The 72089-nt window shown below is 38.2% G+C and overlaps 1 non-coding gene across 1 annotated transcript; it reads right to left on the bottom strand.

Annotated features, from left to right (window-relative positions):
• Positions 1-53504: 53504 nt before the first annotated feature.
• On the bottom strand, positions 53505-53566 carry LOC133257870 (U7 small nuclear RNA). The gene has a single exon (XR_009739730.1). It is a non-coding gene; the product is annotated as a U7 small nuclear RNA (small nuclear RNA).
• Between the last annotated feature and the right edge of the window lie 18523 nt (positions 53567-72089).

Here is a 72089-nt window from a genome sequence, read left to right as displayed (position 1 = left end):
TCAATGCAATGAAATAGAGGAAAAAACAGAATGGGAAATACTAGAGATCTCTTCAAGAAACTTAGAGATACCAAGGGAATATTTTATGCAAAGATGGGCTCGATAAAGGACAGAAATGATATGGACCTAATAGAAGCAGAAGATATTAAGAAGAGGTGGCAAGCATACACAGAAGAACTGTACAAAAAAGAACTTCACGACCAAGATAATCAAGATGGTGTGATCACTGACCTAGAGCCAGACATCCTGGAATGTGAAGTCAAGTGGGCCTTAGAAAGCATCACTATGAACAAAGCTAGTGGAGGTGATGGAATTCCAGTGGAGCTATTTCAAATCCTGAAAGATGATGCTATGAAAGTGCTGCACTCAATATGCCAGCAAATTTGGAAAACTCAGCAGTGGCCACAGGACTGGAAAAGGACAGTTTTCATTCCCATCACAAAGAAAAGCAATGCCAAAGAATGCTCAAGACCAAATCAGTCGCTCAGTCGTGTCCAACTCTTTGTGACCCCATGAATCACAGCACGCCAGGCCTCCCTGTCCATCACCAATCCCGAAGTTCACTCAGACTCACGTCCATCGAGTCAGTGATGCCATCCAGCCATCTCATTCTCTGTTGTCCCCTTCTCCTCTTGCCCCCAATCCCTCCCAGCATCAGGGTCTTTCCCAATGAGTCAACTCTTCCAATGAGGTGGCCAAAGTACTGGAGTTCCAGCTTTAGCATCATTCCTTCCAAAGAACACCCAGGGCTGACCTCCTTCAGAATGGACTGGCTGGATCTCCTTGCAGTCCAAGGGACTCTCAAGAGTCTTCTCCAACACCACAGTTCAAAAGCATCAATTCTTTGGCCCTCAGCCTTCTTCACAGTCCAACTCTCACAGCCATACGTGACCACAGGAAAAACCATAGCCTTGACTAGACGAACCTTTGTTGGCAAAGTAGTGTCTCTGCTTTTGAATATGCTATCTAGGTTGGTCGTAAGTTTCCTTCCAAGGAGTAAGCGTCTTTTAATTTCATGGCTGCAGTCACCATCTGCAGTGATTTTGGAGCCCCACAAAATAAATTCTGACACTGTTTCTACTGTTTCCCTGTCTATTTGCCATGAAGTGATGGGACCAGATGCCATGATCTTCGTTTTCTGAATGTTGAGCTTTAAGCCAACTTTTTCACTCTCCTCTTTCACCTTCATCAAGAGGCTTTTTAGTTCCTCTTCACTTTCTGCCATAAGGGTGGTGTCATCTGCGTATCTGAGGTTATTGATATTTCTCCCAGCAATCTTTATTCCAGCTTGTGTTTCTTCCAGTCCTGCGTTTCTCATGATGTACTCTGCATATAAGTTAAATAAACAGGGTGACAATATACAGCCTTGACATACTCCTTTTCCTATTTGGAACCAGCCTGTTGTTCCATGTCCAGTTCTAACTGTTGCTTCCTGACCTGCATACTAATTTCTCAAGAGGCAGGTCAGGTGGTCTGGTATTCCCATGTCTTTCAGAATTTTCCACAGTTTATTGTGATCCACACAGTCAAAGGCAAAGTATCACACAATTGCACTCATCTCATACGCTAGTAAAGTAATGCTCAAAATTCTCCAAGCCAGGCTTCAGCAATACATGGGCCATGAACTTCCTGATGTTCAAGCTGGTTTTAGAAAAGGCAGAGGAACCAGAGACCAAATTGACAACATCCACTGGATCATGGAAAAAGCAAGAGAGTTCCAGAAAAACATTTATTTCTGCTTTATTGACTATGCTAAAGCCTTTGACTGTGTGGATTAGAATAAACTGTGGAAGATTCTGAAAGAGGTGGGAACACCAGATCACCTTACCTGCCTCTTGAGAAATCTGTATCCAGGTCAGGAAGCAACAGTTAGAAATGGACATGGAACAACAGACTAGTTCCAAATAGGTTAAGGAGTATGTCAAGGCTGTGTATTGTCACCCTGCTTATTTAACTTATATACAGAATACATCATGAGAAACGCTGGGCTGGAGGAAGCATAGGTTGGAATCAAGATTGCTGGGAGAAATATCAATAACCTCAGATACGCAGATGTCACCACCATTATGGCAGAAAGTGAAGAGGACCTAAAAAGCCTCTTGATGAAAGTGAAAGTGGAGAGTGAAAAAGTTGGCTTAAAGCTCAACATTCAGAAAACAAAGATCATGGCATCTGGTACCAACACTTCATGAGAAATAGATGGGGAAACAGTGGAAACAGTGTCAGACTTTATTTTGGGGGGCTCCAAAATCACTGCTGATTGTGATTGCAGCCATGAAATTAAAAGACGCTTACTCCCTGGAAGCAAAGTTATGACCAACCTAGATAGCATATTAAAAACCAGAGATTACTTTGTCAACATAGGTCTGTCTAATCAAGGCTACAGTTTTTCCAGTGGTCATGTATGGATGTGAGCGTTGGACTGTGAAGAAGGCTGAGCACCGAAGAATTGATGTTTTTTAACTGTGGTGTTGGAGAAGACTCTTATGAGTCCCTTGGACTGCATGGAGATCCAACCAGTCCATCCTAAAGGAGACAAGTCCTGGGTGTTCATTGGAAAGACTGATGCTGAGGCTGAAACTCCATTACTTTGGCCACCTCATGCAAAGAGTTGACTCATTGGAAAAGACCCTGAATCTGGGAGGGATTGGGGGCAGGAGGAGAAGGGGATGACAGAGTATGTTATGGCTGGATGGCATCACTGACTCGATGCACATGAGTGTGAGTGAACTCCAGGAGTTGGTGATAGACAGGGAGGCCTGGCATGCTGCAATTCATGGGGTGGCAAAGAGTCAGACATGACTGAGTGACTGCACTCAACTGAACTGAAATGTAATGAGAATCAGTCAGTCTTTGCCACAGTCATACATATCCCAAACAGGGATGCAGATACCCTGTAAGGTGCAGCATCTAGGACCCAAGTTTAGGGATTGTGAAGCAGTCCCAGGGCGAGGGCTGCTGTTGACAGTAGAGAGATGGCTGAGAGGATGTAAGAGAGGAGACTGTAGTGGGAAATGCCTGTGGAGGAAAGCCAGGCAGCCATGGAAGCAAGATGGTACTGCTGAGTCATGAATAGTGGGTGGAGCTATCACCTTAGGCTCTCTCTCCCCACATGCCATCATTGGGTGCTGAACAATAGAGAGGCTGGCTCATCAGATGCCTGATGCACTGAACTATAGAGTAGGACCTCATCTAGGGTGCCCATTTAAGTGCCTGACGTGCTGAACAACAGAGAAGGACCCCAGGCAAGGGAGCCCTCTATGTTTATACAGGGGCAGAGCTACAGATAAAGACTGGCCAAAGAGGCTTTCTGATCACCAGCTACAAGAGGATGGAAAAAGACTCTGATAGGAATAACTCCTGCAGTGGAGGCAGTCCATGTCACTGCACACTTGACGCTACCAGGGTCCCTGCAAGCCAAGCAGCTGTGCCCCCTTCATGCTCAACTCTCACTGGGGCAAAGCTGCCACAGGCAAAAAAAAAAAAAAAGTCTTGCACCTATGGACACAGGGTCACTTTGGTGGTGTCCGAATCTTTGTGACCCTGTAAACTGTGGCCTGCCAGGTTTCTCTGTCAGGGAGTGGGGTTCTCCAGGCAAGAACACTGGAGAGTACTGGCCGATACTGGTTGCTATACCCTTCTAGAGCACTATATTTTCTGCTGTCCTAGCCGACAACTCCCCTAAGTATTTGGTGCCGCCAGAACCCCTGTGACCCAAGCAGCTGCACCACCTCCGTTCCTGGCCCTCACAGGGCAAATCCAAGTCCTCCAGGGCTACCTCAGGAGCAAACCCCAGTGGGCGACCCACATGCAGATGTGGGAATAAAACCACAATTGAAACCCAGGGGCAATGTGACTAAGGAAGAAGACCCAAAACCTTCCCACCAGCTGTACAAACTGGAGATTAAATCCACATGATCAACTAAGCAGACTCTGTGTCTATGGAATATATAAAAGGTCATTGAGAGCTCCCAGAAAAGAAAACGCACTAGTTCTGATAGCTGTGGACATTGGAGGCAAGAACACAGAGGAGTAGGACCAGATTAGAATCTGAGCTGCCTCCACAGCAGGGCCAAAGATGAGCATGGTGTTGGAGGGCATCTTAGGGAGGTGAGGTGGACTGTGACTCCCAGCGAGGGAAAGGATTCTGACAGCAGTGACTCAAGAAAAACACTTATTATTCTTATGTTTTGACTTGTTCTGTAGATTATTTTGGATTTTTTCCCCTTCCCCACCCCCCTCTGTTGGAATTGATTTTATTGGCATTAGGAAATCTAATTAATCTTTTGAGGTTTTTTCATTTTTCTTCTCAGTCACATATTTCATTGCTGTTATAAACCTCTGCCTCTAAGTTGGGCTTTTGCAATTCTGGGGGGTTTTATTTACATTTTTTCTTTTCTCTTTTTTTCAATTTTAATTTTTTAAACTTATTATTTTTTCTACATTTATTCCTTTGTTTGCTTTTCCTACTGTTCTTTCCCCCTTGCAGTTAAATCTTTAATGTATATAAATCTTTATATACTACTATTTAACTTCACATATCTATTCTTTCTTTCCTTTTCCCTCAACATATTTGTGAGTTTTATTTTCATTGCTCTCTTCCCCAATTGCCATCTTGCTTTGGTTTTGCTTTCCAGTTTATACTTTAGTTACATTTGTTCTGGTAGACAAAATTTTTGATATACTTTGTTCACCAGCTCAATCTATTGTACTTTATTTTCATTGGACTGTTTCGATTTTGCTCATGGGTGTATATGTATATGTGTATATTCAGTCACACTTTTTATTGTTATTATAAACATCTGCCTCTATGTTGGGCTTTTGCAGTTCTGTGGAGTTTTCCTTTTTTTTTTTTTTTTCCCTTTTTTCTTTCTTCTTCCATTTTTTTTTCTTTTCTAATTTTTATATCTTAATTTTTAAACCTATTATATTTTTCTACATTTATTCTTTGTTTGCCTTTCCTACTGTTCTTTTCACATTGAAGTTAATCTTTAATGAATGTAAATCTTCTTCCTCTACCTCTATGTAAATTTGTGTATTTATTCTTTTTTTCTTTCCTTTCCTCTTAACATATTTGTTAATTTTGTTTTCACTGCTTTATTCCCCACTTGGCAGCTTTCTTTAGTTTTGTTTTCCAGTTTGTGCTTTAGTTAGTTTTGTTCTTAACTGGTAAATATAATTTTTGATTTCCTTTGTTCTCTGGGTCAACCTACTGTACTTTATTTTTGTTGGACTGTTTTGACTTTGCTCATGGGTGTATATGTATATGTGTATATTCCATTATTTTAATTATTTGCCTGATTTTGTAACTGCCATTTGTCTGGGATCCATCTTTGGTTTCTCGGTCTTGGATATTTGTTTTAATCTCACTTAATGCCATAACAAACCACTGTGGAGTCTCTGTTCTTGTCCAGAGATCAAGCCCTGAGCTTTTGGAGTGGGAGCACTGACTCCAAGATCCTAGACTACCAGAGAACTAACCTTAGGGAGTATCAAATAGTGAGAATTCACACACAAAAAAAACCACTTGAATACTAGACCCTGCATCATCCAACCATCAGTAGCACCCTGTAAAGGCCATATATGAGAAGCCTACAGCAAACATTATTCTCAATGGTGAAAAACTGAAAGCATTCCCCCTAAGCTCAGGAACAAGATAAGGGTGTCCACTTTCACCACTATATTCAACCTAGTTCTGGATGTCCTAGCAACAACAAAAAGAAAAGAAAAAGAAATAAAAGGAATCCAGATAGGAGAAGAGGAAGTAAAATTCTCACTGTTTGCAGATGACATGATACAGTCCATAGAAAACCCTAAAGATATTATCAGAAAGTTCCTAGAGTTAATCAGTGCATTTAGCAAAGTTGCAGGATACTAAATCAATACACAGAAATCTCTTGCATTTCTATATACTAACAATGAAAAAATCAGAAAAAAAGGAATTAAGGAATCAGTCCCATTCACCATGACAACAAAAGGAATTAAAAATCTAGGAATACTTACCTATCGAGAAAAAAAACTCTACATAGAAAATTGTAAGACACTGATGAAAGACATCAAAGATGATATAAACAGATGGAGAGATATTCCATGTTCCTGGGTAAAAATAATCAATATTGTGAAAATGACTATACTACATAATGCAATCTACAGATTCAATGCAACCCCTATCAAATTACCAATGGCATTTTTCACAGAACTAGAACAAAAAATTTCACAATTCAAATGGAAACAAAAAGACCCTGAATAGTCAAAGCAGTCTTGAGAAAGAAGAATGGAACTTAAGGAATCAATCTTTCTGACTTCAGATAATATTACAAGGCTACAGTCATCAAGACAGTATGGTACTGGCACAAAAACAGAAACATAGACAAATGGAACAAGATAGAAAGCCCAGAAATAAACCCATGTACCTATGGGTACCTTATTTTTGATAAAGGAGGCAAAAATACACAGTGGGGCAAAGACAGCCTCTTCAATAAGTGGCGCTGGGAAAACTGGACAGCTACCTGTAAAAGAATGAAATTGAAACACTTCCTAACACCATCCACAAAGATAAAGACCAGAAACTATAAAACTCTTAGAACAAAACATAGGCCAAACACCCTATGACATAAATCACAGCAAGATTCTCTATGACCTACCACCTAGAGTAACAGAAATAAAAACAAAAGTAAACAAATGGGACCTGATTAAACTTAAAAGCTTTTGCACAGCAAAGGAAACTATAAGCAAGGTGAAAAGACAACCCTCAGAATGGGAGAAAATAATAGGAAATGAAATAACTGACAAAGGATTAATTTCCAAAATATACAAGCACCTCATACAACTCAAAGCCAGAAAAACAAACAACCCAATCAAAAAGTGGGGAAAAGACCTAAACAGACATTTCTCCAAAGAAGACATACAGATGGCTAACAAACAGATGAAAAGATGCTCAACATTGCTCATTATTAGTGAAATGCAAATCTAAACTACAATGAGATATCACCTCACACCAGTCAGAATGGCCAACATCAAAAAGTCTACAAACAATAAATTCTAGAGAGGGTGTGGAGAAAAGGGGACACTCTGGCACTGTTGGTGGGAATGTAAATTGATACAGCCACTATGGAAGATGGTATGGACATTCCTTTAAAAACTAAAAATAAAACCACCATATGACCCAGCAATCCCATTCCTAGGCTATACCCTGAGGAAACCAAAATTGAAAAAGACACATGTATCCCATTCTTCATTGCAGCATTATTTACAATAGCTAGAACATAGAAACAACCTAGATGTCCACTGACAGATGAATGGATAAAGAAGTAGTGGTACGTATACACAATGGAATATTACTCAGCCATAAAAAGGAACACATTTGAGTCAGTTCTGATGAGGTAGATGAACCTAGAACCGATTATATAGAGTGAATTGAGTCAAAAGGAGAAAGATAAATATCATATTCTAATGCACATATACAGAATCTAGAAAAATGGTACTGCAGAATTTACTTATAGGGCAGAAACGGGGAAACAGACATAGAGAATAGACTTATGGACATGGGGAGAGGGGAGGAGAGGGCGAGATGTATGGAAAAAGTAACATGGTAACTTACATTACCATATGTAAAATAGATAGCCAACTGGAATTTGCTGTATGGCTAAAGAAACTCAAACAGGGGCTCTGTATCAACCTAGAATGGTGGGATGGGGAGGGAGATGGGAAGAAGTTTCAAAAGGGAGAGGATATATGTATACCTATGGCTGATTCATGCTGAGGTTTGACAGAAAACAACAAAATTCTGTAAAACAATTATCCTTCAATAAAAAAATAAATTAAAAAAATTTAAACCTGTATCTTATTATCTGTTATCATGTTAAGAGAATGAACAAAATGATAAAGCAAGAACCATATTCTTCCATTTTGGAAGAGCATAATTAGGAGAGATGAAACACTAAAGATCAAGTAAATCAAACATGCTATATTAAATGTATGTAATGAATATCTGTCTCGAATATTATAAATTATCTGACAGTTTAATCAGAAAGTTTGTTTATAGGAATCAGGGATGACAAAAATATAGCTAATTTGGTCTTGGAAAATCAGTTGGCATAAATTTTAAATTGATTGCTCGTATGACCATTTAAAATATATATATATATATATATATATATATATATATATATAAGATATAAATACAAAAAACAAAGGAGTTTTTAACATCAATTAAGCTTCTTTTTTAAAAGATAATTCAACATCACTCATTATCAGAGAAATGCAAATCAAAACCACTATGAGGTACCATTTCACACCAGTCAGAATGGCTGCAATCCAAAAGTCTACAAGCAATAAATGCTGGAGAGGGTGTGGAGAAAAGGGAACCTTCTTACACTGTTGGTGGGAATGCAAACTAGTACAGCCACTATGGAGAACAGTGTGGAGATTCCTTTAAAAACTGGAAATAGAACTGCCTTATGATCCAGCAATCCCACTGCTAGGCATACACACTGAGAAAACCAGAAGGGAAAGAGACACGTGTACCCCAATGTTCATCGCAGCACTGTTTATAATAGCCAGGACAAGGAAGCAACCTAGATGTCCATCAGCAGATGAATGGATAAGAAAGCGGTGGTACATATACACAATGGAGTATTACTCAGCCATTAAAAAGAATACATTTGAATCAGTTCTAATGAGGTGGATGAAACTGGAGCCTATTATACAGAGTGAAGTAAGCCAGAAAGAAAAACACCAATACAGTATACTAATGCATATATATGGAATTTAGAAAGATGGTAACAATAACCCTGTATATGAGACAACAAAAGAGACACTGATGTATAGAACAGTCGTATGGACTCTGTGGGAGAGGAGAGGGTGGGAAGATTTGGGAGAATGACATTGAAACATGTATAATATCATGTATGAAATGAGTCGCCAGTCCAGGTTCGATGCAGGATACTGGATGCTTGGGGCTAGTGCACTGGGATGACCCAGAGGGATGGTATGGGGAGGGAGGAGGGAGGAGGGTTCAGGATGGGGAACACATGTATACCTGTGGTGGATTCATTTTGATATTTGGCAAAACTAATACAATTATGTAAAGTTTAAAAATAAAATTAAATTAAAAAAAAAAAGATAATTCAGGGAAATTGTACATTGTACACATTTATAAATATATTTGAAAAGATATTTATAGTCTACTTATGTAAAAATTTTAGGCAAGCAATGTTATATGTAGATTTTATAATTGGTTTTATAGCTATACCTAAAATATTAATTAATAGATCACTTGTCAAAACAATAATTACTGAAAAAGTAATACATATTTTATAACTGCTATGTTCATATTGTGAATAAAGACTTGAAAAATACAGATGATCCAAAACTAAAGGCAGGAGTTGGCTCAAATATTGGCTGAAAAAGAAAAGATTCAAAGTGTCTTCCATTTTGATAGTCAATACAGAGTTACAATCCTCAAATATAAGATAATTTTTAGAGATGTGAATGTAAAATAATGAAGAATTTGATTTAAAATAATTAACTATAGAAGTATAGTTTCAAACCAAAATTACATTACAAAAAAATTTAATATATTTTAGTTGATCAAATATATGCTAAGCCATAAATTGGATTGAGCTGCTTTAAAAACTAATAAAATCATTGACACATATTTTTATCTTTACATAACTAAACCTTAGACTAAGTTAATGCAAATGTAGAGCCAGGATCTAGAAGTACATTAATGCAAAATTTCTGAGTACAGTTCTTGATATCACAGTATGAGAGGATCAATGCATTGTCAATCATTCAAGATCAGAGGCTAAAGAAATAAAGAAAACTAAATAGAACTTTTACATGTAAAAATAAATACATTAATTGGAAAAATAAATGGTGTCGTCAGATCAGTTCAGTCGCTCAGTTGTGTATGACTCTTTGCGACCCATGGACTGCAGCATGCCAGGCCTCCCTCTCCATCACTAACTCCTGGAGTTTACTCAAACTCATGTCCATTGAGTCAGTGATGCCATCCAACCATCTCATCATTTGTTGTCCCCTTCTCCTCCAGCCTTCAATCTTTCCCAGGATCAGGGTCTTTTCAAATGAGTCACCTCTTCGCATCAGGTGGCCAAAGTATTGGAGTTTCAGCTTCAACGTCTTTCCTTCCAATGAACATTTAGGACCGATTTTCTTTAGGATTCATTGGTTGGATCTCCTTGCATTCCAAGGGACTCTCAAGAGTCTTCTCCAACACCACAGTTCAAAAGCATCAATTCTTTGTCACTCAGCTTTCTTTATTGTCCAACTCTCACATCCATACATGACTAATGGAAAAACCATATCCTTGAATAGACAGACCATTGAAAATCTCTGTTTTTAATATGCTGTCTAGGTTGGTCATAACTTTTCTTCCAAGAAGCAAGCGTCTTTTAATTTCATGGCTGCAGTCACCATATGCAGTGATTTTGGACCTCCCAAAAATAAAGTTTGACACTGTTTCCACTGTTTCTCCATGTATTTGCCATGAAGTAATGGGACTGGATGCCGTGATCTTAATTTTCTGAATGTTGAGCTTTAAGCCAACTTTTTCACTCTCCTCTTTCACTTTCATCAAGAGGCTCTTTAGTTCTTCTTTGCTTTCTGCCATAAGGGTGGTGCATATCTGAGGTTATTGATATTTCTCCCAGCAATCTTGATTCCAGCTTGTGCTTCATCCAGCCCAGCATTTCTCATGTACTCTGCAAATAAGTTAAATAAGCAGGGTGACAATATACAGCCTTGACATACTCCGTTCCCTATTCAGAACCAGTCTGTTGTTCCATGTCCAGTTCTAACTGTTGCTTCCTGACCTGGATACAGATTTCTCAGGAGGCAGGTCAGGTGGTCTGGTACTCCCATTTCTTTCAGAATTTTCCACAGTTTATTGTGATCCACACAGTCAAAGGCTTTGGCTTAGTCAATAAAGCAGAAATAGATGTTTTTCTGGAACTCTCTTGCTTTTTTGATGATCCAGTGGATGTTGGCAATTTGTTCTCTGATTCTTCTGCCTTTTTTAAAACCAGCTTGAACATCTGGAAGTTCACAGTTCACATATTGTTGAAATCTGGCTTGGAGAAAATGGTGTCTTCAGAGGTTTCAAAATGTCATGAAGAATGTTTTTACTACTCTGCTTTAGAGGACAGAGTAGAATCAGACTGTGAAATTAAGGTGAACTTTTGAGTTTCAGAGAAGATATAAAACTTTAATACAGCTAGATCAAAGCAGTCAATCCTAAAGTAAGTCACCCTGAATATTCACTGGAAGGATTAATACTGAAGCTCCAATACTTTAGCCACCTGATACCAAGAGCTGACTCATTGGAAAACACGCTGATACTGAAAAAAAAAAAAAAAAGCTAAAGGAGAAGGGGCAGCAGAAGATGAAATGTTTAGATATCATCACCAACTCAAAGGACATGACTCTGAGGAAACTTTGGGAGATAGTGAAGGACAGGGAAGCTTGGCAAGCTGCAGTCCATGGGGTTGCAAAGAATCGGACACATTATCAATTGAACAACAACAAATTCTCTAAAATTGTCTGCTTTTTAAAGTTTAAATTTCACAGTTGCAAAATTGCTCAAGCAAAGATTGACACATACATAATAAAAATCTCACACCACACATAAGTGTGAGATCAGAATTTAAACTACCATCAAGGACAAGATATATGAAGCTAACAAATCATCTTAAAATCTTACCTGGTATGAACAAAACACTTGAAGTGTCAGAGGTAAGCACAATGTTTTTCATATTTGTTTTATATAAACAAATGAGAGAATGTCTGGCATCATTAATCATTAGGGCAATACAGATTCACGTCATTAATTTGGCATAGTCATAAAGATAAAACTACACAGCAATAGAATATTTAGAATTAAAAATGCTAACCATACTCAGTGTTGATAAGTATTCACTAGAACTTTTATACACTGTTGATTGAAATATGAAATGTAAAAAGAATTTGGCAGTTTCTTATAAAGTTCTTCATATACCTACTACATGACACAACCATTGCATTCTTAGATATTTGCCCAGGAGAACTAAGAGCAAATGACTTTATGAAGATTTGTGCATAAATAATCATAGTAGCTTTTGTGTCTAATAGCCCAAAACTGGAAACAACTCAAAAGTCCATCAACAAAAAAGTTGGTAAACAGATTGTCTTGTGTACATACAACTTAAGTACATATAACTAAGAAATATGAAGAGATAGACCACTATTGATGCCACAACAGTATGAAGAAGTCTTTAATTATGCTGATGTAGGGAAGACTTCCCTGGTGGCTCAGACGGTAAAGCGTCTGCCTACAGTGTGGGACACCTGGGTTCGATCCCTGGGTCAGGAAGATCCTTTGGAGAAGGAAATGGCAACCCAATCCAGTACTCTTGCCTAAAAAATCCCATGGACAGAAGACCCTGGTAGGCTACAGTCCGTGGGGTCCCAAAGAGTTGGACACGACTCAGCGACTTCACCTTACCCTACCTTCACCTTAAGGAAGACAGATTACATATTGTATGACTCAATTTATACAATATTTAGAAAATACAAATTGATATACATGAAGGAAAATAAATTAGTTGTCTGAGATATAAGGATGAGAAGAGCAAGAGACAAGGATTATATAAAAGAGAACAAGAAAAAATTAGGTTATAATAGATAAGTTAATTCTCATGATTGTAAAAATTGTTTCTGATCAAGTTTTATGCATTAAATATTTATATTTACTTCAGTTATCCAAAAATAAAGTTATTAAAGAATTAATTATAGTCATAAGAGAATGTGTGATTATGTATGTGTATGTAAATAATATATATATGAGTATATGTATATGCAGAATTAGAGTACTTAAAAATTCCCCCACATCCTCAAACTCTTAATCTCCCAAAATTTCCTTAAATCTCATTAAATCTCTCAAAATTTCTATAGTTGAGGTTTTCTGCCAATGTAGAGGAAATATTTTTGAAATGGTGACCTCCTGCAACCTCAAGGTTTTGAGTCCCAGATCGTTAAATTGGTATCTGAAAAGTTCCCTCTTGTTCACTTCTCTTTCTCCAAGTAGAGAAGTCAATAATCAAATTTAGAACCTCTCTTTACTTACACATCTGTTCAGTTCAGTCGCTCAGTCGTGTCTGACTTTTTGCGACCCCATGAATCGCAGCACTCCAGGCCTCCCTGTCCATCACCAACTCCCGGAGTTCACTCAGACTCATGTCCATTGAGTCAGTGATGCCATCCAGCCATCTCATCCTCTGTCGTTCCCTTTTCCTCCTGCCCCCAATCCCTTCCAGCATCAGAGTCTTTTCCAATAAGTCAACTTTTCACATGAAGTGGCCAAAGTACTGGAGTTTCAGCTTCAGTATCATTCCCTCCAAAGAAATCCCAGGGCTGATCTCCTTCAGAATGGACTGGTTGGATCTCCTTGCAGTCCAAGGGACTCTCAAGAGTCTTCTCCAACACCACAGTTTAAAAGCATCAATTCTTCGGCGTTCAGCTTTCTTCACAGTCCAACTCTCATCCACACATGACATAGGCTTTTTCTCTTGTTTGATTGATTAAACAATCACTTATTAAGCCATTACTACAAGCGAAGTAGTGGCAAAATATATCAGTTTATTGTAATATGGTCAGTTAAAGCAAGAAACATCTTAAAATCAGGAACAGTTTAATGTATTTGACCTAAGGATGGTCCCAGGAGTAAAGGGAAGGGTTGTTTCCTCTTCTAACTTCTTACTCTTCTTCCTCTCCATTATGTAACACTCTTTAAGGATTGTGACCTGATACTTCCTCTCTGTGGCTCTGGTGATTTGCACAGTGTGGGGTATTTTTAGGTGTCATATGTGAGTTAATGATGGGTCAATGATGGCCTGCTGCAGGGTTGGGGGCACTGAGTGCAGCAGTGCTGCATGGGACCTTTTGAAGGAGGTCACCATTATCTTCATTACCTCCATCATAGTTTGGCCTCAGGTGAAACAACAGGGAGGGAACACAGCCCCACCCATCAACAGAAAATTAGATTAAAGATTTACTGAGCATAACAGCACCCATCAGAACAAGACCCAGTTTCCCCCTCAGTCAGTCTCTCCCATCAAGAAGTTTCCATAAGCCTCTTATCCTTACCCTTCAGAGGACAGACACAATGAAAACCACAATTACAGAAAACTAACCAAACCGATCACATGGACCACAGCCTTGTCTAACTCAATGAAACTATGAGCCATGCCATGTAGGGCCACCCAAGATGAACAGGTCATGGTGGAGGGTTCTGACAAAACGTGGTCCACTGGAGAAGGAATGGCAAACCACCTCAACATTATTTACTTGAGAACCCCCTGAACAGTATGAAAAAGCAAAAAGATAGGATACTGAAAGATGAACTCCCTAGGTCGGTAGGTGCACAATTTGCTACTGTAGATCAATGGAGTTATAACTCCAGAAAGAATGAAGAGACAGAGCCAAAGCAAAATAAACACCCAGTTGTGGATGTGACTGGTGATCGAGGTAAAGTCTGATGCTATAAAGAGCAACATTGCATAGGAACCTGGAATGTTAAGTCCATGATTCAAGTCAAATTGGCAGTGGTCAAACAGGAGATGGTAAGAGTGAACATCGACATTTCGGGAATCAGTGAACAAAGATGGACTGGAATGGGTGAATTTAACTCAGATAACTATTATATCTACAACTGTGGGCAAGAATCCCTTTGAAGAAATGGGGTAGCACTTATAGTCCACAACAGAGTCCAAAATGAAGTTTTTGAGTGCAGTCTCAAAAATGGCAGAATGTTCTCTTCCCTGTTTGCCCTACATGGCATACCATTCAATATCACAGTAATCCAAGTCTATGCCCCAACCACGGAGAAGGCAATGGAACCCCACTCCAGTACTCTTGCCTGGAAAATCCCATGGATGGAGGAGCCTGGTTGGCTGCAGTCCATGGGGTTGCTAAGAGTCGGACATGACCAAGCTACTTCCCTTTCACTTTTCACTTTCATGCATTGGAGAAGGAAATGGCAACCCACTCCAGTGTTCTTGCCTGGAGAATCCCAGGGATGGGGGAGCCTGGTGGGCTTCCATCTATGGGGTCGCACAGAGTTGGACATGAATGAAGCGACTTAGCAGCAGCAGCATGCCCCGACCAATAATGCTGAAGAAGCTGAAGTTTAACGGTTCTATGAAGACCTTCAAGACCTTCTGGAACTAACACCAAAAAAAGACGTCCTTTTCATTATAGGGGACTGGAGTGTGAAAGTCAGAAGTCAAGAAATACCTGGAGTAACAGGCAAATTTAATCTTGGAGTACAAAACGAAACAGGACAAAGGCTAATAGAGTTTTGCCAAGAGAATGCACTGGTCAGAGCAAACAAGCTCTTCCAACAACACAAGAGAAGACTCTACACATGGACATCACAGATGGTGAATACCAAAATCAGATTTGTCATGCGAGTGTATGTTCCTCGGTTCTTTGTCACGTCACAACAAAGATTTGGAGTGACGGACATTAAAGCCCTTGGCGCGTCACAGCTCTCGGGTTTTGGACAAACTGTGTTATAGCTCTTAGGCAAATCAGTGTTACAGCTCTATTTTATTTAGAAGATAGCAGGGGGGAGAGAGAGTGAGAGAGAGAGAGAGAGAGAAAGAGCGCACACACGTGGGAGAGAGAGAGTCCATGAGAAAGTGCTTTGGGTCCTCCTTTTATATGTTTTTTCCTCCACCTGGGCCTGCCCTATGCAAATTGGGCTTAGCCAAGAGTGCTGTTTGTTCTGCCTGAAGTCTTCACTCTGATCCTCGGACCTTCCTTTGACCTTCCTTGTCTTTTAGCCACCACCATTTTGGACTCCTTTTCCCTATTCTACCTACCTAACAGATTGATTATATTCTTTGCAGCCAAGATGGAGAAGCTCTATACAGTCAGCAAAAACAAGACTGGGATCTGACTGTGGCTCAGATAATGAACTCCTTATTGCCAAATTCAGACCTAAATGGAAGAAAGTAAGAAAAACCAATAAACCATTCAGATACGACCTAAATCAAATCCCTATTACAGTGGAAATGACAAATAGAATCAAGGGATTAGACCTGAAAAACAGAGTGTCTGAAGAACAATGGACAGAGGTTCCTGACATTGTACAGGAGGCAGGGATCAAAAACATCCCCAAGAAAAAGAAATGCAAAAAGGCAAAATGAGGAGACCTTACAAATAGCTGAGAAAAGAAAAGAAACTAAAGGCAAAGGAGAAAGGGAAAGATATACTCATTGGAATGCAGAGTTCCAAAGAATATCAAGGAGAGATAAGAAAGCCTTCCTCACTGATCAATGCAAAGAAATAGATAAAAATATTAGAATGAGAAAGACTAGAGATGTCTTCAAGAAAATTAGAGACACCACAGGAACATTTCATGCAAAGATGGACATAATATAGGACGGAAATGGTGTGGACCTAATTGAAGCAGAAGCTATTAAGAAGAGGTGCAAGAATACACAGAAGAACTATACAAAAAAGATCTTTATGACCAAGATAACCACGATGATGTCATCACTCACCTAGAGCCAGACATCATGGAATGTGAAGTCAAATGGGCCTTAGGAAGCATCACTACGAACAAAGCTAGTGGAGGTGATGGAACTCCAGCTGAGCTATTTCACATCCTAAAAGATGGTGCTGTGAAAGTGCTGCACTCAAAATGACAACAAATTTGGAAAATGCAGCTGTGGCCACAGGACTGGAAAACTTTTCATTCCAATCCGAAAGCAAGGCAATGTCAAAGAATGTTCAAACTACTGCACAATTGCACTCATCTCACATGCTAGCAAAGTAATGTTCAAAATTCTCTAAGCCAGGCTTCAACAGTACACAGTTCACAGTGAACTGTGAACTTTCAGATGTTCAGGCTGGATTTAGAAAAGGCAGAGGGACAAGAGATCAAATTGCCAACATCCACTGGATCATAGGAAAAGCAAGACAGTTCCAGAGAAACATCTACTTCTGCTTTATTGACTATGCCAAAGCCTTTGACTGTGAGGATCACAACAAACTGGAAAATTCTTCAAGAGATGGAAATACCAAAACACATTACCTGCCTCCTGAGAAATCTGTATGCAGGTCAAGAAGCAACAGTTAGAACTCTACATGCAATAGCAGACTGGTTCCAAATCAGGAAAGGAGTATGTTTAGGCTGTATATTGTCACTCTGCTTGTTTAACTTATATGCAGAGTACATCATGCAAAGTGCCACGTTGGATGAAGTGCGTGCTGGAATGATGATTGTTGGGATAAATATCAATAATCTCAGATATGCAGACGACATCACCCTTATGGCAGAAAGCAAAGAAGAACTGGAAAAGAGGCTCTTGATGAAACTGAAAGAGGAGAGTGAAAAAGTTGGCTTAAAACTCAACATTCAAAAAACTGAGATCATGGCATTGGATCCCATCACTTCATGGAAAATAGACGGGGAAACAAAGGAAACAGTGACTGACTTTATTTTGGGGGGCTCCAAATCACTGGAGATGGTGACTGCATCTTCCAAGACACTTCCTCCTTGGAAGGAAAGTTATGACCAACCTAGACATCATATTAAAAAGCAGAGACATTACTTTGCCAACAAAGGTCCATCTAGTCAAAGTTATGGTTTTTCCCGTAGTCATATATGGATGTGAGACTTGCACTATAAAGAAAGCTGAGCACCAAAGAATTGATGCTTTTGAACTGTGGTGTTGGAGAAGACTCTTGAGAGTCTCTTGGACTACAAGGAGATCCAACCAATCATTCCTAAAAGAAATCAGTCCTGAATATTCATTAGAATGACTGATATTGAAGCTAAAACTCCAACACTTTGGCCACCTGATGCAAACAACTGACTCATTGGAAAAGACCCTGATACTGGGTAAGATTGAAAGAAGGCGGAGAAGGGGATGACAGAGGATGAAATGGTTGAATGGCATCACCAACTTGATGGGCATGAATTTGAGTGGTCCACAGGAGTTGGTGATGGACAGGGAAGCCTGGCGTGCTGCAGTCAATTGGGTCGCAAAGAGTTGGACACGACTGAAGGACTGAACTAACTGACTGAATTGACGTGGATTTACAGTTCTCAGCTTTAACTGGAAGAATGTGCGCTCTGTGAAACCTTACTTCCTGCTCATTTGCACCAAAGCCTTTGGTTTCTCACCTGTTTCAGAATATAATTTTGAACAAGATAATTCATTATCTTAGATGTTTGATTGTCCTCTGTATCTAAATATCTCTGAGAATGTAGTTTGTGTTTCCTATTAATTTCTTCCTACTTACAGGAGCTGGCTTAACCTAAATACTCTTGTTCCCAAGTGACTGAAATAGCCTTTGTGTGCAGAGGACCTTTTGAAGGGCAGTTTTCCTGCATAGATAAGATTGATTAGTCATTCCTCAAGTAAGGAAACATGATCACTAGAGGTCTATTTTTGCTTCTGTTTCTTGAATTGATAAACTAACAAATAAAATTAAATACCTAATTATTCAATATATGCAGTAAACCAAATTACATAAACAATTAAATCACTAAAAAATAAACAAGTTGAATTAGCTAAGAAAATATATGACATTTCTGCTTAAACTGAATTTTTAATATTTATACTATGAAATAATTATCCTTTCCCTCTAAAGGATATTTAAAATAAGTGGCTAAAAATGTCTTCCCTAAAAATTAAATTGCTTTTCCTTTGTTTTTAAGTTTTATTACCAAGACTCTACTTAGTCTTCTTTTGTTAAAATATAATATTGTTCAATTGATGTAACTCTTTCATTTAGTTGCCATGGTAACAAAAAACAGGGTTGAATTAAGACCCTAGGCAGTAAATTTAGCCAAAGTTTAACAAAAGCAACTCTATTTATTTAGTTAGGTTTCTTAATAAGCTTTGCCAACAAAGATCCTTCTAGTCAAAGCTATGGTTTTTCCAGTAGTCATGTATGGATTTGAGCATTGGACTATAAAGGAAGCTGAGTGCGAAGAACTGATGCTTTTGAACCGTGGTGCTGGAGAAGACTCTTGAGAGTCCCTTGAACTTCAAGGAGATCCAACCAGTCCATCCTAAAGGAAATCTGTCTTGAATATTCATTGGAAGGACTGATGCTGAAGCTGAAACTTCAAAATTTTGGCCACCTGATGCGAAGAGCTGACTCATTTGAAAAGACCCTGATGCTGGGAAAGATTGAAGGCAAGAACAGAAGAGCATGACAGAGGATGAGATGGTTGGATGGCATCACTGACTCAATGGACATGATTTTGAGTAAACTCTGGGAGTTGGTGATGGACAGGGAGGCCTGGAGTGCTGCAGTCCATGGGGTTGCAAAGAGTCGGACACGACTGAGCGACTGAACTAACTGACTGAGTAACCTAATAAACCTGGGTTAACTTAGCATATAACAAACCCTTAAAATTGTTTTTCTTATGGACATGATAGGACAAGATGTCCTAGTAAGAGCACTCTTCAACACAATAAGGCATTTGATAACATAAAGGCAAAGCTGAAAGTTGTCATAAACCTCATGGTTGGGTTAATTATATCCTTCTTGGGGAAGTATATGCTCTTTTGGGCTCTTCAGGGTTTCCTCTGAGGCAATAGATATAGAAGTAGAAACAGAAAAAGAGAAAAGAGATAGAAACCGACAGAGACTTACTTTCTTTGAGGACACAGATAAGATACCATCTGTCAAAATATTTTTTTTGTTTGTTTTTTTATTGGAAGAATTTAAAGTCTTAGAAAAGAATGCAACTTAAAAAAGGTTACTTAAAAGTAGCTTCTGATGACTCCTTATATAGTAAATGATGTGTTGTTGTTGTTCAGTCACTCAGTCAACTCCTACTCTTTGTGACTCCATGAACTGCAGCTTGCCAGGATTTCTTGTCCTTCACCATCTCCTGGAGCTTGCTCAAACTTATGTTCATTGAGTCAGTGATGCCATCCAACCATCTCATTCTCTGTCATCCCCTTCTCCACCTGCCTTCAGTCTTTCCCAGCATCAAGGTCTTTTCCAACATCAAGGTCTTTTCCAATGTATCAGGGGACCAAAGCATTGGAGCTTCAGCATTACTCCTTCCACTGAATATTCAGGGTTGATTTCCTTTAAGATTGACTGGTTTGATCTCCTTGCAGTTCAAGGGACTCTCAAGAGTCTTCTCCAACACTACAGTTCAAAAGCATCAGTTCCTCAGTCTCAGCCTTCTTTATGGTCCAACTCTTACATCCATGCATGACTACTGGAAAAACCATAGCTTTGCCTATATGGACCTTTGTTGGCAAAGTAATGTCTCTGCTTTTTAATAACCTGTCTAGGTTTGCTATAGCTTTTCTTCCAAGGAGCAAGCATCTTTTTTGTTTTTGTTTTTGTTTGTTTGTTTGTTTTGTTTTGTTTTAAATTTCAAGGCTGCAGTCAATGTCCATGGTGATTTTGGAGCCTAAGAAAATAAAGTCTGTTACTCTTTCCATTGTTTCCCCATCTATTTGTCATGAAGTGATGTGACTGGATACCATGATCTTAGCTTTTTGAATGTTGAGTTTTAAGCCAGCTTTTTCATTCTTTTCTCTCTCCTTCATCAAGAGGCTCTTTACTTTCTCTTTTCTTTCTGCCATATGGGTTGTGTCATCTGCATATCTGAGGTTGTTGATATTTCTCCCAGCAATCTTGATTCCAACATAGTAAATTATTATCCTCTATTTAAAATATTCTCTGCAGTTACAAAATTTAATGTAGAAGGCTTAAGAAATAAAGTAAACACTTTATTTATTTTGAGAATATGAGACTTTTACAGATAATTTGATTGATTAAGGTGCCAAAATTGAAACATTTTCATAATTTGCTTATTAGTACAGACTTTATCTTCATACATTCATTGCAATAGTTGTTTTTTTTTTTCCAATTTTTTGTTTATCCTCTGGTTGTCTTGTTTCTTAAAATTCAGTAGTAAATTGCAAAATAACTATGCTAAGTATAATTTTGGCTAAGTGTATAACATGCAGAATGAATACATGGAAACATTATGGGCACCTGATAATTCCAAATTTCAGCCAAGTTTTATTCTAGGTAGACAGGCCACCACTGAAACTTTTACCTATATTTTACAGACATGTTTTTTCTGCAGGTAGCATGACTCCTGTAAATTAAGAGTATCAGATAGGTATTTTAATGTGTTCAATATCTCTGATTTCCAAAGATTAGTGTTGTATGCCATGATAATACTACTGCTTCTTGATTATTTACTACCTTGATTATGTAGTACAGAAATCTGGTGCTCCTTCATGCCAGTATAACTTATTTTATAATTTATGAATCAAAGAAAAGCATTTATGATTTGTACCTATTTAAACATTAGATACTGTGCTTAGATAATTATTTCTGATTTAACTTTATAAGAATGTTTTAATGTTATAAAAAGTTATCTCAATCATACTAGTAAAACAGTTTTAGGACTGTAGGAGACCTCAGTTTTAAGGAGATGCTTCTGAATAGAAAAATGATATGGGGCATTGCACTTCAGCTGTTGGGCATTAATAAGCTTAATAAAATAAAGATTGACTAAGATAATAATGGCAGCAAAATTAAATCCATGTCATGGCATATTAAGCTGAAGAACACTGACTATTCTAGCTGCATTCATGTCAGTTTTTTCTAAACCATTCTTGTTATCCAGAGCTACATGCTTCTTATAATGTTTCTATTTTAGGAAAGCTGATAACTACCAATCTGTTCCCTGTTTCTATGAGCTAGACTTTTAGATTCTTCATAAAAGTGAAATCATACAGTATTTGTCTTTATTGTCTGACTTAGTTACCCTGGCATAATGACCTCAAATTTAATGTACATAGTCATAAATAGAAATATTTTTCTTTTTTTAGTGAATGAATAATATTCTATTGCATGTATATGTCTGTCAGTTCCTTTTGATTTATAGTGTTGTTTAACTCTGCTGTTTCTTTATTTTCTTCATTGTTGAGAGTGAGGTACCAAACTCCCCAACTCGTATTGTATTGCTGTTTACATTTTTCAGTTCTGTTAGTGTCTGGTTTTTATATTTAGGTATGTTGGTAATATAATTATTTACAATTGTGACATCTTCTTGATAGATTGACCTATTATTAAGTAATGACTTTATTTGTCTCTTTTGACCATTTTTAGCTTAAAATCTACTTTTATAAGTATAGTTATCTTGTTTTCTTTTGGTTACCATTTGCATGAATATCTTTTTTTCCATCACTTTACTCACAGACTAAGGGAGTCTTTAAAGCTAAATTGTATTCTTTGTAGAAAATATAGAGATGGATTATGTTCATCTATCAAGTCAACGATTTTGTGTCATTTGATAAGACAATTTATTTCATTTATGTTTAAATGAAATGAGTTCATTTTTGATTTATTGATAGATAAAGGCCAACTAGTCTCATTTTGTTAATTGCTTTCTGATTGCTTTATAAATACTTTGTTTCTTATTTTTGTTTTTTTGTTTTGTTTCTATTTTTTCAGTCTTCTTTGGTGATTTGATTAGTTTTTATGGTAGTATGTTTTGACTTCTTTATTTTAAACTTTTTCTTTTGTGTAATTACTGCAAGTTTTTCTTCCACAGTTGCAATGACATAAAATATTTTATATTTATAACAACTGATGTTAAGCTGATAATTTCAGTGGCATATGTTAGTTTTATAGTTTGAGTTCATTAAAATGATAAAGCAAAAAAGCAAAAAATAAATAAAAAAAAAAACATTAAAACCCTCTGAAATTCTTAAGAATTGTGGAAACAAGCAGGCTCTCTCCTATGGATGTCAAGTACTATTGCTACAAAATCTGTTTCATGTTAATGGGTTACACAACCCTGAATGATACGTCTGGCTAGGGCTGTACTCTCCTGCTCTGTTTCTACCTCTTTTTCATTTTAATCAAAGGACAAGGATGATGATATCATCAGATAAGTGATAATCATTCTTTGATCAAAAGTACATGACTCAGTGGGGTTCCCTGGAGGCTCAGTGGTAAAGAATCTGCCTATCAATGCAGGAGATGCAGGTTCGAACCTTGGGTGGGAAATAACCCACTTCAGTATTCTTGCCTGGGAAACCCCATGGACAGAAGAGCCTGGAGGGTTACAGTTTATGGGGTGACAAAAGAGTCAGAGATGACTTAGCGACTAAACAACAGTAGTGACACATGACTCAATTTTGCTATAAGTAGCACACAGGCATAGAGTCAGGAAGTTTAATAATTATTTAAAAGTAACTGGGAGTATTAGTGTGTGGTCCACGTTACAGTACTAACAGTAGATAGAGAAAAGATTATTTGCTTCTTATGTTAATAACTGCTTTTATTTATTGCTAATATTATTATATAGTCATTGGAATCTGCATTTTCTGTGAAAATAGATCAAGTTCCATCTTGTCAGTAGAAGAAAAAATATGAGAAGTATGAAACATTTGTACTTTAAATGTTTTAGCTTTCAAAAATCACCATTTATCACATGGTCAGTCAAGCAAAATGAAGATAAATGTAAAAAGGAATATAAAATTAATCTCAAATAAGTATTTACTTTAAGTTTAATGAGCTAGTTGTTATATATTCAATGAGTTAACTGGTGCATATTAATTAAATCTCAATTGTTTGCTTAAAATCTCTTTTAGAGGATTTCATGCCATCTGGTTAACTTACTTTAAATGACAACAGCGATAAGTACTTAATTGCATTTGTTGTTTCTAAATGTGTGAGACTTATAATGAGCATTTCACAAGCTTTACTAAAGGAATCTTGTATAGATAAGAATAAATGTTTTAACTCCTTGGTTGCTAAGAGTAGGTGTAAAATAGTGCAAAACCATCATTAAATGTCATTAAACTTATTATGTGAAAATAATATCACAGTTTAGAAGTGTTTCTAAAAATGTCTACCTACTTTTTTTTTCTTTTAATTTCCTGCCATGTATCCACAGATGTTAGATTTCACTTTCTCTGTTTTCTAAGCCCCCGAAAAGAAATGTTGTGAACGGAGATAGACACAATTGTTTAACTCCGTGTGACACTGAATGGAAATGTTTAAAGCTTCTGTTTTGAGTTACTCTCCAAGTGTGTGTGATGTGGGCAGGTAGAAAACAATAGATATACATCAGTCAATACGCAATGGACTATTACTCAGTTATAAAAAGGAATGCATTTGAGTCAGTTCTAATGAGGTAGATGAACTTGGAACCAATTATACAGAGTGAAGTAAGTCAGAAAGATAAAGGTAAATACTGTATATTAACACATACATATGGAATTTAAAGAGATGGTACTGACGATCCTACATGCAGGGCAGCAAAAGAGACTCAGATGTAAAGAACAGACTTTTGAACTCAGTGGGAGAAGGCAAGGGTGAGATGGTTCAAGAGAAGAGCACTGAAACATGTGCATTATCATATGGAAAATAGATAACCAGTGCAAATTTGACACATGAAGCTGGGCACCCAAAGATGGTGCTCTGGGACAACCAGAGAGATGGGGTGGAAAGGAAGTCGGGGGTGTGGTTCAGAATGGGAGGGACCCATGTATATCTGTGGCTGAATCATGTTGCTGTATGGTAAAAACTATCACAATATTATAAAGTATCCTCCAATTAAAATAAATTTAATTTTAAGAAACAAACAAGGGCATTTTGAAGAAAATATAGCCAGACCACAAGTGATGATAAACTGAGATGTGAAAGTTGTTTGCAAACTGATAGTTTAAACTTGAAAATAATTTTCCTTCCCATTAAAATCACACTCATCAGATTTGTTTCCTTGGCCTGTCTGCAAATAGATGTGATGCACAGTGCAAAAAAACCCATGTTTAAAGTAACCTTTTTCAAATTGCAGGGCAAGATTCCACTCATGATTTTGAATTAATTAAATAGACAACAACCATTTTTTTGCTGAGTGAAAACAACAGAATATATCAAGTAAAATTCTACTTTTTTTGAGGATAATGAATTTGTGACACTTTTATTTTACTTTTATAAACATATTTATGTTATGTATGTGAATATGTGCTTAAAGTTTTGCCCATACTGAACTGTGAAATCAAATGTGTTTTATAGCCAAAAGTTTAAAAATCATGGGTTTAAGCCTTCTGAAAAAGCCAATAACTGTCTCTGTCTACATTCTGTCCTTGGCACGGTCCCCCTCCCTCAAGAAAAAAAAAAAATTGTGTCTATCAAACTATTTTTCAACATTTGAGTCTATGGCTTCACTAGATAAGTAACATGAACTGCATTTGGAGTTGCACTGCAATAAAACTTCAACAAAGTTAATTCTGTATTTCTAAAAATAGTTGTCATTTTGCTCTAGGTATAATTAGACTTCAATGGCAAGTAGTCCAAGCAAATATAATACATTTTACTGACCTTTTAGAGTTGGACTGTGAAGAAAGCTAAGCGCTAAAGAATTGATGCTTTTGAACTGTGGTATTGGAGAAGACTCTTGAGAGTCTCTTGCACTGCAAGGAGATCCAACCAGTCCATTCTGAAGGAGATCAGCCCTGGGATTTCTTTGGAAGGAATGATGCTAAAGCTGAAACTCCAGCACTTTGGCCACCTCATGCAAAGAGTTGACTCATTGGAAAAGATTCTGATCCTGGGAGGGATTGGGGGCAGGAGGAGAAGGGGACACCAGAGGATGAGATGGCTGGATGGCATCACTGACTCGATGGATGTGAGTCTGAGTGAAATCTGGGAGTTGGTGATGGACAGGGAGGCCTGGCTTGCTGTGATTAATGGGGTCGCAAAGAGTTGGACTCGACTGAGTGACTGAACGGAACTGAACTGAGAGTAACAACTAAACCAACCATTTTAGGGTTTTAGGTGATATTTGTGGGGTAAAAGACATTTTTGATCACTCTTTGTCAGCTCAGGGGCTCAGTTGCTCGATCCCCCATTTCTCCAAAAGGGGTGAAACTTATGGGAACAAGTCATCTTGACTAATAGGTCATACCTATGCATTTCTCCAGGTGTTAGGGACTAAAAATATTCTCTGGGTGCTTTGCTGAGAACTGAATGTTTTCTAGTGTGGCTGAACATTTCACTAAGAATGCTGGACCTCGGGAAAGAAAGTTGTAAGCAAGCATATGAGGAGCTCTCTATCCTTCACTCCAGACTCCGGGTCATTGAGAGTGTATAGAAGAGAAAGGGACATGTATGAATCTATTTTCTGTTCACCTAAGATGGAAATGTGAATAAAAGTTACAATTTAGGGCAAGATGAGACTAAAAGAGGGCTTCCCAGGTGGCATTGTGGTAAAGAACCCACCTGCCAATGCAGGAGACAGACAAAGGTTCAGTCCCTGGGTCAGGAAGATCCCCTGGAGGTGGGCATGGCAACCCACTCCAGCATTCTTGCCTGGAGAATCCCATGGACAGGCAAACCTGTCCATGGGCTACAGTCCATGGGGTCACAAAGAGTAGGACATAACTGAAGCAACTTAACACATACAAGGTTGAGAGAGACTAGTACAGAAAGAACCACAGATTTTTTATATTAGATGTGCAACAGAGGTGTTACAGGGAAATGTAAAAACCTGTAGGAGGTCCCTTTACATTTTGTTTCCTTACCATTATCTGAGTTTCATTTAGAAAATAAGAATCTTGAAGGAATTAGGGGAAAGGAAAGATGTAAACATGAAGTCATATGATGAATAATTACAAGAAAAAAAGCAGAATTAGATAGGCTACTTTGGCTAAAGAGAAACCAGAAGCCACATTGGCATTTATTTTGTTCCTAAAATCAAGTTCAACCTTTACCATGGGCAGTTGAGAATAATAAGCAGTGGAATCTGATCTGTTTAATTAAACAGAAAATTATATTGGGCTCACAGATTGTTAGAAGAGCTATAGATATAGGATTGAATCTAAGCTTTGAAAAGTAATACCAAAAATGTGCCAGAAAACTGATAGAATGAGGCAACCACAGCTGATACTGCCATTTGCTCTGCTGTCAGAAATTGGACAGTCCTCTAGCAGCTGCTGCAGACAATACTGATAACACTTTTCCAGCAGAAACTCCAGCTAGCAACTAACATTTTCCTTGATACTGGACAACTCCGGCACAAGCCTTGCTGCAAAATGATGATCCCATGCAGAGCCTGTTTCCTCATCTTTGCATTTCCTAACCAAAGCCTCCTTTACAGATACCCATGGTTGGATGTGTGGAGTCTTGGTCACCTGCTTATGTTTGGATTCAAAGAAAGAGGGAAAACCGGTTTCCTGGGTTACTTTTTAAGAAGGCTGGACTTATCAATCTGATTCCCCATCAGAGCGAGAGACTTCAAAATATGCTGCTGCTGCAGCTAAGTCGCTTCAGTCGTGTCCAACTCTGTGAGACCCCATAGACGCTAAGAAGCCTAAAAATACTACTCAGGATAATGGGCCATTGAATGTGGTATTTATTTCTTTCAGAAAAGTTTCCTTCAAGACCTTTAGATGACTGTCTCTGAAAGTCAATGGAGAAGTTCAAGGGAAGAGTCGGACACGACTGAAGCAACTTACAGCAGCAGCAGCAAGTCAGTCTCCCAGCTTGCCAATACTCTCTGTCACCTGAAATTATCTATCATGGAATTTTACCAATATGTGAAAAGTTTAATCTCTTTTTCCTTCCTTCTTTTCTCCCTCCCTTCTTCCCTCCTTCTCCCTTTCTTCTTTCTTCCTTCTTTTTCTTTCTTTCCTTTTTTCCTTTCTTCCTTCTTCTGTTCCCTCACCCTTCTCTCCTTTTTTTTTCTTTCTTTTTCTTTATTTTGTATCACTCTGAAAGAAGAAATAGTGCAAGACTAGGATTCTGTCTTGTTCAAAATCTTTTGCCATAACACAGAGCAGAGCAAGGTCTGGCACATGCAGTGGTGCTGCAGGTACTTATAGACTGAATTCATGAAGAGCAAGGGATAATAGGAAAGAATTGGACACCTAGAGCCTCCAAACAAATATCTAGAGGGTTGGGGGTTCTAGAATATAGGAGGAACATGAATGGGTGTAAATCAAAAGAACTGCTGAAGCAGCTTCTCTGTCTTACCCTACACCCTTGGTCTCCAGAAGTACAGGTGGATCCTGACTGGATGATTATTTTTTCATTCATTATTGACACAATAGATAATTACTGTTAACTTTATGGGAGGCACCATGCTTGCACAATTCTGTTTTCCTTCTATTTATGTCCTCAATCCTACAAATTTGTTTTTTTCAGCATCCTTGTAGCTGTCTGATTTTTACCTCTAAACCAATGTTTATCTTGATATTGAGCAAACCCCTTGGTGTTGGAAGTACCATGATACAGTAGGTAAGCCAAAGGCTCTGATGCCAGCCTGTCTGGGTTTGAGTTCTAATTTGCCCATTACTTTGTGCATGAGTTATTTAACTACTTTCCTACTTCCCTCACTCATATAATGAAGATGAAAATAGTAGCCTTATCATAAGATAGTCAAGTGTTAGATGAATGAACATAGGTAAAGCAGTTGAAATGCTGCCCGACAAGCAATAAATCATAGGAAAGCATTTGTTGATATTATAATTTGGATTATGTTTCTAATAATTTTCTCACTTCTCTGTCTCAGCCTTACCTCCTAAACACTTAAATGGCCATTTATGCCCTGCTTTCTTTGTCCCATCATTATTTCTGTTTTTTTTTTACTGAATTTTTCCCTTGATCCAGCACACTGGCATGAGACGAGGCCAAGAAAAGTTTAGGAGTTTTATCTAGGAACAGATGGAGCAGGATACCAAGAATAATCTTTCCTTATTTCATGATTGGACACAATCCTGGCCTATTATCTTTTTCCTCTCTTCCAAGGGACAAAATGAAAAGAGTTCATCAGACATCCCCAGCCAAATATCGTGAGCATTTTATGGCCTTTAAACAAAAGAAATTTTGAGGCAAAAATAAGGTGTAATGATTCAACTGGTATTAAATCACAATATAAATCTCCCTTTTCATTTACCAAACACAAAAGATTCAGATCATGCAAACTTCATTGCTCAGATCTGTAGCCAGCAGCCCCTTAAGCCATTTCTGCTGTAACTTCCTGTCTGTTGCAGATAGCTATATCTGTTGTGAGAAGAAAATAAAATTGAATTTATTTTTTAAAAGTATGGTGCCTGGAGTATGTGATATAGACTAGAAATATACGTATATGTTTGGTTATGGATGCTTGAGACTGTATCTGTGCTTATTTTAGAGCATTCATTGTCATGCATGCAAGTAGTTTAGTAAGAAATATGAACATATACATAGGTAAAGCCTGCTGTCTTTTTTTTTTTTTTCAGAAAAAATAACCAATAGAAGAAAGAGAAAGAGACTCAGAACACAGATATGGCAATGAGTGATCTGTTTGAAAATAATTACTTTTGACTATTCACTTAGATTTTAATATAAAGTTAATATTTTCTACAAGTTTTCAAATCAGGATTTCTTGTTGGAAGTAACTTTTAGCTGCTTTATCTTTATTTAAATATAGGCTATAAGACCTTATTTCATTTAGGAAGGTACCAAAAGTTTGTTTGCTAGTATTTTTATACATATTTTACAGAGAAAATGAGAGTATTTATGCATGTGGTCCTACTGACCTTGTGTTTGAATTACAAATGTGGAATTACAGGTTACAGATATATGGTAGGTACTCATCTTTTATTTCTGCTCTGATATTTACATCTACTTACCAGTAACTTACTGCTAGAAAGCTCTAACTCTAACATGAATAACAACAGCTGAATGCAGCCTATTTATTTTCCCATCATCTTTTTCAAAGTAGCTTTCCACAAATTTAGAAAAGTGTCTACCTTGCTTAGCCCAAGTTATTTCAGTGACATGAAGGTACTCTGGAATTGCAATAAAACAAATGGAAGGTCCTTTGAGTGCATTTCAAGTGGACATTTTTCAACAGTTTCTAATATCAATCTACTTTTTATTCCCATGAAAGTGTGAAGGTGTGCTGAGTATCAGTAAAGACTTCAGAGACTCATAACCACCGTCTGAAGAAAGTTTTTTGCTCTGTTCCAGAACAGAGTGCTTCATGCTGAAAACAGAGATGAGGGTGTTTGTCAAAGATCTATTGATAGCTAAGACAAAATCAGTACCTATAGTTTATTCTTTGGTGAACTGAATAACGGAAAGATAAGTAGTCACCATTTGGAATTTAAAATGTAACACATTCATTTAAAAATAAGATCTTGTTTGAAGATAATACAAGCAGAAAAACAGACACTATGAGACTTAAGCTTTATATTTGCTAATATACACAGTGACATCTTCTAAAAGGGGAACCTGAGTACTGCTCGTGGGATAGTGTTGAAATGAGTGAACACACAATTAAACTCAATGAGAATGAGGCTGAAAGAGAGGCTCAGCTGGAGATCTACCCTCAGGAAGTAGCTTAAAATATTGGCCATTTGGTACCATCTGTTGAATTCCATACCCTAAAAACAATGCTATTCAGAACTCAATTTTGTGAGCCAGGAATGAAGGATGTCTCTTACAGGGATCGTTTAACAGAACTCATTGGACAGAAGGAAGACCAGCAGAGGGACAGTGAAATCTCTTCTGACCACTCCACACCACATTAATTTGAAATGGACTGAGAAAGCACAAGCATTAATTCGTTCTCTCACACACATGAGCCTCAAAGTTACTCTATAAGTAGAGAGGTCCGTAATAGTGTACATAATAAGTAGGCAAGAGGAAAAGTGTGACATGGTCAGATCATTTGTTCAGTAATTTATACAGGTACTTATGGAAGTTTCTATAATGTCACTACAGCAGTGAGAGCAGTTCTATTGTTCTGGATTATGTCAAATTTAGAGATTCTAGATACATCTTTAAGATGGCCATCACCATGATTATTCATCTCCTTTCTTGAACTTACTAATACTCTTTTTATGCAATGAAATAGCCAATGACTAGAAAGCAAAGACAGCAAACAAATGCAGGAATCAAAATTAGTCTTTTTGAAATTTGGAATTGTCTAGTTTTTATTGGAAAATTTATCAAAACATTTTAAAATCTTTGTTGATTTTGTCACTATATGCCTTGTATTTATTCTCTTACAGATTGTTCTATAGGTTATAAGCAGTTAATTTATAACAGTTTAATTGAATTAATATTAATTTAATTTTAGTACAATAAAGAAACTTTACTTAAATAGAAGTTTTATCCTCTTTCCTCCTTCGTGCTGCTGCTGCTGCTAAGTCGCTTCAGTCGTGTCTGACTCTGTGCGACCCCATAGATGGCAGCCCACCAGGCTCCCCAGTCCCTGGGATTCTCCAAGCAAGAACACTGGAGTGGGTTGCCATTTCCTTTTCCAATGCATGAAAGTGAAAAGTGAAAGTGAAGTCGCTCAGTCGTGTCCCAACCTCAGCTACCCCATGGACTGCAGCCTTGCAGGCAAGAGTACTGGAGTGGGGTGCCATTGCCTTCTCTGCCTCCTTTGTGCTATTACTGTCAAATATCTCTGTCTTATACATTCATGCATACAATGTAATTATTATCTTATACTTCTGTGGGGCAAGAATACTGGAGTGGGTTGCCATGCCCTGTTTCAGGGGGTCTTCCCAAACCAGGGATCAAACCCAGGTCTCCTGCATTGGAGGCAGATTCTCTACCATCTGAGCCACCAGGGAGGCCCTTGATAGATCCAGAATTTCTAATTAACGGTGTTTCCCATTTCGTCCTCTACCACACACAGTTGGAATTTTTCATCCCTCTGGCCTCAGGTCTCCACTATTATTATGAACAATCAGCTTTTACTTGCATTATTGTTGTGCACCAAAAGAAGTATTCTTTCCCCCTTTCATTTTACAATATTTTTCCTTTGATTTGGTGTTTACCAGTTTGACTGTGATATACTTGGTGTGGACTACTTTGGGTTTATCATATATGGATCTGTGGATTTATGATGTTTTTATCACTTTAATGAAATTTTAGTCATTATTTTCCAAAAAATGTTGCCCATATTCTCTTCTATTTCTCAGTTCAATTCAGTAACACAGTAGATTCTGACTCTTTGTGACCCCAAGGACTGTAGCATGCAAGGCTTCCCTGTCCATCACCATATCCCAAAGCTTGCTCAAAATCTTATCCATTGTGTTGGTGATGCCATCCAACCATCTCATCCTCTGTTGTCCCCTTCTTCTCCCAACTTCAAACTTTACTAGCATTAGGGTCTTTTCCAATGAGTCAGTTCTTTGCATCAGGTGGCCAAAGTACTGGAGTTTAAGCTTGAGTATCAGTCCTTCCAATGAATATTCAGGACAGATGTCCTTTAGGATTGATTGGTTGGATCTCCTTGCAGTCCAAGGGACTCTCAAGAGTCTTCTCTAACACCACAGTTTAGAAGCATCAATTCTTCAGCACTCAGCTTTCTTTATAGTTCAAGTCTCACATCCATACATGACTACTGGAAAAACTAGAAACAGCTTTGATTAGACGGACTTTGTTGGCAAAGTAATGTCTCTGCTTTTTAATATGCTGTCTAGGTTGGTCATAGCTTTCCTTCCAAAGAGCAGGCATCTTTTAATTTCATGGCTGCAAACACCATCTTCAGTGATTTTGGAGCCAAAAAAATAAAAATAAAATAAAAGCTGTCACTGTTTCCATTTTCATCCCATTTATTTGTCATGAAGTGATGGGACCAGATGCCATGATGTTGTGTTTTAAGCCAACTTTTCCACTCTTCTGTTTCACTTTCATCAAGAGGCTTTTTAGTTCTTCTTCACTTTCTGCCATAAGGGTGGTGTCATCTGCATATTTGAAGTTATTGATATTTCTCCAAACAATCTTCATTCAAGCTTGCACTTCATCCAGCCTGGCATTTCACATGATGTTCTCTACCTATAAGTTAAATAAGCAGGATGGCAATATACAGCCTTGACGTACTCCTTTCCTGATTTGGAAGCAGTCTGTTGTTCCATGTTCAGTTCTAGCTGTTGCTTCTTGACCAGCATACAGATTTCTCAGGAGGCAGGTAAGGTGGTTTGGTACTCCAATCTTTTTAAGAATTTTCCAATTTGTTGTTATCCACAGAGTCAAAGGCTTTGGCATTGTCAATAGAGCAGAAATAGACATTTTTCTGGAACTCTCTTGCTTTTTCGATGATCCAAAGGCTGTTGGCAATTTGATCTCTGGTTCCTCTGCCTTTTCTAAATCCAGCTTGAACATCTGAAATTTCACAGTTCACATATTACTGAAGCCTGGCTTGGAGAATTTTGAGCATTACTTTGCTAGCGTGTGAGTGAGTGCAATTGTGCAGTAGTTTGAGCATTCTTTGGCATTTCCTTGCTCTGGAATTGGAATGAAAACTGATCTTTTTCATTTCATTTCATGAAAACTGGCCACTGCTGAGTTCCAAATTTGCTGGCATTTTCAGTGCAGCACTTTCACAGCATCATCTTTTAGGATTTAAGTTAGCTCAACTGGAATTCCATCACCTCCACTAGTTTTGTTTGTAATGATGTTTCCTAAATAGCTGTGAAAAGAAGAGAAGCGAAAAGCAAAGGAGAAAAGGGAAGATATAAACATCTGAATGCAGATTTCCAAAGAATAGCAAGAAGAGATAAGAAAGCCTTCTTCAGCGATCAATGCAAAGAAATAGAGGAAAACAACAGAATGGGAAAGACTAGGGATCTCTTCAAGAAAATCAGAGATACCAAAGGAACATTTCATGCAAAGATGAGCTCGATAAAGGACAGAAATGGTATGGACCTAACAGAAGCAGAAGATATAAAGAGGAGATGGCAAAAATACACAGAAGAACCATACAAAAAAGATCTTCACGATCCAGATAATCACGATGGTGTGATCACTGACCTAGAGCCAGACATCCTGGAATGTGAAGTCAAGTGGGCCTTAGAAAGCATCACAACAAACAAAGCTAGTGGAGGTGATGAAATTCCAGCTGAGCTATTTCAAAACCTGAAAGATGATGCTGTGAAAGTGCTGCACTCAATATGCCAGCAAATTTGGAAAACTCGGCAGTGGCCACAGGACTGGAAAAGGTCGATTTTCATTCCAATCCCAAAGAAAGGCAATGCCAAAGAATGCTAAAATTACCGCACAGTTGCACTTATCTCACACGCTAGTAATGCTCAAAATTCTCCAAGCCAGGCTTCAGCAATATGTGAACCGTGAAGTTCCTGATGTTCAAGCTGGTTTTAGAAAAGGCAGAGGAACCAGAGATCAAATTGCCAACATCCACTGGATCATAGAAAAAGCAAGAGAGTTCCAGAAAATATCTATTTCTGTTTTATTGACTATGCCAAAGCCTTTGACTGTGTGGATCACAATAAACTGTGGAAAATTCTGAAAGAGATGGGAAAACCAGACCACCTCATCTGCCTCTTGAGAAATTTGTTTGCAGATCAGGAAGCAACAGTTAGAACTGGACATGGAACAACAGACTGGTTCCAAATCAGGAAAGGAGTAGGTCAAGGCTGTACATTGTCACCCTGTTTATTTAACTTATATGCAGAGTACATCATGAGAAATGCTGGACTGGAAGAAGCACAAGCTGGAATCAAGATTGCCGGGAGAAATATCAATAACCTCAGATATGCAGATGAAACCACCCTTATGGCAGAAAGTGAAGAGGAACTCAAAAGCCTCTTGATGAAAGTGAAAGTGGAGAGTGAAAAAGTTGGCTTAAAGCTCAACATTCAGAAAATGAAGATCATGGCATCCGGTCCCACCACTTCATGGGAAACAGATGGGGAAACAGTGGAAACAGTGTCAGACTTTATTTTGGGGGGCTCCAAAATCACTGCAGATGGTGATTGCAGCTATGAAATTACAAGACGCTTACTCCTTGAAGAAAAGTTATGACCAACCTAGATAGCATATTCAAAAGCAGAGACATTACTTTGCCAACAAAGTTTAATCTAGTCAAGGCTATGGTTTTTCCTGTGGTCATATATGGATGTGAGATTTGGACTGTGAAGAAAGCTGAGTGCCGAAGAATTGATGCTTTTGAACTGTGGTGTTGGAGAAGACTCTTGAGAGTCCCTTGGACTGCAAGGAGATCCAACCAGTCCATTCTGAAGGAGATCAGCCCTGGGATTTCTTTGGAGGGAATGATGCTAAAGCTGAAACTCCAGTACTTTGGCCACCTCATGCGAAGAGTTGACTCATTGGAAAAGACTCTGATGCTGGGAGGGATTGGGGGCAGGAGGAGAAGGGGACGACAGAGGATGAGATGGCTGGATGGCATCACTGACTCGATGGACGTGAGTCTGAGTGAACTCCGGGAGTTGGTGATGGACAGGGAGGCCTGGCGTGCTGCAATTCATGGGGTCGCAAAGAGTCGGTAACGACTGAGTGACTGATCTGATCTGATCTGATCTGAGGGCCCACTTGACTTCATATTGCAGGATGTCTCTCTCTAGGTGAGTGATGACATCATCGTGGTTATCTGGGTCATGAAGATCTTTTTTGTATAGTTCTTCTGAGTAACCTTTCCACCTCTTCTTAATATCTTCTGCTTCTATTAGATCCATATCACTTCTGTCCTTTATTGAGCCTGTCTTTGCATGAAAATTTCCCTTGGTATCTCTAATTTTCTTGAAGAAATTTCTAGTCTTTCCCATTCAGTTTTTTCCCTCCATTTCTTTGATCACTGAGGAAGTTTTTCTTATCTCTCCCTGATATTCTTTGGAACTCTGCATTCATATGGGTATATCTTTTCTTTTCTCCTTTGCCTTTAGCTTCTTTTCTTTTCTCAGCTATTTGTAAGGTCTCCTCAGACAACTATTTTGCATTTATTTTCTGGGGATGGTCTTTATCACTGCCTCCTGTATAATGTCATGAACCTTGGGTCCATAGTTCTTCAGGCACTCTGTCTGTCAGATCTAATCCCTTGAATCTATTTGTCACTTTGGCTGTATAAATGCAGGGATATGATTTACTTCTTGTTTGAATGCTTTAGTGTTTTTTCCCTACTTTCTTCAACTTAAGTCTGAATTTGGCTATAAGGAGTTCATGATCTGAGGCACAGTCAACTCCCAGTCTTGTTTTTGCTGCCTGTATAGAGCTTCTCCATCTTTGGCTGCAAGGAATATAATCCATCTGATTTTGGTATTGACCATCTGGTGATGTCCATGTATAGAGTCATCTCTAGTGTTGTTGGAAGTGGGTGTTTGCTATGTCCAGTGTGTTCTCTTGGCAAAACTCTGTTAGCTTTTTTTCCTGCTTCTTTTTGTACTCCAAGGCCAAATTTGTCTGTTTGACTTCCTACTTTTGCATTACAGTCCCCATAATGAAAAGGACATTTTGCAGGGGTGTTACTTCTAGAAGTTCTTGTAGGTCTTCATAGAATCATTCAAGTTTAGCTTCATTAGTATTACTGGTTGGGGCATAGACTTGGATTACTGTGATATCGAATGGTTTGCCATGTAGGGCCAACAGGGCAGAGATCATCCTGTCATTTTTGAGACTGCACCCAATAACTGCATTTTGGCTCTTTTGTGGGCTATGAGGGCTACTCCACTTCTTTAAAGGGATTCTTACCCACAATAGTAGATATAATGGTCATCTGAGTTAAATTCGTCCATCCAGTCCATTTTAGTTCACTGATTCCTAAAATGTTGATGTTCACTCTTGCATTTCCTTACTGACCACTTCCAATTTCCTTGATTCATGAACCTAACATTCCATGTTTCTATGCAATATTGATCTTTATAGCATCAGACTTTATTTCTATCACCAGTCACATCCACAGCTGGGTGTTGTTTTCTCTTTGGCTCCATCTCTTCATTCTCTCTGGAGTTATTTCTCCACTCCTCCAGTAGCATATTGGGCACCTACCGACCTGGGGAGTCCATCTTTCAGTGTCCTATCTTTTTGCCTTTTCACACTTTTCATGGGGTTCTCAAGGCAAGAATACTGAAGTAGTTTGCCATTCCCTTCTCCAGTGGACCACATTTTGTCAGAACTCTCCACCATGACCTGTCCGTTTTGTGTGGCCCCACATGGCATGGCTCATAGATTCCCTGAGTTAGACAAGGCTGTGGTCCATGTGAACAGTTTGATTAGTTTCTGTGATTGTAGTTTTCATTTTGTCTGCCCTGTGTTAGATACAGATAAGAGGTTTATGGAAGCTTCCTGATGGGAGAGCCTGACTGAGGGGAAAACTGGGTCTTGTTCTGATGGGTGGAGCCATGTTCAGTAAATCTTCAATTCAAGTTTCTGTTGATGGGTGGGGCTGTGTTCCCTCCCTGTTGTTTGACCTGAGTCAAAACTATGGTGGAGTTAATGAAGATATTGGTGACCTTCTCCAAAAGGTCCCATGCATGCACTGCCACACTCAGTGTCTCTGACCCTGCAGCAGGCCACCACTGACCCATGCCTCCATCAGTGACTCTTGGACACTCACAGTCAAGTCTGGGTCAGTCTCTTGTGGGGTCACTGCACCTTTCTCCTGGGTCCTTTTGTGCACAAGATTTTGTTGTGCCCTCCAAGAGTCTGTTTCTCAAGTCCTGTGTAAGTTCTGAGGGCTCTGTGTTGGGGTTAATGGTACCTCCTCCAAGAGGGCTTATGCCACACCCATGTCTGCTGTGGCCAGAGCCCCTGCCCTTGTGGCAGACCACTGATGACCCGTACCTCTGCAGGAGACACTCAAACACCTAAAGGCAGGTCTGGCTCAGTCTCTGTGGGGTCTTCTGGTACACACAAGGTTTTGATTGAGCCCTCTGAGAATATATTTCTCAGATTCATATATATATATAGTAGTAGTGTAGTAGTGAAAGTCACTCAGTTATGTCTGACTCTTTGCCATCCCATGGACTATACAGTCCATCGAATTCTCTAAACCAGAATTCTGGAGTGGGTAGCCTTTCCCTTCTCCAGAGGATCTTCCCAACCTAGGGATCGAACCCAGGTCTCCTGAATTGCAGGCAGAGACATTACCAGCTGAACCACAAGGGAAGACCAAGAATATTGGAGTGGGTAGACTATCCCTTCTCCAGTGGACCTTCCCAACCCATTAATTGAACTGGGGTCTCCTGCATTGCAGATGGATTCTTTACCAACTGAGCTATCAGGGAAGCCCCACATATATTGGAATATAGATCAATACAAAGTATGCATTAAGAAGAGAAAGAAAAGAAATAAGAAAAGCAAATACTTAGAGATCCTTGGGACAACATCAGCATCAGAATTTTTAGTGAATTTTTATTTTTCATATATATATATATATAAATGTCGTGAATGTACATATTGTGTATACAATATATATATTGGAATTCCTAGTGCAGATACATACATATATAGAGAAATGCTGATGTTGTCCCAAGGATCTCTAAGTATTTGTTTATTTTTCTTATTTCTTCTCTTTCTCTTAATAATGAATATTTTCTATTGATGTATATTCCAATTCACTAATTTTTTTCTCTAGTTACTGTAAATTTTTTAAGACACCATAATAATTATTAGATGGGGAAACAGTGGAAACAGTGTCAGACTTTATTTTGGGGGGCTCCAAAATCACTGCAGATGGTGATTGCAGCCATGAAATTAAAAGACGCTTACTCCTTGGAAGGAAACTTATGACCAACCTAGATAGCATATTGAAAAGCAGAGACATTACTTTGCCAACAAAGGTTTGTCTAGTCAAGGCTATGATTTTTCCTGTGGTCATTTATGGATGTGAGAATTGAACTGTGAAGAAAGCTGAGCGCCAAAGAATTGATGCTTTTGAACTGTGGTGTTGGAGAAGACTCTTGAGAGTCCCTTGGACTGCAAGGAGATCCAACCAGTCCATCCTAAAGGAGATCAGTCCTGGGTGTTCTTTGGAAGGAATGATGCTAAAGCTGAAACTCCAGTACTTTGGCCACCTCATGCGAAGAGTTGACTCATTTGAAAAGACCCTGATGCTGGGAGGGATTGGGGGCAGGAGGAGAAGGGGACGACAGAGGATGAGATGGCTGGATGGCATCACCAACTCGATGGACGTTGAGTCTCAGTGAACTCCGGGAGTTGGTGATGGACAGGGAGGCCTGGCGTGCCGCGATTCGTGGGGTCACAAAGAGTTGGACACGAATGAGCGACTGGACTGAACTGAATAATTATTTCACATCAATTAGTGTACTTTTCATCTGTAGAATTTCTGGGTTTTTATTGTGTGTATTTGTTTTTGTTTGTTTGTTTGTTTTGTTTTTGTTTCCTGCATTTCATATCTTTGCAAAATACCATTACTATATTTACATCTCTCAAAATCTATCAAGCTCTGTTCTTCAAGAGACAACCAAGTCCCACCTCTTTAGTGAAGAGATTTCTACTAGCAATTAGTAGGCTTTATCACTTTCTGAGCTTCCAAGCACTTAGCTATTTTTTGTGTGTTATTTTTATAAATGATGTCAAATTCCAGATGGTATGATTTTGTACACTCTGCTTCATCTAGTGTATTATTTTACATATACTACCTGCTCAGTGAAAAGGTTATTTCCAGCTGAATATAATTCTATTAATAATCATATTATGATATTACTTAAACTTTTGCTAATCTCATTATTTCCCTTCATGAATCATAGCCTGGTGTTGGCAAAGTGGCTCACATAACTCAATGAAGCTATGAACCATGCTATGCAGGGGCACCCAAGATGGGTGGATCATAGTGAAGAGTTCTGACAAAACATGGTTAACTGGAGGAAGAAATAGCAATGCTTTCCAGTATTCTTACCAGAAAAACTTCATGAATATTATGAAAAGGCAAAAAGATAAGACACCAGAAGATGAGTCTTCCAGATCAGAAACTGTCCAATATGTTCCTGGGGAAGAGCAGAGGGCAACTACTAATAGCTCCAGAAAGAATGAAGCGGCTGGGCCAAAGCAGAAATGATGCTCAGTTGTGGAGATGTATGGTGATAGAAGTAAACTCCAATGCTGTAACAAACAATATTTCATAGGAACCTGGTCCTATGAATCAAGGTAAATTGAATGTGGTCAAGCAGGAGATGGCAAGATTAAATATTGACATCTTAGGAATCAGTGAACTAAAGTGAATGAGAATGAAAATGAAAGTGAAACTTGCTCAGTCATGTCAGACTTTTCATGATCCATGAACTATACAGTCCATGGAATTCTCTAGGCAAGAATAATGGAGTGGGTAGCCTTTCCCTTCTCCAGAGGATCTTCCCAACCCAGGTCTCCCACACTGCAGGTGGATTCTTTACCAGCTGAACCTCAAGGGAAGCCCAAGAATACTGGAGTGGGTAGCCTATGCCTTTTCTAGGGGATCTTCCTGACCCAGGAATCAAACTGGGGTCTCCTGCTTTGCAGGTGGATTCTTTACCAACTGAGCTATCAGGGAATGAGAATGGGCAAATTTATTTAGATGACCATTACATCTACTACTTTGGGCAAGAATTCCTTTAAAAAATGGAATAGCCCTCATAGTCAAAATGAGTCTGAAATGCAGTACTCAGGTGGAACCTCAAAAATAACAGAATAATCTAAATTTGTTCCCAAGGCAAACCATTCATAATCACAGTAATCCAAGTCTATGTCCCAACCACTAATGCTGAATAATCTGAAGTTAAACAGTTCTATGAAGACCTACAAGACCTTCTGGAACTAACACAAAAATAAGATGTCCTTTTAATCATAGGGAATTGGAATGTAAAAGTAGGAAGCCAAGAGACAACTGGAATAACAGGCAAGTTCAACTTTGGAGTACAAAATGAGGCAGGGTAAAGTGTAACAGAGTTTTGTCAAGAGAACACACTGGTTGTACTAAACACCCTTTTGTACCAATGCAACCCACTGGACTTTACACACCAGATGGTCAATACTGAAAACAGACTGATTATGTTTCTTGCAGCTGAAAATGAGAAGCTCTATACAGTCAGCAAAACCAAGACCTGGGGCTGACTGTGGCTCAAATCATGAGCTCATTATTGCAAAACTCAGGCTTAAATTGAAGAAAGTAGGGAAAAGCCACTAGGCCATTCAAGTATGACCTAAGTCAAATTCCTTATGATTATACAGTAGAGGTGATGAACAGATTTAAGGGATTAGATCTAATAGACAAAGTGCCTGAAGAATTATGGACAGAGGTTCATAACACTGTACGAAAGCAATGACGAAAACCACCCCAAAGAGAAAGAAATGCAAGAAGTCAAAGCGGTTGTCTAAAGAGGTTTTCCAAATAGTTGAGAAAAGAAGAGAAGCAAAAGGCAAGGGAAATGGGAAACATACTCAACTGAATGCAGAGTTCCAGAGAATAGCAAGGAGAGCTAAGAAAGCCTTCTTAAATGAACAGTGCAAAGAAATAAAGGAAAACAATGGGAAACACTAGAGGTCACCTCAAGAATTGGAGATATCAAGGGAATATTTCATGCAAGAATGGGCAAAACAAATGACAGAAATGAAGGGACCTAACAGAAGCCAAAGAGATTAAGAAGAGATGGCAAGCATACACAGAAGAACTATACAAAAAAGGTCTTAACCCATAGATAACTATGATGGCATGGTCACTCATTTAGAGCCAGTCATCCTGGAGTTTGAAGTCAAGTGGGCCTTATGAAGCATTATTACATACAAACCTAGTGAAGGTGATGGAGTTCCAGCTGAGCTGTTTAAAATCTTAAAAGATGATGCTGTTAAAGTGCTGCACTCACTATGGCAGCAAATTTTGAATACTCAGCAGTGTCTATAGGACTGGAAAGTTTCAGCTTTCATTCCAGTCCCAAAGAAGGGAAATGCCAAAGAACACTCAAACTACTGTATAATTTTGCTAATTTCACATGCTAGCATGGTTTGGCTCAAAATGCTCCAAATTAGGCTTCAGTAGTATATGAAGCAAGTACTTGCAGATATGAAAATCTGATTTTAAAAAAGACAGAGGAACTGGAGATCAAATTGCCACCATTCTTTTGATCATGGAGAAAGCAAAAGAATTCCAGAAAAACATCTACCTCTACTTCATTGGCTACACTAAAGCCTTTAATTGTGTGATCACAACAAGCTGTGGAAATTTCTTAAAGAGATGGGATTACCAGACCAACTTACTATCTCTTGAGAAACCTGTATGAGGGTCAAGAGCAACAGTTAGAGTCAGACATTACCAATTATCTAGTTCAAACTACGAAAGGAGTATGACAAAGCTGTATATTCATTACCCTTCTTGTTTAACTTATATGCAGACTATATCATGTGAAATACCAGGCTGGATGAGTCATAAGCTGGAATCAAGATTCCTGGGAGAAATATCAACAACCTCGAATAGGCAGATGATACCACTCTAAGGACAGAAAGTGAAGAGGAACTACAGAGCCTTTTGAGGAGGCTGAAAGAGGAGAGTGAAAAGCTGGCTTGAAAATTGACGTTCAAAAAACTAAGATCATGGCACGTGGTTCCATCAGTTCATGGCAAATAGAGGGGGAGATGTGGAAGTGGTGACAGATTTTATTTTCTTGAGCTCTAAAATCACTGGATGGTGACTGAAGCCATGAAATTAAAGGATGTTTGATCCTTGGAAAGAAAGCTATCAAACCTAGTGCTTAGTTATTCAGTCTTGACCAACTGTTTGGGATTGCATGGACTGCATCCTGCCAGGCTCCTCTGCCTGTGGGGATTCTCCAGGCAAGACTACTGAAGTGGGTTGCCATGCCCTCCTCCAGGGTATGGCATGTCATGGTATGTCAAACCTAGACAGCATATTAAAAGGCAGAGAAATAACTTTACCAACTAATGTTCATATAGTCAAAGTTACGCTTTTTTGAGTAGCCATGTATGGATGTGAGAGTTGCACCATGAAGGCTGAGGGCCTAAATAATTTATGTTTACCATTTGTGGTACTGGAGAAGTCTCTTGAGAGTTCCTTGGACTGCAAGGAGATCAAACCAGTCAATCATAAAGGAAATAAACCCTAAATATTCATTGGAAGCTGCTGCTGCTGCTAAGTAATGTCAGTCATCAATCAGACTCTGTGCAATCCCGTAGATGGCAGCCCACCAGGCTCCTCCATCCCTGGGATTCTCCAGGCAAGAATACTGGAGTGGGTTGCCATGTCCTTCTCCAGTGCATGGAAGTGAAAAGTGAAAGTGAATTCGCTCAGTCGTGTCCAACTCTTTGCAACCCCATGGACTGCAGCCCACTAGGCTCCTCCATCCATGGGATTTCCCAGGCAAGAATACTGGAGTGGGTCGCCATTGCCTTCTCCATATTTGAAGAACTGATGCTAAAGCTGAAGCTCCAATACATTGGCTACTTGTTGAAAAGAGCCAACTACGTGGACAAGACCCTGATGCTGGGAAAGGTTAAAGGTAAAAGGAGAAGGGAGTGACAGAGGATGAGATGGTTAGATGGCATCATCAACTCAATGTACATGAATCTGGGCCAACTCCAGGAGAGGGTAGAGACAGCAGAGCTTGGCATGCTGTAGCCCATGGCATCACAAAGAGTTGGACACAACTTAGTGATTGAATAACAACAAATCTCACTATTATCCTCATAGTCTTACTCTTTTAGCAATATTTAATATTTAGCCTTGTTAAAGATTGTGAAGAGCCTTATCTAAAGCTGTAAACAATTATTAAATATTTCATACTTTAGGATGTTTTTCCCTGAGGTAACTGCTTTAAGATTATCATGTTGAAACACCTAGGAACATACTGAGGTCTATGTGAATAGCATCCATTGTGGTTTTGTAGAATACGAGCTATACACAAACATGCATGGAGTCTTGATCTTAAACGGTATGACACTGATTCATCTAACTGGAAAGCCAGAGGCAGAGGAAGTTCAAGTTTGGTTTAACTCCAATATTTGTGCCTCCAACTCTTGGTTCTGCCTGTACTATGTCCTTCTTCCCATGAATAGTTTTTAGCTTCTAGCTAGCATCTCCTGGAGAATCCCAGGGACAGCAGAGCCTGGTGGGCTGCTATCTATGGGGTCGCACAGAGTGGGACAGTGACTTAGCAGCAGCAGCATCTCTGATCATGGCAAATGTCTATAATTGTTTCAAGATCACAGCCATATACCATGATATCCTGAAAAACTCAAAATACAGGGAACTTTTTAGAGTTTCTGAGCTCATTACTCTTACCAGAATTTACATGTACTTTTAGGCCTGTTTGAGCTAAACTTGGAGTGGGTAGTTGGAAGTTGAAGGTATACTTGGAATGAAAATGAGATTGCAATAGGAACCAAAATACAATTATTTTAGAGAAAATGCAAATTGATTAAGCAATAAATTATATGAATTACACCTGGATACTTAAAAGATGTAAAAAACCCATACTTCATATGCTCATAATTTTTGTAATAAGCCTAATAAATTATATCTTGACTGTGCCTCCAAGGTTTTTTTCATCAACTATCCTCCTCCCCTTTTTATTCCTGGCTAAATTTTAAAATAACTTGGTTTATGTCCTGAATCAAAATTTTGTCCCTGTTATTTTCCTTGTATAATCAAATTACAAATGTTTTTGGATAAATTGTAAAATTAACATTACAACTAATCATATTTGATAGTCATGTAGTATAAACATTTAAAATTTAACTGTTCAATTTACTTTTTATTTTATATTTGTTAGCATGAAAGGCCTTTCATATTTTTAATTAGTTGTTTCTTCCCCCATTTTCAACAAGTAAAATATCATAGAGAAAGATACTCATCCATCCAAAAATTTAATGAACTCACCAAGGACACAAAGTGAGACTGACAAAAATTTAGTATCCATACCAACAGTGTTGAAATTGCCCTACCAAATTGAGCATAACACGCTTGATTTGGAATTTGAGGTCATACTGAAGACTGATTGCTCAGCAATAAATCTAACCCACAGGGAAGTAATATTAATAACTCATTAAGATGGCTAAACATAAAACTGGCCATGGAACTATTAAGGCTGGTTTTTTTTTGTTTTTAATGTGAAGGTAAAAATCACTATCAAGATGTGATGTAATGAATAACAACAAATAGACATTTCTCTAGTTGATGGTCAAGAGAAAAAGGTTACGTATAATTATTTATGCCAATTTCTCATTTACATCACTTAAATATAATCTTAATGGCTAAATATGCTAAGATCACTCAGTTAAAAGTGCTTTTCTGAATTTGAAGTATAGCATTGTTTCCAGTACAAAAGGTATTTAAATGTACTGTGCACTAAGCTTGTTAACCCCTGAAAGAGTGAATGCATGTTCTGGAAAAAAGTACACCTCTTGGAAGAAACTCTAGAAAACTGGGATGCTGATCGAGCTGATTAAAAAATCATTTACCTGGTGTTTTTTATAATTAACATTGAAAGAAATATAAGTACAAGAAATATCCTTTTCATGATAACCGTACAAAAAATTATGGGAATTTATTTTGAAAAACTACTATCTTAGAGTCTGCATGAGATATCTTGAAATTACACCTCACTTCTTAGAGATTAACTCAACTGTCTTGTGAGGAACTGACTTGAACAGGGACATCCAACTGATGATCAAACCCAGCTATATACAGATAGTTCTGTCACTTATCTCATGTCCAGAATCAGTCTGTCTACTCAAAATAAAAATGTAGCTATCTTTCCCACTTCCTTTTTTTGCTGTGCTTTCTGACTTCAAACAAAATGACAAAAGGATAATGGAACCAGGTAAAAAGAAACTTTTCACCAGTACACTAAAATAAAATATATGCATATCTGAAAAAAAGGATAAAAGTTAATACCAAGTAGGAGTTGAATATAGGTGTTACTTGAAAACCAACAATCATTTATTGAATATACTAAAGCAAAGAAAAACTCTAGAGTGGAATTTTATTATCAAACCAATATTTTTTAAGTTGACTTAAGTGCTTTTATGGTCCTCATATTCAGCTGCTTCTTAGAAGCTGATGTTTTATTTCCAATTATAAAAATCAGCCAAGAATATTGAAGAACACATGTAAAAAGATGGTGGGTAATGTAAACATGCAATTTATAAAATAGGAAATCTAACAAGTTGTACTCAAACTTATTAATAATCACAGAAATACAAATTAAAACCACAATGAACTGTCTTTTATATTGACTTGGCCAGAGAAATTAGAAATCTATGCATGGCCTTGTGCTGGCAATGATGTTGGTATATATAAATTCTGACAAAGTGCTGAAAAGAGCTTAGACTGACACAGCCATTCTGAAGAGACCTTGGAAATAGTTAATCATTTAAATATACACACAACCTAGTTAGAGTGAACATACAATTTGGAGACTGAAAGAGGATGCTATATATGTTTACTCTGAAACAATAAAGTTAAACCAAGTTCATTCCAAGTAAACAAAAAAATATGTCAACTTACTTATGACCCAGTACATTTGTTCTTAGATATATATTTCAAAAAGTTTCACTCAAATTATTTGTAGGAATGTGGATTGGCCTAGAGTCTGTCATACAGAGAGAAGTGAGTCAGAAAGAGAAAAATAAATATGTAATATTAACACATATGTGGAATCTAGAAAAATGGTACATGCATACTAAGTTGTGTCTGACTCTTTGTGACCCTATGGACTGTAGTCCTGCAAGGCTCCTCTGTTCATGGGATTTACCAGGCAACAATATTGGAATGGATTGCCATTTCCTCCTCTAGGGGGATCTTCCTGAACCAGGGATCGAACCCATGTCTCTCATGTCTCTTGCATCAGTAGGCAGATTCTTTACCTGGGACACAGGGCAGGAATAGATCCAGATGTAGACAATGGGCATGCAGACAGAGTGGGCAAGGGAAGTTGGGATAACACAGAGACTGGGACTGACAAATGTATAATATCAAATATAAAATAGATAGCCAACTTGTATATAGCACAGGAAGCTCAGTTTGGTGTTTTGTGGTAACCTGCTGCTGCTGCTAAGTCGCTTCAGTCCTGTCCGACTTTGTGCGACCCCATAGATGGCTGCCCACCAGGCTCCCCCGTCCCTGGGATTCTCCAGGCAAGAACACTGGAGTGGGTTGCCATTTCCTTCTCCAATGCATGAAAGTGAAAGGTGGAAGTGAAGTTGCTCAGTCGTGTCTGACTCTTAGCGACCCCATGGGACTGTAGCCTACCAGGCTCCTCTGTCCATGAGATTTTCCAGGCAAGAGTACTGGAATGGGGTGCCACTGTCTTCTCCATTTTGTGGTAACCTAGATAGATGGGATTGGGGATGGGGGCACAATTCAAGAGGGAGAGGATAAATACATATAGCTGATTCACTTATAGCAGGAATTAACACAAAATTATAAAATGGCTACTTTAAAAAATCTTTAGGTGTAGACATAGAAGAATCACTATGGAAAAGCAATAATTCATATTAATACTCAAATCCTAACTAATGTGATAATTTGATAACCTTAATTTTCAGTAGTGCTTATTTGATTTCATTTGGCTTAATATTTTAATATATTTGTTAGTGATTACTATTTCCTCTTCTGTAATTTTTAACAGTTTTTCTTTGATACCTCAGTGCTTTGTTTTTTACTTGTATGAGTGATTCATGTTTTCCAATTTATAGAGCTTTTCCTTTTGACTTCTGTTATAATATTGGATCCATGCTATGAATTCTTCTAAATAAAATGTTTTAATCTTTTCATCAAATTATTTTAAATGTCTTTTGATAGTTTTATAATACTGCACTAAACCTAAAAGAAATTTTGAAGATTTATCAGACTTAATTCAGTTTTCCAGAAGTAATAGGACTCTTGTCTTCTGCTATTGTGTTTCTCAGTATTGATTTGTTATTTATTTTGTATGGTTACAGTGCATGCCTTACTAATCTTAAGTCCTCATGAATGTATGGCTTTGTTGATAATGTTTTTTTCTACAACATAACTTAAATTGAATACTTAATTGGTTATCTCAAAAAACTTAAGTAAATATTGAAAGTATAACCCTCAATCATCCCTGCAGCCCATTTGTACTGAGAACATGGATGTGGAGTCCTGACAGAGGCAAGTAGAAAGAATTGTTGTTTTGTTTATATTGAGATTCTGAAAACAAATTCAAGTATAACTCAATCTAAGTTCTTTCTTTCTACTTAAGTCAAGAAAAACTGCCTGGTTTAGGGTTTTTTATCTAAGAAACAACCAAAAATGCACACTCAAAACAACCAAAATCCCATCTAAACTTTATGTTGTTTAATTAACACCTGAGGAGTTATTCAGCATTTCTCTATAACAGGTATACTTCTAGACACAAGAGAGAGGTTGAAAATAAAATTAATGCTCTAATAGATTCTAGATTCCAGTGGAAACATAATAGGCAAAATGAGGATAACTAACAAATAATCAGCTCAGTTTCAGATATTGGAAATCCATGAAGACAATAAAAGAGACATTACTGTAATAGCAAATTGGGTTGAGAATATGTTGTTTTAAAAGAGCATTAAAGAATATATTTTATGAGGAAGTGACAAATGAGCCTGAATACTGTTGGTAAAAAGAAGGCGTCTATGAGAAGATCTTCATGGCAAATAGATGGTCAAAAGTCAAAACTGTGATAGATTTTCCTTTCTTGGGCTCCAAAATCACTGTGGATGTTGACTGCAGCCATGAACTTAAAAGACACTTGCTCCATGAAAGGAAAGCTATTATAAACCTAGACAGCATATTAAAAAGAAGAGACATCATTTTGCCGACAAAGGTCCATAGAGTCAAAGCAATGGTTTTTCCAGTAGTCATGTATGGATGTGAGAGTTGGACCACAAAGAGTGTTTTTGAACTGTGGCACTGGAGAGGATGCTTGAGAGTCCCTTGGACTGCAAGGAGATCAAATCAGTCAATCATAAAGGAAACCAACCCTGACTATACACTGAAAGGGCTGATGCTGAAGCTGAAGCTCCAAAACTTTGGCTATTTGTTGTGAAGAGCTGACTCATTGGGAAAAAAAAAAAAAAAACCTGTTGCTGGCAAAGACTGATGGCAGAAGGAGAAGGGGGTGACAGAGGATGAGATAGTTGGATTACATCTTCAACTCAATGGACATGAGTTTGAGTAAAGTCTGGGAGATAGTAAGGGAAGTAGGGAAGCCTGGCATACTGCAGTCCATAGGGTTGTGAAGAGTCAGATATGACTTAGGACTGAACATCAGAAAAAAAAAGAGAGAGAGAGAGAGAAAATCTGGGAATAGAGATTTCTATACTTAGAGAGGCAAGAACAAAGATCCTGGAAGAGTAACAAACTTAAGGTGGCTAAGAAAAAAACAGAATACAAGCTTAGTTAGACATTGGATCAATGAGATAAGGAGCACAAGATAATAATATAGAATTTAGCAATAATTAACATTTTCAGTACCTTATATCCTTGATATTTACTGTAGAATACCTGAAGTCAAAGAGAAATATGATTTATTTAAAAGAGATTTTTCTGCTGCAATTTATAGAAAATAATTATGGAACAGACACATGGAGATCAGTTAGGAGACTACTGAAGTACATGTAGAAGGTATCCAACATTACTAGTCAACAGATAAATGTAAACTAAAGTCACAACTAGATACCATGCTAATCAAAATGGTTCGGTTCAGTTAAGTTCAGTCGCTCAGTTGTGTCTGACTCTTTGCGACCCCATGAATCGCAGCACACCAGGCCTCCCTGTCCATCACCAACTCCCGGAGTTCACTCAGACTCACGTCCATCAAGTCAGTGATGCCATCCAGCCATCTCATCCTCTGTCATCCCTTTTCCTCCTGCCCCTAATCCCTCCCAGCATCAGAGTCTTTTCCAGTGAGTCAACTCTTCGCATGAGGTGGCCAAAGTACTGGAGTTTCAGCTTTAGCATCATTCCTTCCAAACACCCAGGCCTGATCTCCTTTAGAATGGATTGGTTGGATCTCCTTGCAGTCCAAGGGACTCTCAAGAGTCTTCTCCAACACCGCAGTTCAAAAGCATCAATTCTTTGGCACTCAGCTTTCTTCCCAGTCCAACACTCACATCCATACACGACCACAGGAAAAACCATAGCCTTGACTAAACAGACCTTGGTTAGCAAAGTAATGTCTCTGCTTTTGAATATGCTATCTAGGTTGGTCATAACTTTTCTTCCAAGGAGTAAGTGTCTTTTAATTTCATGGCTGCAATCACCATCTGCAGTGATTTTGGAGCCCAAAAAGATAAAGTCTGACACTGTTTCCACTGTTTCCCCATCTATTTTCCATGAAGTGATGGGACCAGATGCCATGATCTTCATTTTCTGAATGTTGAGCTTTAAGCCAACTTTTTCACTCTCCTCTTTCACTTTCATCAAGAGGCTTTTTAGTTCCTTATCACTTTCTGCCATACGGGCGGTGTCATCTGCATATCTGAGGTTATTGATATTTCTACCAGCAATCTTGATTCCAGCTTGTGCTTCTTCCAGTCCAGCGTTTCTCATTATGTACTCTGCATATAAGTTAAATAAGCAGGGTGACAATATACAGCCTTGACATACTCCTTTTCCTATTTGGAACCAGTCTGTTGTTCCATGTCCAGTTCTAACTGTTGCTTCCTGACCTGCATACATGTTTCTTAAGAGGCAGTTCAGGTGGTCTGGTATTCGCATATATTTCAGAATTTTCCACAGTAAAATGGTTATAGGTAGACAATACCAAGAGTTAATGACAATGTAGAGGAAAATTCTCACATATTGCTTATTGGAATGTGACATGATATAGCCATTTTGAAAAAAGTCTTTGACAGTTTCCTTTCTTCTTAATCATACACCTATTGCAGGAACCAGTAATTCTACTTCTAAGTATATGTCTAAGAGAAATGAGGGTGCATATATACACAAAGTCTTAAAGGAATATCCACAGCAGTTTCACCCAGTGAGAAAAAATGGAAACGATCCAAATTTTCATCAGTAAAATAATTCAAAAGTTCAGTTTAGTTTAGTCACTTAGTCATGTCAAACTCTTTGAGACCCCATTGACTGCAGCACGCCAGTCTCCCTGTCCATCACCAATTCCCACAGTTTACTCAAACTCATGTCCATTGAGTCATGAGGCTATCCAATCATCTCATCCTCTGTCATCCCCTTCTCCTCCTACCTTCAATCTTTCCCAGTGTCAGGGTCTCTTCCAATAAGTCAGTGCTGCGCATCATGTGGCTAAAGTATTGGAATTTCAGCATCAGTCCTTCCAATGAATATTCAGGACTGATTTCCTTTAGGATGGATTGGCTGGATCTCCTTGCAGTCCAAGGGACTCTCAAGAGTCTTCTCTAGCACCACAGTTCAAAAGTATCAATTCTTCAGTGCTCAGCTTTCTTCCAACTCTCACATCCATACATACTACTGGAAAAACTATAGACTTGACTAGGCAGACATTTGTTGGCAAAGAAATGTCTGTTTTTGAATATGCTGTCTAGGTTGGTCATACCTTTTCTTCCAAAGAGTAAGCATCTTTTAATTTCATGGCTGCAGTCATCATCTGCAGTGATTTTGGAGCCCCCAAAAATAAAGTCTGCCACTCTTTCCACTGTTTCCCCATCTATTTCCCATGAAGTGATGGGACTGGATGCCATGATCTTCATTTTCTGAATGTTGAGCTTTAAGCCAACTTTTTCACTCTCCTCTTTCACTTTCATCAAGAGGCTCTTTAGTTCTTCTTCACTTTCTGCCACTTTCTGCCACCACTTAGGGTGGTGTCATCTGCATATCTGAGGTTATTGATATTTTTTCCAGCAATCTTCATTCAAGTTTGTGCTTCATCCAGCCCAGTGTTTCTCATGATATACTCTGCATATAAGTTAAATAAGCAGGGTGACAATATACAGCCTTGATGTACTCCTTTTTCTATTTGGAACCAATCTGTGGTTCCATGTCCAGTTCTAACTGTTGCTTCCTGACCTGAATACAGATTTCTCAAGGTGGTCTGGTATTCCCATCTCTTGAAGAATTTTCCAGTTTGTGGTGATCTGCACAAAGGCTTTGGCATAACCAATAAAGCTGAAATGGATGTTTTTCTGGAACTCTTGCTTTTTTGGTGATCCAATGGATGTTGGCTATTTGATCTCTGGCTCCTCTGCCTTTTCTAAAACTAGCTTAAACATCTGGAAGTTCATGGTTCATCTATTGTTGAAATCTGGCTTGGAGAATTTTGAGCATTACTTTACTAGCTTGAGAGATGATTGCAATTGTGTGGTAGTTTGAGCATTCTTTGGCATTGCTTTTCTTTGGGATTGGAATGAAAACTGACCTTTTTCAGTCCTGTGGCCACTGTTGCCTTTTCCAAATTTGTTGGCATATTAAGTGCAGAACTTTCATACCATCATCTTTTAGGATTTGAAATAGCTCAACTGGAATTCCTTCACCTCCACTAGCTTTGTTCATAATGATGCTTCCTAAGGTCCACTTGACTTCGCATTCCAGGGTGTCTGGCTCTAGATGAGTGATCACACCATTGTGATTATCTTGTTCATGAAAATCTTTTTTGTATAGTTCTTCTGTGTATTCTTGCTACCTCTTCTTATATCTTCTGCTTTTGTTAAGGCCATACCATTTCCATACCATTGCATTCACAAAGCATGCTGTATTAATATAACTGAATTATATTTAGCAAATTTAGCAATAACAAGGTAAGAAATATTGCTATACACAAAAAAATATTGTCAAAAAATTGAATGAAAGGAGTCAGATAGGAATGAGTACACACTATATAACTGGATTTATATGAAATTCAAGAACAGACAAGACTAATATATGGTATTTGAAATCAGAACAGTAGTAGATATTTGGCAAAGAGTTGAGGGTAGGGTAGACTGGCTGATGAGTTGTGTGAAGGAATTTTCCATGTAATATAAATGTTCCATATCTTAATTTTAGTGATAATATTATGTGACAAAACTCAATGAACTCTTCACATTATATCTGAGCATTTTAAATTCTAAAAATGAATTTTGTGGAAGGCTCAATTCAAAGGTTGTTAGCACTGAAAGAAAATGCTTCCCTTGCTTTGTCCTCAGTTTTGAGGATGACTCAGTTGCTTAGGGCTCTGGTATGTGACTTGGTTAAACATTTTTGTCCTCTCCTTGGATGTACATAAGAACAGAACAGATTTTGTTCACAGAATCACAGCAGAAACCACCTAATGGATCTTGAAATATTCCTGTCAAATGATGAAAAGGATTGCACATGCATGATTTGTGAAATACAGAAATGTTTTGTATCATGATTTATGGCAGTGCTGCATAAAACTGTAAAATCTTAGGACTTTATACAACAATAAGCCCCACAATACCTGCCTTCTAGTTCAATAGAGACAATTATTTTTTTATTATAATTCATTTTCCATTGCTATCATATAACTCTTTTATCAACCACACATGATTTATCTGCTTCTTGATTCAAATAACTATAGTATACCTGGTCCAGGTGACACAATATAGATTTCAGAATGGAAATGTATCACTCTCTGTGAAGCAGATATAAAAGAACAGAAGAAAAATAAAGTGATTCTGGAAAAAAGAAGTGTAAATGGAAAAGGAAAGTAGTACATTTAATTTTTTTTTCTAATTTATGTGTTAATCAGGAGGAAAGTTAAATATTTGAAATACTGTCATTTTTTTCCTGGAGTTTTCTGGTGCAGACTGGAAAACCTGCTAGACAAATTCTATAAGAGCTTTAACACTGGAAAACTGTTATTTTACATTACTGCATCTATCTTCAAAACCATGGTCGAAAAACAGAAATGGCCTTGCCTAACATTTGAGAAGCTCTCTCTTTGTGTGCCCACACAGGCATTACATGCATGACAGTGAATATGTTGTTCTATTAACATGTCAATGATTAAATGAGTTTAAGAAGAGAGAATATCTATCCGGCCTCCATCCTGGTAGACACATTATGGTAGAAAACCAGGACCAGAAGTAGGAGCTAGTTTCTAAAAGTAGCATCTTTTAGGAGTTTAGGGTGAGAGATAATGGAACAATGAGGTCAGACCACATATAAGAATAGAACTTTGACCATAATCTTGTAGTCACCATTCTGGGAACCCAAACTATAGCTTCTGCAGTAATTGGCCTAAACTAGTCAGTACTTAGGTAATGACCCCCAGCTTCCCAAAATTTTATCCCCTATGCTTGTTTCCAACTCAAGATCTACCAGAGAAATCCATATACACTCCCTAAAACCATTGCATAGGGTGCTGGATTTCTAGTTAGCCCACCTCCAGGTTATCCATGGCAATATCCTGTAATCAAGACATACTTGAAGAGTTCCTTTTTTCCCCCCACTGTAAAGCTTTCCCATTCTGTTGCCTGCCTTTGAGTCCCTGCCAAATGCAAGTGATGTTGGCTTATTTTCTTGCTATAACAAGCTCTGAGTAAATAGCTTATGCTTCTCATTTAGGTGGTCTTTGCTTCCTGCAAGGGACAATATATAGTCGTAGGTGTCCCCTTGCCTTCCTTTCTCCTTTATTTGAAGGAGCAAGTAGGAACTGGTAGCTCAGTGTAGATTATTAAAGGGCTCAATGAAGATAGTGAGACATTTAAGAGGAGATTTAGGAAATTGCAAGAGTCAAAAGGGTAGAGATTTCTAAAAAGGAAAGGGAGACTAATAGTACTAATTTCCACCAAAAGTTTAAGTAAACTGAAAGATGAGAAAGCTTATTTGATTTTGCATTTCATAAGCCACTGTTGAACATGAAAGAGCAATTTCAAGTGTAGTAGAAGAGAGGGAAAGCAGAATAAAAGCTGAGTGTAATGTCATGGAGGTGTGGAGGCATCAACAGTAGAAATGCTTACAGAACAACAATTAAGAGATTTTTTTAAAGACAGAGACCTTAGAATGTCATTTAGGATGGTGTAACTCAAAGACTTAGATAGTGTTTGTTACTATGGAGATGAGATATGAAAATACCGGACTGGGGATGAGTTGGAGGGAGAAAGAAAAGACAGGATTAGAGAAACAAGAAATATGAAAATATTGCCAGAACTTAGAGAATACTTACTGCTAGAAGGAATAATAAAAGAACATAAACCAACCAAAGGAAAAGAAAAATAGATGTTTGCATCAGCAAAGGACCAAAGGAGGGATGCTAATCCCATTATGTAATTTAGCAGATAACCCAACAGAAACACAGCATTTATAAATGAAACAGGCAAGGATGTTGGAGGGTACCCAGGATAAAAGGGGTCACAGAATCCTGAGTAATGGTATATTTTTTTTAGCAGTACCTACTACCAGCCCAAGCCCTAAATTGTTATGACAGTTTCAGAATTATTTTAAGCAAAACTAGCTCCTGTTGAACTGATTAGTTGCTTTTTGAAATGAGTTCAAGGGTACTTAAGGAAGTAAGAAATGTCTTTAAAAGATTAGACTTTGAAGTTAGACTAGGTTCCCATTTTCAGTTCCCTACTCTGCCATTTTCTGTCAGTGTAATTTTAGACAATTATTTAACAACTCTAAATCTCAATTTTTTTTTCATCTGGGAAATGCAAACAGCTATTCTACCTCATAAGAATAAAAAGTCAATGGAGTAAAGTTTTAGTATCTCATCTGGCTCAGAGCTGATGATAAAAATGAAATGTTTTTACACTTGGATAAAATATACTAGTACTGTTTCTTTGATTAAGTTTGTTGTTGTTTAGTCACTAAGTCATGTCAGACTCTTTGTGACCCTATGGACTATAGCCTGCCAGCCTCCTCTGTCCATGGGATTTTCCAGGCAAGAATACTGGAGTGGGTTGCAATTTCCTTCACTAGGGAGTCTTCCCAACCCAGGGACTGAATCCGAATCTCTTGCGTCTTCTGCATTGGCACATGGATTCTTTACGACTGAGCCACCTGCAAAGCCCTTGATTATGTTTAGCAGCTTTAATATGACACACATAGAAACACAAACATACATACATACATACACCTGTACATGCATATATGTTAGTCACTTAGTCATGTCCAACTCTTTGTGACCCATGTACTGTAGCCCATCAGGCTCCTCTGTCCATGGAATTCTTCAGGCTAGAACACTGCAGTGAGTAGCCATTCCCTTCTCCAGCTGATCTTCCCAACCTAGGGCTCAAACCCAGGTCTCCTGCACTGCAGGCAGATTCTTTACCATCTGAGCCACCAAGGAATCACCACATGAATATACACACATATACACATAAGAGATGCAGAACAGAAGGTATTATCACTGTTCTACACAAGAGGATGTTGAAGGTTCAAGAATGCTAAGCAATTTGTCCAGGGTCTAATATTGAATAATACAAGCAGAAATCAAATCCAAGATTTCTGATGTTCTGAAGTCTTAGAAACCTCAGATTCATGGGTAGGCTTATGAGGCTGCATTCCTCCAAGAAATGTGGGCATTTTTTCAGTGGGTCTAGAAAATCTTCGTTAAGTTTTAAAGAGAGAGCCAGAGTGAATGCCAAGAACCTCTGGTTAGGAGTAGTCACACCTTAGTCCAGTCATATACATATTCCTGTATGTTAGAATTCAGAAGAATCTCTTATTTTGCATAAGATGAAAACTGTCTTTCCCAATTTGCAATAGGAGAGCTCCTAATGCCAAGTCCTCTAACTAGTAATCTTATCACTATACAATCTCTATGTTATTTGTCAAATACAATGCAGAAAATAGGTCCTGCTGAAATAACTTGCCAAGAAAATAACTGACAAGACATTGAGAAATGGAGTCTAATGGAAAAATGTTACTTGTGTTTACAATTTCACATATTCATTCCTGTATATGTTTGCCATCTTTTAAAGGAGGTTCTTGTGCATTTATGACTGTTATTTACAGTATATTTATTCCTACTCTATAAACATTCTGCTGACAAATGCCAATGTCATTTGTTCTTTATGTTATAATTTCATGCATATTTTGTAAAAATAAGAAAAGTGTATAGATAATAAATCCATTTAAAATATTTTATAACATATATATTTCCCATAATAGCCAGTGAATTCCTAGAACATTTGCAAAAGACAATTATTAGTTTCTATAGATTATAAACAAAATATATTTGAAGCATCTAAAGAATATATAACATTTTTAATAAATATGAAAATAGTTGCTTATGGCATGATTTTTATGTTGAGTGTTTTTTGCATATTTAAAATATAATTTATATTTTCAAACATAAAAACTATAATGATATATAGTTTTTATATACCATTCAGCTTGCTAACTTGCTAAATTATTGATTCATATCTACAGGAAGGTATATGGGAATGCACTCATCATAATTATGAAAAATAGACTTCAATTTCCTGCACCTGAGGGCTGCAATAAAATATTTTCCAAAAATATGAAAATAATAGGAAAGGAAATTTCTCCTCTAATGCTGTATCATAGTGGAATATAGGAAAGATATGCAAGGTTACTAAAAGGAATACACTCTAGGTAAGTAGAAATTAGGGATTAGCATATTTAAACAAAGAATATGTCATCCACCAAACTAGTTGCTTATTCAGAAACAAAAAGAAAAATTCATAGAAGTAAACATGAGCTGAATCCTACCAGACATTATTTAGAAGAAAGAAACATCTCTAAGTCAAAGAACTTAGCTTGCATTGTCCCCAGAAAAATATACACCTTATTATCTTAGCCTGAAGCAGCCTTTTGCTATTTAATTTTCTTGTTGAATGCTTATAGGAGTCTTGTCTGGCAGTATCCTATTTGGTAGTCATTACCTATATGTTCGGAGAAGGCAATGGCACCCCACTCCAGTATTCTTGTCTGGAAAATCCCATGGATGGAGGAGCCTGTTAGGCTGCAGTCCATGGGGTCGCTAACAGTCGGACACGACTGAGCGACTTCACTTTCACTTTTCACTTTCATGCATTGGAGAAGGAAATGGCAACCCACTCCAGTATTCTTGCCTGGAGAATCCCAGGGACTGGGGAGCCTGGTGGGTTGCCGTCTATGGGGTCGCACAGAGTCGGACATGACTGAAGCGACTTAGCAGCAGCAGCAGCAGCAGCTATATGTTGCTAATGAGCACATGAAATGTGGCTGATCCAAGTTGTAGTGTGCAGTAAGTGTAAAATACACTTTGAATTTCAAAGACATAGTACAAACACTACATAAATATCTTAGTATGGTTTTATTGATTGCATGTTAAAACTATATTTTATACATATTGTGTGAAATAAATTATAGTACTAAAGTTTGTTTCATCTGTTTCTTCTTATTTTTCTAACATGGCCTCCAGAAACATCTAAATTACATATGGGGCTCCCACTTGTGGATTGCATTATATTTATATTGGACATCACTAGTCCATACCAACAGAGAACAATAATAGCTCTTCCCTACTCTGTCTATATTTTATGTTGTATGCTTGTTAAGAAGCATTCTTATTATAGATTATTTCATGGGTAGATCTGGCTATCAGGCAAGAGAAACTGGTTCTGTGGATTTTAGATGCTTGGTTCCTTTACAATCTACACTTATTAAATATTTTAAAGGGAACATTTTGATTTTGAACATCAGTTTCATAAAGTTTTTTGGCCTGAATCTGCCAATAAGAGCAGCATCTACTCTTGGCATGCTAAGGAATCATATCTGAGTTTATACTGCTAAGGGTCAAATCTTAAACTATGATACACTGACTATAACTATGCCATAAGATCAGCCTTTTAGAAGACAGCCAGCTTCCCAGTGTTGCCCAATCAATAGAAATCACATCTTCTGTTTCATATGTGTTTATGTATGTATTCTATTGTTATACTTTGTTATAATTTTCTAAAATTATATAGTTTATTCTATAACTTCATACTTAGTATTTTTAATAAAACTAGTGGAGAAGGCAATGGCACCCCACTCCAGTACTCTTGCCTGGAAAATCCCATGGACAGAGGAGCCTGGAAGGCTGCAGTCCATGGGGTCACTGAGGGTCAGACACGACTGAGTGACTTCACTTTCACTTTTCACTTTCATGCATCGGAGAAGGAAATGGCAACCCACTCCAGTGTTCTTGCCTGGAGAGTCCCAGGGACGGGAGAGCCTGGTGGGCTGCCGTCTATGGGTATGTACAGAGTCGGACATGACTGAAGTGACTTAGCAGCAGCAGCAGTACATAAATATAGGGCTTCCCTGGTGGCTCAGCTGGTAAAGAATCTGGCCGCAATGCAGGAAGCAATGCATAAATATAGTTCAAGAGTCATTTTTTTTTCTTTATCCCACATACATTTGCTACTCCAAAAGATCCCCTCTTCCTTTTAATCTTGTAACTGATTATGTTTTATTTGTTTGTTTCTCTAAATAACATGCCTATATTGCTTCTTCTTCACTTTTCAGTTTTAGTCAATATCTATGGAACTTAAGATCTTTTGCTTTCTTTTGTGAATTTCATCCCTCTACACATACACAGAAATAGGCTCACTCATCATGTAACTCAGTTTCCCATTCTGCCATCTTCCAAATAGTTATAATTTTGATGTGATTATAATTCACAACAAAGTGGAAGCTAATGCATGTGTTTAACTCACCATCTCTAAGGGTTATTTGAGTGAGATCTTTACACTTGAAGAAAAAAATAATCAAAGTGTGAACTTAGGGGCATTACTGCTAAGTCAGAAATCAGGATTATTAGTACACTAAGTAAGAGGCATCAACTAAAAAGAATCACATGAGCTATATCACCCCCATATTGCTTTCTCTCACCTATTTAATTATTCACTTATGACCTTGCTAAAAAGACTCAAAGTTGGAATTTTCTGCCAAAATTTTAGAAGGTGAACCTATCAATTAAAGCTTCATGAAGGAGGTAGAGTTTGAAGGCAGTCATAGCTTTCACTGAACACAGGCCAGTGAAGTGAGATGTACAGGAAGGCAACTCTTTAGATATCAACATCAGCAAATCTGATGATAAACTGGATGAGATGTAACAGCCAGCTGGCCCTTCCCCATATCCTTTCAAAGAGAGCAAGGGTTTAGACAGTGAAGAGTAGAGGGAAAAGGTTTTTCTGGTGAGTGTAACAATTATGGGCAATGATTAAAAGTGGCAAGGCACAGAACATGTTCTGTAGGGGAGTGAAGAAGGATAAAGATGTAGAAATAAAATCAAACAAGCAAAGGTGAGGAAAAGTTCTGACAGAATATCAAATTCAAATTCTGTCCAAAGTAGGGGTCCTTCAAATTCTTCTATAGCTTTAATATTCAGAAAGATGGATCATTCTGATTTTTCTAAAGGCCTGCATGGGCGGAAAAATACTCTAGCAGGAACTATGTTTTTTTTTTTTTTGAAAGTAGAATTTGTCTTTCTCATATTAAATTATTGAGGGCAAGTCAACAGGTATTAACACAAAATTAATACATATATAATATATAAGGAGATACACAGTGAGATATATAAGGAGATACACAGGAAACTGAATGTCGCATATCCTTAGGACATTGAAGTCCAGCACACATGAAACTCAATTAAAAGACTATAGAATGAGGAAACTAGGGACATTTTACTTGTGAATTTTAAAATTCTACATAATTTGTAAGCATTTAATTCTGACTAAATACTGATAATTTGTGGGGTTTTTTTTTTACCTGTTCATTTTTTAATTAATTAATTAATTTATTTATTATTATTTTTTTACTTTACAATATTGTGTTGGTTTTGCCATACATCAACATGCATCCACCACGGGTGTACACGTGTTTCCCATCCTGAACCTGTTAGAAAGTGTTTTAGTTTCCTTCTTTTACAAGTGGTTGACCAGTTCTCCCAGCACCACTTGTTAAAGAGATTGTCTTTAGTTCATTGTATATTCTTGCCTCCTTTGTCAAAGATAAGGTGTCCATAGGTGCATGGGTTTATCTCTGGGCTTTCTATTTTGTTCCATTGATCTGTATTTCTGTCTTTGTGCCAGTACCATACTGTCTTGATGACTGTGGCTTTGCAGTAGAGCCTGAAGTCAGGCAGGTTAATTTCTCCAGTTCCATTCTTCTTTCTCAAGATTGCTTTGGCTATTCGAGGTTTTTTGTATTTCCATACAAATTGTGAAATTATTTGTTCTAGCTCTGTGAAAAATACCATTGGTAGCTTGATAGGGATTGCACTGAATCTATAGATTGCTTTGCGTAGTATACTCATTTTCATTATATTGATTCTTCTGACCCATGGACATGGTATATTTCTCCATCTATTAGTGTCCTCTTTGATTTCTTTCATCAGTGTTTTATAGTTTTCTATATATAGGTCTTTAGTTTCCTAAGGTAGATATATTCCTAAGTATTTTATTCTTTTCGTTGCAATGGTGAATGGAATTGTTTCCTTAATTTCTCTTTCTATTTTCTCATCATTAGTGTATAGGAATGCAAGGGATTTCTGTGTGTTGATTTTATATCCCGCAACTTTACTATATTCATTGATTAGTTCTAGTAATTTTCTGGTGGAGTCTTTAGGGTTTTCTATGTAGAGGATCATGTCATCTGCAAACAGTGAGAGTTTTACTTCTTCTTTTCAAATTTGGATTCCTTTTATTTATTTTTCTGTTCTGATTGCTGTGGCAAAAACTTCCAAAACTATGTTGAATAGTAGTGGTGAGAGTGGGCACCCTTGTCTTGTTCCTGACTTTAGGGGAAATGCTTTCAATTTTTCACCATTGAGGGTAATGTTTGCTGTGGGTTTGTCATATATATCTTTTATTATGTTGAGGTATGTTCCTTCTATTCCTGCTTTCTAGAGAGTTTTTATCATAAATGGATGTTGAATTTTATCAGAGGCTTTCTCTGCATCTATTGAGATAATCATATGGCTCTTATTTTTCAATTTGTTAATGTGGTGTATTACATTGATTGATTTGCAGATATTGAAGAATCCTTGCATCCATGGGATAAAGCCCACTTGGTCATGGTGTATGATCTTTTTAATGTGTTGTTGGATTCTGATTGCTAGAATTCTGTTAAGGATTTTTTCATGTATGTTCATCAGTGATATTGGCCTGTAGTTCTCTTTTTTTGTGGCATCTTTGTCAGGTTTTGGTATTAGGGTGATGGTGGCCTCATAGAATGAGTGTGGAAGTTTGCCTTCCTTTGCAATTTTCTGGAAGAGTTTGAGTAGGATAAGTGTCAGCTCTTCTCTAAATTTTTGGTAGAATTCAGCTGTGAAGCCGTCTGGACCTGGGCTTTTATTTGCTGGAAGATTTCTGTTTACAGTTTCAATTTCCGTGCTTGTGATGTGCCTGTTAAGATTTTCAATTTCTTCCTGTTTCACTTTTGGAAAGTTGTGCTTTTCTAAGAATTTGTCCATTTCTTCCACATTGTCCATTTTATTGGTATATAATTGCTGATAGTAGTCTCTTATGATCCTTTGTATTTGTGTGTTGTCTGTTTTAATCTCTCCATTCTCATTTCTAATTTTATTGATTTGATTTTTCTCCCTTTGTTTCTTAATGAGTCTGGCTAATGGTTTGTCAATTTTATTTATCCTTTCAAAGAACCAGCTTTTGGCTTTGTTGATTTTTGCTATGGTCTCCTTTGTTTCTTTTGCATTTATTTCTGCCCTAATTTTTAAGATTTCTTTCCTTCTACTAATCCTAGGGTTCTTCATTTCTTCCTTTTCTAGGTGCTTTAGGTGTGTTTTTTAAATCATTAATATTATTCTTGGTTTCTCTGTGGGCCCGTGACAATACAGATAGCACTCTTTAAGCATTTATTAAATGCTTAGGATTTTTATTTAAATAAAAGAAGAAAAGGAGATAAGGAAAAAGAAATAACTACTGAAGAGACCTGGATGATCATATTATCAACCAATTGAGTCTATGGCTCAAATGAGGAATGCATGCATAGTGTAATAAAACAGTCTGGCCTACTTTCTAACCAATGACATCTTTGTCAGGGTCTACTTTTTATCACAAAGGCTTAAGAAAATGATAAATTGTTTTTCTTTACAAAGAAGTTGAAGATGATGATAATAGATAATCTTCTAGCCCTCACTGTATACTGTATATTCTTGCAATTATATGCAGAGTACATCATGAGAAACGCTGGGCTGGATTAAGCACAAGCTGGAATCAACATTGCAAGGAGAAATATCAATAACCTCAGATATGCAGATAAGCATCTGCATGCAAGGCGGGAGACCCGGGTTCGATCCCTGGATCGGGAAGATCCCCTGGAGAAGGAAATGGCAACCTACTCCAGTATTCTTGCCGGGAGAATCCCATGGAGGGAGGAGCTTGGTAGGCTATAATCTATAGGATCATAAAGAGTCCGACAGGACTGAATAACTTCACTTTCACGTTCATGCAAATGACACCACCCTTATGGCAGAAAGTGAAGAAGAACTAAAGATCCTCTTGATGAAAATGAAAGAAAAAAGTGAAAAAGTTGGCTTAAAACTCAATCATCAGAAAACTAAAATCATGGCATCTGGTCCCATCACTTCATGGCAAAGAGATGGGGAAACAGTGGAAACAGCTATAAAACTTTACTTTTGGGGGCTCCAAAATCACTGCAGATGGTGACTGCAGCCATGAAATTAAGATGCTTACTCCTTGGAAGAAAAGTTATAACTTACCTAGACAGCATATTAAAAAGCAGGGACATTACTTTGCCAACAAAGGTCCAAATAGTCAAAGCTATGGTTTTTCCAGTAGTCATGTATGGATGTGAGAGTTGGACTATAAAGAAAGCTGAGTGCCGAAGAATTGATGGTTTTGAACTGTGGTATTGGAGAAGACTCTTGAGAGTCCCTTGGACTGCAAGGAGATCCAACCTGTCCATTTTAAAGGAAATCAGTCCTAAATGTTCAGTGGAAGGACTGATGTTGTAGCTGAAAAGCCAATACTTTGGCCACCTGATGGGAAGAATGACTCATTTGAGAAACCATGATGCTGGGAAAGATTGTAGGTGGAAGGAGAAGGGGACGACAGAGGGTAAGATGGCTGGATGGCATCACCAACTCATGAGTTTGAGTAAACTCCGGGAGTTGGTGATGGACAGGGAGGCCTGGCGTGCAACAGTCCATGGGGTCGCAAAGAGTTGGACATGACTGAATGACTGAACTGAACTGATACATAGCTCATATTGTATGGAAGACTTGCAAAGAAATCTAACCTCTGCAAGTCTTTTTTTTAAAGAACAGCAACAATTTTCAATACAACTATTTAATTTTATAGTTGTTAGTATAGTGTTTTCTATGAATCAGAATATTTGTCAAATGCAGACTGTGCTATTTGAAGGTGTACTGAGGGGAGACTTGGGAATTCTTGATATGGGGATTCATCTGGAACACTTTGGAGGAAATCTTTGACAACTTTAGCTTTGACAACTAAAATGAAGTACATTGTTTGATAAACAATTGCTGGATTCCATAAGCAAGTGGTCTATTTTATTATAATAGGAAAATGATAGATGTTAGAGCAGTCATCTTTAAAGTTTGTGTTTTTTGTTGGTTCCATGGGGTTGTTTGGATAAACTACTACTAGGTGAATATTTGTCAGTGTGATTTTGTTCTGTTTCTTTTCCCCTTGCTTTAAGCTCAAATTCATTAAATTAATAGTACAGAAGGAAGTCAGGATAGAATAGCTGGTTGATAAAAATCTAAGAAATGTCATTGGCCAAATAAACATTTTTCAGGGATGCATGCTTGAGTATAGTCATGGAGAGAAGGCATACTACACAAAGAACAAATAGCTCTTCTCTTAATTTCATTCTAAGGGCAGAACTGAGCATGTGTTCTTCGATAAAAATAGCATTCTCATACTCTAATGATTTAGGAATGATAGCTTGATGCACAGTTTTAAAACCAGCAAAGTTATAAAATAAGATGAATGGAAAACTGATGATTTATCATTGTTGAAGCAATCCTCCTGTTGCCCAAGTCAATAAGTGAATAGTTTTCCAAATTCAATGTTTCTTTCTCAGTCCGTTTTCTCCTGCACATTTCTATGGGTCTTAGGATGTTTCTCCTCCTCCTGATTCATGGAACATGCATATTTGCCATATTTCATTCTATCTGTTCTCTTATAGAATTATGTGTAGCTTATTCTATGATTCTTTCTCATTCTATTTACATTGCAAGATGCTTAAATCATATAAAATTATAAGAATCTGTTTTGTTACAGGCAAACTGCCTTTGAGAGGCAGTTCACTGAAATAAATTTAGCTATTTTAAATACACATATCTATGTATGCAATGGCACCCCACTCCAGTACTCTTGCCTGGAAAATCCCATGGACGGAGGAGCCTGGTAGGCTGGAGTCCATGGGATCGCTAAGAGTCAGACATGACTGAGCGACTTCACTTTCACTTTTCACTTTCATGCATTGGAGAAGGAAATGGCAACCCATTCCAGTGTTCTTGCCTGGAGAATCCCAGGGACAGGCGAGCCTGGTGGGCAGCCGTCTATGGGGTCTCACAGAGTTGGACATGATTGAAACGACTTAGCAGCATGTATATGTGATATAGATATAATATAGATAGATAGTGTATTTATATTTTTTGTTGTTCAGTTGCTAAATGGTGTCTGATTCTTTGAGACCTCATAGACTGCACCAGGCCAACTTCCCTGTCCTTCACTATCTCCCAGAGTTTGCTCAAACTCATGTCCATTGAGTCAACGATGCCATCCACCCATCTCATCCTCTATCACACCCTCTTTCTCCTGCCCTCAATGTTTTGCAGCATCATTGTCTTTTCCAGTGAGTCAGTTCTTCCCATGAGGTGGCCAAAATATTGGAGCTTCAGCTTCAGCATCAGTCCTTCCAACGAATATTCAGGGTTGATTTTCTTTAGGATTGACTGGTTTGATCTTTTTGCTGTCCAAGAGACTCTCAAGAGTCTTCTCTAGCACCACAGTTCAAAAGCATCAATTCTTTGGCACTTAGCTTTCTTTATGGTCCAATTCTCACATCCATACACGACTACTGGAAAAAAAAAAATAGCTTCGATATACAGACCTTTTTCACAAACTGATGTTTCTCTTTTTTAAAATGCTGTCTAGGTTTGTCATAGCTTTCCTTCTGAGGAGCAAGCGATTTTTTAAATTTCATGGCTGCAGTCACAATCTGCAGTGATTTTGGAGCCCAAGAAAATAAAGTCTGTCACTGTTTCCATTTTTTTTCTCCCCCATCTATTTGCCATGAAGTAATGGGACCAGATGCCATGATCTTAGTTTTTGAATGTTCAGTTTTAAGACAGCTTTTTCACTCTCGTCTTTCACTTTCATCAAGAGACTCTTTAGTTCTTCTTCACTTTCTGCCATAAGGGAGGTGTCACCCACATATCTGAGGTTATTGATATTTCTCCTGGCAATCTTGATTCCAGCTTGTGCTTCATCCAGCTTGGCATTTCGCATGATGTCAGATCAGATCAGATCAGTCACTCAGTCGTGTCTGACTCTTTGCGACCCCATGAATCGCAGCACGCCAGGCCTCCCTGTCCAACACCAACTCCCGGAGTTCACTCAGACTCATGTCCATCGAGCCAGTGATGCCATCCAGCCATCTCATCCTCTGTCGTCCCCTTCTTCTCTTGCTCCCAATCCCTCCCAGCATCAGAGATGATGTACTAGGCATATAAATTACATAAGAAGGGTGACAATAAGCAGCCTTGCCATACTCCTTTCCCAATTTTGGACCAGTCTATTGTACCATGTCTGGTTCTAATTGTTGCTTCTTCAGCTGCATACAGGTTTCTCAGGAGACAGATAAGGTGTTCTGGTATCCCCATCTCTTTAAGGATGTTCCACAATTTGTTGTATATACATAAATATGTACGTAATATAAAAATGCATGAATATTTTAAAATATAAACTACTGTATAAAATATATAACACATACATAGTAGATGTATGTGCAAAATTTCATATATACATATGTGTGTGTGTATGTGTGTGTGTACCCAAATAAAATTCTATTTTGGCTTCTTTCTGAATATAGATACAAACTTGACTTGGACCCATAGTGCATTTAATCATCCTCTCCTTATCTTGCTAGTCCACCCTTAATCTTAACTGGACACACTTTAAAAATGGGTGGAATTGGTGAACTAGCTTGGTTCCTGAGAACTGTGCCAAGTTTAAGTTTTCTACTATATTACTGAGCTAAGGAAATATACTTTCTGAGTTCAGTGAGTAAAAACTATACACCCCATTGAAATATTTCCACCATAGCTCCCCACTTCAAAAGCAATTACTGTAACTATATTCACTGAAATTAGTTCAGATTTTCTTGCTGAGTTATATGTATTCCTTGACAGAGCAACAGTGACATTTTATGATCTGAAACAACAGAATGCTGTGGCTATTATTTGGAACCAGATGTTAAAGACCTCTCTGGGTGTTTTAACTACAATGAATAAGTCTAACATCAAAGTGCCCCCTGCAGAAACACAGTGTGAGACTGAGGAGAATTGTCTTTTCCTACCAAGCTTTACTTGCTAAGATGAAATCTGTACTAAAAGATTTTCACATAATTCTCACGTAATCCCATTCTTGATCTTTTGTTTCAGCTGCAGGTTTTCTTTAACTTTTCCATCACAATGTCCCCCAAAGCACAGGAGATTGAATGTGTGCCTTCGGGCATGCAAAGACAGAGCCTGAAGCAGCTCAACAAAAATAACTGTCTTCCAAGTCACACATTCTCACATTTTTGTCTCAAACCTTCTTGTGAAATTGGAATTCTATACTATAAAGTATCTCTTTTCTGAAAATAAATAGGAAGCTTTAAATTATTCAGTATTGAGTGCAAATGGATTATATGAACAAATTTACTGTATTTATGACAGCAAATTATCATATGCACTCAGACCTATGAATACACAACTGGGAACACAGCTTGAGTCCCCTACCTTGAGTAAGAAGTACCAATAAAATCATTGTTAAGTGGTATTCAAAAAAAAAAAAAAAGTATTCTATCTGAATACTTCAGCAAAAATTTTATCAACAAGAATTCAAATTTTTCCTGTTTTTATTTTTTAATATAAAATTTATATACAATGAAAAAATAGATCTTAAGCATGAAAATTTATGGAGTTTTAAATAATACATATATATACCTATGCAAACCAAACTCCTATCATCTTACAGAACATTAAATTCACCCTGTGTGTATTAGTTGCTTCAATCATGTCTGACTCTTTGCAACCCCATGGACTGTATAGCCAGCCAGGCTCCTCTGTCCATGGAATTCTCCAGGCAAGGATACTGGAATGGGTTGTATTTGTTGTTCAGTCACTCATTCGTATCAAATTCTCTGTGACCCCATGGACTGCAGCACACCAGGCTTTGCTGTCCTTCACTAAAAAGCAGAGACATTACTTTGCCAACAAAGGTCTGTGTAGTCAAGGCTATGGTTTTTCCAGTAGTCATGTATGGATGTGAGAGTTGGACTATAAAGAAAGTTGAGCACAGAAGAATTGATACTTTTGAACTGCGGTGTTGGAGAAGACTTTTGAGAGTCCCTTGGACTGCAAGGAGATCCAACCAGTCCATCCTAAAGGAGATCAGTCCTGGGTATTCATTTCAAGAACCAATGTTGAAGCTGAAACTCCAATATTTTGGCCACCTGATGCGAAGAGCTGACTCACTGGAGAAGACCCTGATGCTGGGAGGGATTGAGGGCAGGAGGAGAAGGGGATGACAGAGGATGAGATGGTTGGATGGCATCACTGACTCAATGGACATGAGTTTGGGTGGACTCTGGGAGTTGGTGATGGACAGGGAGGCCTGGCATGCTGCAGTTCATGGGGTCACAAAGAGTCGGACATGACAGAGCAACTGAACTGAACTTAACTAACTCCTGGAGTTTGTTCAAACTTGTGTCCATTGAGTCAGTGATGCCATCCAACCATCTTGTCTTCTGTCATCACCTTCTTTCAGAGCCTTCAATCTTTCCCAGCATCAGGGTCTTATCCAGTGAGTCAGCTTTTCACAACAGGTGGCTAAAGTATTGGAGCTTCAGCATTAGTTCTTCCAATGAACATTCAGGGTTGACTACCTTTAGAATTGACTAGCTTGATCTCCTTGCAGTCCAAGGGACTCTCGAGAATCTATTCCAGCACCACAGTTCAAAAGCATCAGTTCTTCAGCACTCAGCTTTCTTTATGGTCCAGCTCTACCATCCATACATGACTACTGGAAAAACCTAGCTTTGACTATAAGACCTTTGTTAGCAAAGTAACATCTCTGCTTTTTAATATGCTGTCTAGGTTTATCATAGCTCTTCTTCCAAGGAGCAAGTGTCTTTTAATTTCATGACTGCAGTCACCATCTGCAGTGATTTGGAACCCTAAGGAAATAAAGTCTGTCACTGTTTCCATTGTTTCCCCATCTATTTGCCATGAAGTGATGGGACCAGATGCCATGATCTTAGTTTTTGAATGTTGAGTTTGAACCCAGCTTATCACTCTCCTCTTTCATCTTCATCAAGAGGCTCTTAAGTTCCTCTTTGCTTTCTATCATAAGGGTGGCATCATTTGCATATCTGAGGTTATTGATATTTCTCCTGGCAATCTTGATTCCAGCTTGTGTTTCATCCAGCCCAGCATTTCACATGATGTACTCTGCATAGAAGTTAAATAAGCAGGGTGACAACAGTTTGAAACCAGTCTGTTGTTTCATGTCAGGTTCTAACTGTTTCTTCTTGATCTGCACACCGGTTTCTCAGGTGACAGGTTAAGTGGTCTGGTATTCTCGTCTCTTTAAGAATTTCTCACAGTTTGTTATGATCCACACAGTCAAAAGCTTTAGAATAATCAATGAATCAGAATTAAATGTTTGTTTGTTTGTTTTTTTCCTGGAATTCTATTGCTTTTTCTATGATCCACCAGATGTTGGCAATTTAATCTCTGGTTCTTCTGCCTTTTCTAAATCCAACTGGTACATCTGGAAGTTCTCGATTCACATACTGTTGAAGCCTATCTGGGAGGATTTTGAGCATGAGCATCTTTCAATCTCACTTTTCACTTTAAACATTCTTTGCCATTGCCCTTCTTTGGGAATGGAATGAAAACTGACCTTTTCCAGTCCATTCCTTTCTCCAGGGGATTTTCCAAAACAGGAATTGAACACAGGTTTCCTGCATTATAAGCACATTCTTTACTCTCTAAGCCACCAGGGAAGCTTAAGTTCAAACTTATATGCAGAGTACATCATGAGAAACACTGGGCTGGAAGAAGCAGAAGTTGGAATCAAGATTGCCGGGAGAAATATTAATAACCTCAGATATGCAAATGACACCACCCTTATGGCAGAAAGTGAAGAGGAACTAAAAAACCTCTTGATAAAAGTGAAAGAGGAGAATGAAAAAGTTGGCTTAAAGCTCAACATTCAGAAAACTAAGATTATGGCATCTGGTCCCATCACTTCATGGGAAATAGATGGGGAAACAGTGACAGACTTTATTTCCTTGGGCTCCAAAATCACTGCACACGGTGATTGCAGCCATGAAATTAAAAGATGGTTACTCCTTGGAAGGAAACTTATGACCAACCTAGATAGCATATTCAAAAGCAGAGACATTACTTTGCCAACAAAGGTTCGTCTAGTCAAGGCTATGGTTTTTCCAGTGGTCATGTATGGATGTGAGAGTTGGACTGTGAAGAAAACTGAACGCTGAAGAATTGATGCTTTTGAACTGTGGTGTTGGAGAAGACTCTTGAGAGTCCCTTGGACTGCAAGGAGATCCAACCATTCCATTCTGAAGGAGATCAGTCCTGGGTGTTCTTTAGAAGAAATAATGCTAAAGCTGAAACTCCAGTACTTTGGCCACCTCATGCGAAGAGTTGATTCATTGGAAAAGACTCTGATGCTGGGAGGGATTGGGGGCAGGGGGAGAAGGGGACAACAGAGGATGAGATGGCTAGATGGCATCACTGACTCAATGGACATGAGTTTGAGTGAACTCCAGGAGTTGGTGATGGACAGGGAGGCCTGGCGTGCTGTGACTCATGGGGTTGCAAAGAGTCGGACACGACTGAGTGACTGAACTGAACTGAATGTTTACCTATCCTCCTTTCCAGTCAATCCCAAAAGCACTACCCCCTGAAAAATCCACTGTTCTTATTTTGTCAGTCATTATTTTGCCATTACAGATCAATCAGTTCAGTTCAGTTACTCAGCCGTGTCTAACTCTTTGAGACACCGTGGACTGCAGCTTGCTAGGCCTCCCTGTCCATCACCAATGCCCAGAGTTACTCAAACTCATGTCCATTGAGTCGGTGATGCCATCCAACCATCTCACCCTCTGTTGCCCCCTTCTCCTCCTGCCTTCAATCTTTCCCAGCATCAGGGTCTTTTCCAATGAGTCAGTTCTTCGAATCAGGTGGCCAAAGTATTGGAGTTTCAGCTTCAACACCAGTCCTTCCAATTGAATATTCAGGACTGATTTCCCTTAGGATGGACTGGTTGGATACCTTGAGGTCCATGGGACTCTCAAGAGTCTTCTCCAACACCACAGTTCAGAAGCATCAATTCTTTGCTGCTCAGCTTTCTTTATAGTCCAACTCTCACATCCATACATGACTACTGGTAAAACCATAGCCTTGACTAGATGGACCTTTGTTAACAAAGTAATGTCTCTGCTTTTTAATATGCTGTCTAGGTTGGTCATAACTTCCCTTCCAAGGTGTAAGCGTCTTTTAATTTCATGGTTGTAATCACCATCTGCAGTGATTTTTAAGCCCAAAAAAATAAAGTCAGCCACTCTTTCCACTGTTTCCTCATCTATTTGCATGAAATGATGGGACCTGATACCATGATCTTAGTTTTCTGAATGTTGAGTTTCAAACCAACTTTTTCACTTTGCTCTTTTACTTTCATCAAGAGGCTCTTCAGTTCTTCTTCACTTCCTGCCATAAGGGTGGTGTCATCTGCATATCTGAGGTAACTGATATTTCTCTTGGCAATCTTGATTCCAGCTTGTGCTTCATCCACCCAAGCATTTCTCATGATGTACTCTGCATATATGTTAAATAAGCAGGGTGACAATATACATCCTTGAAGTATTCCTTTTCCTATTTGGAACCAGTATGTTGTTCCATGCCCAGTTCTAACTGTTGCTTCGTAACCTGGATACAGATTTCTCAAAAGGCAGGTCAGGTGGTCTGGTATTCCTATCTCTTGGAAAATTTTCCACAGTTTGTGGTGATCCACACAGTCAAAGGCTTTGGCATAGTCAATAAAGCAGAAATAGATGTTTTTCTGGAACTCTCTTACTTTTCCGTTGATTCAATGGAAGTTGGCAATTTGACCTCTGGTTCTTCTGC

The sequence above is a fragment of the Bos javanicus genome, chromosome 11 (genome assembly GCF_032452875.1).
Source record: "Bos javanicus breed banteng chromosome 11, ARS-OSU_banteng_1.0, whole genome shotgun sequence".
Taxonomy (NCBI): Eukaryota; Metazoa; Chordata; class Mammalia; order Artiodactyla; family Bovidae; genus Bos; species Bos javanicus.
This window is presented reverse-complemented; position numbering and strand designations above follow the sequence as displayed.